The sequence below is a fragment of the Pleurodeles waltl genome, chromosome 4_1, assembly GCF_031143425.1.
Source record: "Pleurodeles waltl isolate 20211129_DDA chromosome 4_1, aPleWal1.hap1.20221129, whole genome shotgun sequence".
NCBI classification, from domain to species: domain Eukaryota; kingdom Metazoa; phylum Chordata; class Amphibia; order Caudata; family Salamandridae; genus Pleurodeles; species Pleurodeles waltl.
Genome location: NC_090442.1, coordinates 821,986,397 through 822,058,485, shown reverse-complemented (window position 1 = coordinate 822,058,485; position 72,089 = coordinate 821,986,397).

The following is a 72,089-nucleotide window of genomic DNA, read 5'->3' as shown; positions in this document are numbered from 1 at the left end:
CATGGTGTCACCATTTTACAGTGTAAAGGCATTTTTATGGGCAACCCCCTGAACATTTTTATCCCCCATTTATTGGAGATTGTACTCATCCATATGAAAACCCAGTTTCTCACATGTGCCTGTTTGATCCGCTATGAACAGGTGATCCTTGGATCCCCCAATGTAACTATAAGTGATGTTATGTTCTAAATATGGCAACTCTTTTGCCAGATTCTGTTGAGAATGCTAGCAACCATGAGGAAGAGGTTGAGCATGAGTGTCTTGATGTGACTGAACTGTGCACCAAACCAAGACCCGATATTAAAGATGTCCCCTTGAACGAAAATGACTCTGTCTTTTTCGCTGATGGCTTTTCTTTAACCCCTTCGCTGCCAGGCCTTTTCCCCCTCCTGTGCCAGGCCTTTTTTTGCCTATTTGGGGCAGTTCGCGCTTAGGCCCTCATAACTTTTTGTCCACATAAGCTAACCAAGCCAAATTTGCGTCCTTTTTTTCCAACATCCTAGGGATTCTAAAGGTACCCAGACATTGTGGGTTCCCCTGAAGGAGGCAAAGAAATTGGCCAAAATACAGTGAAAAGTTCGTTTTTTTAAAAAAAAATTGAAAAAGTGGCTGCAGAAGAAGGCTTGTGGATTTCCCCCCGAAAATGGCATCAACAAAGGGTTTGTAGTGCTAAACTCAGCAGCTTCCTAGCTTTCAGGAACAGGCAGACTTGAATCAGAAAACCCAATTTTTCAACACAATTTTGGCATTTTACTGGGGCATACCCCATTTTTGCAATTTTTTGTGCTTTCAGCCTCCTTCCAGTCAGTGACAGGAATGGGCATGAAACCAATGCTGGATCCCAGAAACCTAACCATTTCTGAAAAGTAGACAAAATTCTGAATTCAGCAAGGGGTCATTTGTGTAGATCCTACAAGGGTTTCCTACAGAAAATAACAGCTGAAAAAGAAAAATATTGAAATTGAGGTGAAAAAAACATCAATTTTTCTCTATGTTTTACTCTGTAACTTTTCCCTGCAATGACAGATTATGGAAAGCAATATACCGTTACGTCTGCTGGACTCCTCTGGTTGCGGGGATATATAGGGCTTGTAGGTTCATCAAGAACCCGAGGAACCCAGAGCCAATAAATGAGCTGCACCCTGCAGTGCGTTTTCATTCTATACCCGGTATACAGCAATTCATTTGCTGAAATATAAAGAGTAAAAAAATTGCTATCAAGAAAACCTTTGCATTTCCAAAAAGGGCACAAGATAAGGTGCTGAGGAGCAGTGGTTATTTGCACATCTCTGAATTCCGGGGTGACCATACAAGCATGTGAATTATAGGGAATTTCTCAAATAGATGTCTTTTTTACACACTCACCTATATTTGGAAGGAAAAAATGTAGAGAAAGACAAGGGGCAATAGCACTTGTTTTGCTAATCTATGTTTCCCCAAGTCTCCCGATAAAAATGATACCTCACTTGCGTGGGTAGGCCTAGCGCCGGCGACAGGAAACACCCCAAAGCGCAACGTGGACACATCCTAAATTTTGGAAAAAAACAGAGGTGTTTTTTGCGAAGTGCCTACCTGTAGATTTTGGCCTCTAGCTCAGCCGGCACCTAGGGAAACCTACCAAACCTGTGCATTTCTGAAAACTAGAGACCTAGGGGAATCCAAGGAGGGGTGACTTGCGGGGCTCGGACCAGGTTCTGTTACCCAGAATCCTTTGCAAACCTCAAAATTTGGCTAAAAAAACACATGTCCCTCACATTTCTGTGGCAGAAAGTTCTGGAATCTGAGAGGAGCTACAAATTTCCTTCCACCCAGCGTTCCCCCAAGTCTCCCGATAAAAATGATACCTCACTTGCGTGGGTAGGCCTAGCGCCGGCGACAGGAAACACCCCAAAGCGCAACGTGGACACATCCTAAATTTTGGAAAAAAACAGAGGTGTTTTTTGCGAAGTGCCTACCTGTAGATTTTGGCCTCTAGCTCAGCCGGCACCTAGGGAAACCTACCAAACCTGTGCATTTCTGAAAACTAGTGACCTAGGGGAATCCAAGGAGGGGTGACTTGCGGGGCTCGGACCAGGTTCTGTTACCCAGAATCCTTTGCAAACCTCAAAATTTGGCTAAAAAAACACATGTCCCTCACATTTCTGTGGCAGAAAGTTCTGGAATCTGAGAGGAGCTACAAATTTCCTTCCACCCAGCGTTCCCCCAAGTCTCCCGATAAAAATAATACCTCACTTGCGTGGGTAGGCCTAGCGCCGGCGACAGGAAACACCCCAAAGCGCAACGTGGACACATCCTAAATTTTGGAAAAAAACAGAGGTGTTTTTTGCGAAGTGCCTACCTGTAGATTTTGGCCTCTAGCTCAGCCGGCACCTAGGGAAACCTACCAAACCTGTGCATTTCTGAAAACTAGTGACCTAGGGGAATCCAAGGAGGGGTGACTTGCGGGGCTCGGACCAGGTTCTGTTACCCAGAATCCTTTGCAAAGCTCAAAATTTGGCTAAAAAAACACATGTCCCTCACATTTCTGTGGCAGAAAGTTCTGGAATCTGAGAGGAGCTACAAATTTCCTTCCACCCAGCGTTCCCCCAAGTCTCCCGATAAAAATAATACCTCACTTGCGTGGGTAGGCCTAGCGCCGGCGACAGGAAACACCCCAAAGCGCAACGTGGACACATCCTAAATTTTGGAAAAAAACAGAGGTGTTTTTTGCGAAGTGCCTACCTGTAGATTTTGGCCTCTAGCTCAGCCGGCACCTAGGGAAACCTACCAAACCTGTGCATTTCTGAAAACTAGAGACCTAGGGGAATCCAAGGAGGGGTGACTTGCGGGGCTCGGACCAGGTTCTGTTACCCAGAATCCTTTGCAAACCTCAAAATTTGGCTAAAAAAACACATGTCCCTCACATTTCTGTGGCAGAAAGTTCTGGAATCTGAGAGGAGCTACAAATTTCCTTCCACGCAGCGTTCCCCCAAGTCTCCCGATAAAAATGATACCTCACTTGCGTGGGTAGGCCTAGCGCCGGCGACAGGAAACACCCAAAGCGCAACGTGGACACATCCTAAATTTTGGAAAAAAACAGAGGTGTTTTTTGCGAAGTGCCTACCTGTAGATTTTGGCCTCTAGCTCAGCCGGCACCTAGGGAAACCTACCAAACCTGTGCATTTCTGAAAACTAGAGACCTAGGGGAATCCAAGGAGGGGTGACTTGCGGGGCTCGGACCAGGTTCTGTTACCCAGAATCCTTTGCAAACCTCAAAATTTGGCTAAAAAAACACATGTTACTCACATTTCTGTGGCAGAAAGTTCTGGAATCTGAGAGGAGCTACAAATTTCCTTCCACCCAGCGTTCCCCCAAGTCTCCCGATAAAAATGATACCTCACTTGCGTGGGTAGGCCTAGCGCCGGCGACAGGAAACACCCCAAAGCGCAACGTGGACACATCCTAAATTTTGGAAAAAAACAGAGGTGTTTTTTGCGAAGTGCCTACCTGTAGATTTTGGCCTCTAGCTCAGCCAGCACCTAGGGAAACCTACCAAACCTGTGCATTTCTGAAAACTAGAGACCTAGGGGAATCCAAGGAGGGGTGACTTGCGGGGCTCGGACCAGGTTCTGTTACCCAGAATCCTTTGCAAACCTCAAAATTTGGCTAAAAATACACATGTTACTCACATTTCTGTGGCAGAAAGTTCTGGAATCTGAGAGGAGCCACACATTTCCTTCTACCCAGCGTTCCCCCAAGTCTCCCGATAAAAATGATACCTCACTTGTGTGGGTAGGACTAGCGCCCACGAAAGGAAAGGGCCCAAAACACAACGTGGACACATCACATTTTTTTATAAAAAGCAGTGCCTACCTGTGGATTTTGGCCTGTAGCTCAGCCGACACCTCAGGAAACCTAGCAAACCAGTGCATTTTTGAAAACTAGAAACCCAGGGGAATCCAAGATGGGGTGACTTGCGGGGCTCTGACCAGGTTATGTTACCCAGAATCCTTTGCAAACATCAAAATTTGGCTCAAAAAACACTTTTTCCTCTCATTTCGGTGACAGAAAGTTCTGGAATCTGAGAGGAGCCACAAATGTCCTTCCACCCAGCATTCCCCTAAGTCTCTCGATAAAAATGGTACATCACTTTTGTGGGTAGGCCTAGCGCCCACAAAAGGAAATGGCCCAAAACACAACGTGGACACAACATATTTTTTCACTGAAAACAGAGGTGTTTTTTTGCAAGGTGCCTACCTGTGGTGTTTGGCCTGTAGCTCAGCCGGCCCCAGGGGGGGGCAGAAATGCCCTAAAATAAATTTGCCCCCCCAACCCCCACCCTCCCCCGCCGGGAGCGACCCTTGCCTACGGGGTCGCTCCCCCTGCGTGACATTGGCACCAAAAAACAAATCCCCGGTGCCTAGTGGTTTCTGCCCCCTTGGGGGCAGGTTGACCTAAACTCAGCCAATCTGCCCCCAAGGGGGGCAGAAATGGCCTAAATACAATTTGTCCCCCAGGGGAGCGACTTTAGCCTGATGGGTCGCTCCCCATCTCTAAAAAAAAAAAACAAAGAAAAAAAAGAAAAATTCCCCTGGCGCCTAGAGGTTTCTGCCCCCCCCCACCCCCGGGGGCAGATCGGCCTAATAATAGGCCGATCTGCCCCCGGGGGGGCAGAAATGGCCTAAAATAAATTTGCCCCCCCAACAAAGGGAGGGACCCTTGCCTACGGGGTCGCTCCCCCTGCGTGACATTGGCGCCAAAAAACAAATCCCCGGTGCCTAGTGGTTTCTGCCCCCTTGGGGGCAGATTGACCTAAAATTGGCCAATCTGCCCCCAGGGGGGCAGAAATGGTCTAAATACAATTTGCCCCCCCAGGGGAGCGATCCTTGCCTGATGGGTCGCTCCCCATCTCTAAAAAAAGAAACAACAAAAAAAAAAACACAAAAAAAATTGCCCTGGCGCCTAGAGTGTTCTGCCCCCCCCCGGGGGCAGTTCGGCCTAATAATAGGCCGATCTGTCCCCCGGGGGGGCAGAAATGGCCTAAAATAAATTTGCCCCCCCAACCCCCACTCCCCCCCGGGAGCGACCCTTGCCTACGGGGTCGCTCCCCCTGCGTGACATTGGCGCCAAAAAACAAATCCCCGGTGCCTAGTGGTTTCTGCCCCCTTGGGGGCAGATTGACCTAAAATTGGCCAATCTGCCCCCAGGGGGGCAGAAATGGTCTAAATACAATTTGCCCCCCCAGGGGAGCGACCCTTGCCTGATGGGTCGCTCCCCATCTCTAAAAAAAAGAAACAACAAAAAAAAAAACACAAAAAAAAAATTGCCCTGGCGCCTAGAGTGTTCTGCCCCCCCCCCCGGGGGCAGTTCGGCCTAATAATAGGCCGATCTGTCCCCCGGGGGGGCAGAAATGGCCTAAAATAATTTTGCCCCCCCAACCCCCACCCCCCCCCGGGAGCGACCCTTGCCTACGGGGTCGCTCCCCCTGCGTGACATTGGCGCCAAAAAACAAATCCCCGGTGCCTAGTGGTTTCTGCCCCCTTGGAGGCAGATTGACCGAAAATTGGCCAATCTGCCCCCAGGGGGGCAGAAATGGTCTAAATACAATTTGCCCCCCCAGGGGAGCGACCCTTGCCTGATGGGTTGCTCCCCATCTCTAAAAAAAGAAACAACAAAAAAAAAAAAAAACACAAAAAAAAAATTGCCCTGGTGCCTAGAGGTTTCTTCCCCCCCTGGGGGCAGATCGGCCTAATAATAGGCCGATCTGCCCCCAGGGGCGGCAGAAATGGCCTAAAATAAATTGCCCTCCCCCCCAGGGAGCGACCCTTGCCTAAGGGGTCGCTCCCTTTGCGTGAAATTCACACAAAGAAAAAACTCCCTGGTGTCTAGTGGTTTCTACCCCCCTTAGGGGCAGATTGGCCTCATCAAAATAGGCCAATCTGCCCCCAAGGGGGGCAGAAATGGGCAAAATATAATTTTCCCCCAAGGGGAGCGACCCTTGCCTAAGGGGTCGCTCCCCACCAAAAAAAAAAAAAATGAAACATAAAAAAAAGAAAAAAAAAAGAAAGTCCCTGGTGCCTAGAGGTTTCTGCCCCCCCTGGGGGCAGATCGGCCTAATAGTAGGCCGATCTGCCCCCAGGGGGGGCAGAAAAGGCCTTCCCGAAAATATGCCCCCCCTGGGAGCGACCCTTGCCCAAGGGGTCGCTCCCTTTTGTCAATAACAATAAAGAAAAAAAAAATCCCTGGTGTCTAGTGGTTTCCACCCCCCTTGGGGGCAGATTGGCCTCATCAAAATAGGCCAATCTGCCCCCAAGGGGGGCAGAAATGGCCAAAATATAATTTTCCCCCAAGGGGAGCGACCCTTGCCTAAGGGGTCGCTCCCCAACAAAAAAAAAAAATATGAAAAAAAAAAAAAAAAAATGGTCCCTGGTGCCTAGAGGTTTCTGCCCCCCCTGGGGGCAGATCGGCCTTTTCAAAAAAATGCCCCCCCTGGGAGCGACCCTTGCCCAAGGGGTCGCTCCCTTTTGTCAATTTCAATGAAAAAAAAAAAATCCCTGGTGTCTAGTGGGGTTTCAAAAGCCGGATTGCAAGCAATCCGGCTTTTGAAACCCTCGGAGGGACTTCAAAGGGAAGGAAATACTTTTCCTTCCCTTTGAAGCCCCTCCGGGCCTCCCAAGTGATTGAAAAAGAAATGCTTTTGCATTTCTTTTTCAATCGCGCTGGAAGCAGAGCTTCCAGCGCGACGAGGGAGGCCCCTGTGACACATCAGCGCGCATGCGCGCGCTGACGTCACATGGGGGGGTGGGGGGGGGGGTCGGGGGTGGAAGGGGAAGGTCTTCCCCTTCCATCCCCGACTTGGGGGGGGAGGGGGGTGCACGGGGGCGCGCTAGCGTGCCCCCAAGTTCCCCTGTGCCATGGACAAGATGATCTCGTCCAAGGCACAGGGGAACTGTAGCCTTGGACGAGATCATCTCGTTCAAGGCACAGAAGAGGTTAAGAGATCCTGAAGGTGCCCTGCGAGCTGGTTATGCAGTTTGCACAGTCTCTGGTGTGATAGAAGCTTCTTGGCTTTAAGGAGTCTTTTTTGACCAAGTAGTCAAATTGGTTGCTCTTGCTCAAGCATGCTGTATTTGAACAGCTCAAAGGGACCATATTTACAAATAGTCATTATCGGTTTGCTGTCGTTCATGTCTTCGGACAGTTGTGGTCCCAGAAGGGCTTCATGACCTCTTCTGGATCACCTATCCAAAATGGTGCCAAAGTCTACCAATTGCTGAAAGCATTAGAGTTACCTGTGGAAATTGCAGTTGTAAAATGTGCAGATCACCAGAAAGCAAATTGTTACATTTCCTTGGGAAATGCTTATGCTGATGAAGTATCAAGATGCTGTGCCTTACATTGCACTTCCTTTAATGAAGAATTGATCTATGGAAGTGATGATGAGACAAATTAAAATGTCTTTACGACAGGCACTGACACTTGGGAAGAAGTTAAAAGATTGCAGGATGAAGTGACAGAAGAAGAAATGTATAGTAGGAATAGAGCAGGATGTGTCCAGAGGAATGAGGATGATGTATGGGTTTCTTGTTAAGGTAAAGCAGTGTTGCTAAATAGCTTACTGTACCCACGGCAAGATAATACCACGGACAGGCACATATAAGTAGGGATGCAATGATTAGAACTTCAGACAAACATGGCACAACCCTAAATTCAGATTGGTTGCAGAAGCACTGCGTCACAGATGTGTAAGTTGTCAGCTTATGATGTAGGAAAATGCACAGTTGTTGCAATGAGCCATATAGGTAGATCATGAGAACCTTTCAACAGAATGCAACTTGATTTCATTGACCTGTCAGTGTGCAATGGGTTGAGATATGTGTTGATGGTGGCGTGTGTCTCACATTGGGTCAAGACTTACCCAACCAGAAGAAATGATAGCCTCACAGTGCAAAAAGTCTACTGAAGTAACTGATACCTTGATTCAGCTCTCTGACTTCTCTGGAATCAGACCAAGGAACGAATTTCAATAATGAGATCCTTAAATTGTTATGTGTGTCATTACAAGTTGAGCAAAGATTACATTTCAGTAACAGACCAAAATCCTCCACTTTGGCAGAACAGATAAATGGAACACTGAAGTTCTGACTGGCTAAAGTATGTGCATTTAAAACACTGAAATGGTCTGATGCATTGCCTCTTTTCCTGATGAGTATGCCCAGCACACCCGACAGAAAACAGGCATTGTGATCTTAATGGGGCAAGCTATGAGATTGCCAGCAGTGCCTGTGAATGCTCTTGCGAACATTACAAATGACTTGGATCTGGGTTATTGTAAAGGACTAGCTGATGTGCATCTTTCTTTGTCTCACCAGGTTGGAGAAGCAGCTGCACAACCACAAGAAGAACTTTTACAAAACCTGACTCCTGGCACTTGGATGCTGGTGAAGAAGTATGTAAGAAAGACATGCTTGGAGCCACGTTATAAAGGCCCACACCAGATACTTCTGAATACGACAACAGCTGTGAAGTGTGCTGGTCTTCTGAACAGGGTTAATACGAACCACACTTGCAAAGATCAAGGCCTCTTGATGATTCAGAACCTGTTCCTGAAGGTTCGGTTACAGTGAGAGAAGGGGTCCAGATTAGCCAGCTGGAAAGATTGGACACGTGGCTATTGTAGAGCATGCATAGTCTGGTGAAAATCTTACCATGTCAATAGCAGCTGAGGGTGCAGAAGGGTTTAGACAGAGTTAGGTGACCCCTGCTAGTTCCGATCCCACTGAAATACCAGTAGTGTAAGACACAAGAGTTGCTACTGGGAACCAGTGACCCAAGAAAGTCCAGAGCTTGTGTTAAACGTGCCTTCTATGATTGTTGAAGTAACTAAAGAATCAGAGCAAAGTGACAGTGAAATGTAATGTAGTGTGACAAGGAGATCAAAAAGAAAAAGAGCAGATACTTTGTTCCTGAATGGACTTATTACACTACTGATGACTGGGAGAAGGAGTTTTTTGCCTTTGTGTTGTCAATTCGAATCCAGCTGAACATTTTGGAAATTGAGATTGCTTTGGAACTGAATTTTGAAATCTCATTGCCTCTTGATGAACAGCGACATTTGCTGAAAGTCCTAATCAGTGATTACCAGATGGTTTATTATTTGAGACTTTTGAACCTGTAGTTGGTATTATAAATAAGAGGGACTCTTGAGGAGCTTTTAATTGAAAGACACTTTTGAATTTTTAATTTACATTTTTAATTTGAATTTTTGAATTCAATATATTTTTGGTCTGAGTCTAGATAAGCCATATATTCTGATCGAAGTAGGAAGAATAAATGTAATTATGCGTGTATGATTGTGATCATATTGATGATTATTTGATTGAGTTTGCATGTTAAGGATGAGAGTGAGAACATATCAGTCCCAAATGCCCCCAAATTCAAAGGGTTCACTCACAAATCAAGACGGTTCTAAGGGAGATTTGACATCAAATGTATATTACAAATCATTATATGAGTACATGGAAACCATGGAGGGGCACAACTGTTATGTTTGCATGAAAATCTCTTCATCAGTACAGGAAGGAATCACTTATCACAGCTTGCCACAAACACCTGGAATTTCTTGTAGTCTCTTATTAACACAGCTGTATGATCAGGAGTATCACCAGTACTTCTATTCACTCCATGATCTAGTTTTTTCTTTTGTGCCTTTTGTGCTTATAATGAAGCACCTGAGTAGTATTACTAAAATGAAAAACATTGACATTGTGGGAGGATTCCTTGTACCTACCTTGACATTTGGAACAGCATATGCACACAAGAATATTTTAACCTGCATACTTAGTTGAGTAGAAAAGGAGTTCATTGGACAAGTTGACAACAGAATAAAGGCAATGTAAGCCAAAATAGAAAAAGGAATAGTTTTACAAAACTTTGGAAAAAGATGCAACACATTCAGTGTCTGAACATCAATGATTCTTAGCTTTAGACTGGCAAAATTATGTATATATTGACCAAAGCTGAAGACAGATACACTTTTTGGAGGTTCTGTGAATGTAGACATGTTTTTGTGTTTAAAGGTATATGGACTTTTATGTTCAATGGACAAGAGCCAGCAAAACCAGTTGTTTATTTTCCTTGTGGGAAGAAAGCTTATTACAAGTTGCCGAAAGGCTAATATGAAATTTGTTACCTGGAAGTAGTTTTTCCAAAAAGTTATCACGTGAACAGCATCAATGAACCAGCTTGGGATGAGAAATCAAACTCCAGAGTTAAAATAGGAGCAAGTGCCTCAGAGATAGTGGGAGATATATTTGGTGCCGTAATTCCATCAGCTGGAGTTACTTTGAATGATATCAAGATTAGGAAATTGTCAAAAATAGTAGATAAGCTATCTACTGTTTATGCTGGAGCTATATTATTAATGTACACAGAGATGGTTGCTATGAGACCAATGGTTTTGCAGAATCATCTAGCGTTAGACATCTTACTCTAAAAGGATGGCGGACTCTTAAGACTTTACATGTGTAACATTGTTGCAGATACATACCTTACAATAGTAAACAGATAAGGAAGTACATTGCAAACAATACTGACCAGAGGAGAGACCTGAAAGGTCTGACAGAGAATGGTGCCGGGGAGGCAATTGGAAGTGGTTTTTCAGCCATTGTACTTTTGGACTTCCCAGGTTTGGAGACCTGGGAAAGGGAATAGTAGGAACCACCTTAAGAATCCTGTTGATTGTGATTTTGTGCATTGTAGGTACACTTGGATTTTACAAACTGTACAAAATACTGAAGAAGAAAAGAGAAACGAATAGGCAGGTGAAAGAGAAGATAGAAATTGAGAAAAAGAGGAAACATTTATTATTGTCATCTCAAGAAAATGGAGGATTACAGCAACCCTTACCGAAATGACTTAACCAAGTTCAGAATTGTCTCATTGAAATATGAATTTGGCCTATTGTGATTGTATATTTCACCATCAAAGGAGAGACTGAGAGAGCGTAAATTTTAGCTCTGTTCCCCATGCTATTAAAGCCAACAGACTGTGGCAAGTTTCAGTCACAACCGTACAAGAGTGAAAAACTAAATAAAAAGCTGCACTCACATACACTTTAAATGTGCACTTTTGCTTGTATTTCAAACTCGACATTGGTGCCTTTCTAATTTAATCAAATGCTAGAAGGTTAAAGTTGATGTTAAACTGTAATTTAGACCGTATACTACTAGCTAATGTCTAAATGAATTAGCATTTTTAATGTTTAGTGAAGAATTAAGGACTTCGAAAATATGTACAAGTGAGAAAATTGCACTTCTCTGTTGTACTTAATATAATGCATTAACATTTTTACAATTTATAACAAAATGTTTTACTTTTTCTGATGGTTTACTATTAATACTGAATTTATAAGTTGGCATATTATGTGTGTTTTATTAACAAGTTGTTTTTAATGAATTTCATATTTTCTTGTGCTAGCCTACCTTAGGCCTACAGAGCTTGTATTTCGCATTCATGTAGACGTATTGAATTATTTTTATTAATGCCAAGCCTTCCTTAAAATTTGTTCTCATGAGAAACAAAGTTCCTGTTGTAAAAGCCTATTGTTTAATTGTAGAAGAAATGTGTGTGGGTGTCCTTGGGATACTTTTGCTTGGAACTGTTTGGATTCACAAGGAAATGAGAGACCCCCTCGTAAAAACTTGGGAACCCAGTGAACTGTTGCAAAGGCATACTTTTATTTCAAATTGTTTGGAGTCACATCGAAAGAGGAGATGTTCTCATTACAGACCTGGGAAATTATTGGACTGTTGCAAAGTGCAGTTGTCAACTCATTTTGATTGGATGATGCTGACCTGGTGCTAGTAATCCAACAAATCAATTTGATTTATGTGTTTTACATTAGGGATCAACTTTACATTTTTAGCCAGCCTCAATGCATTTTCCTGATTTAACTTCTGTCTGAACTCTGCTGGTGATCTGATGCTTTGCTTTTGAAGGATTCATGAATGCTGTATTCCTTGAAGAGGTACCTTTCTCTCTGTCATGTGCCCCTGCCCCTTGAAATGCCCTTTTTAGGTTAAACTCTCTACTATGCTGACACTTGTTTTATTTTTATTTTAGTTAGTGTCCCCAGTTATTTTATTTTTCCAAATTCTTTTGTCCTTTTTTGTATTTGCCCGCATGTGTTACTCACTACACATGTACGTCCCTAAGTTAGTTAGCCATATGGTTGACATGTGCACAGCCAATGATTGTTGACATATTTGATTTTGAATTGACTAAATAATTGTGCAATCTGAGCACTGCGGTATTTTGGTGTCTCCGATATTTATGCTAACTTTCTGTATTATACTGGTTGAATGCTTAGTTTTATTGATGTTAGTTTGATATAACTTGTTTAGTCGCCTTCGGGAACCCTTGGTGATTATGTATCTTTATAACTTGGTTTTATGCATAGTCTACATGAATCTGAGCTTGTGTTTGTAATAAAGCTTTGAACTATATTCCTGATTGGAGTTTTCCTTCTGTGGTCCCATAGGTCATGATGTCTGAATTATTACTAATAAACCTTCTTGTTTTTCGGCCACTGTGCAATGGGAGGGTGACTCCTCTGACCTCCTGGTCACTGTCAGTTGCCCTCCTCTGTGCAGCTCCACCTATTTGCTGCTGCTGCTGCCTCTGCCTCGAGCAAACTGAGAGCCTTCTTGACTCTCAGTTCAAAGCCCACCTCCACCTGCAGGCTCCTGCCTGGGCCTCATCCCTGGTGGCCTAGTGGATATCTTCATGTAACTATCTTCTGTCTCTCTTTGCTCATGCTTTTACTTCTGCTTTTACTTCAGTTTTTTACTTCTGTTTATTTTTCTGTCTTGGTATTCCATTTTTCTTTTCTTTCCTTCTTGTCTCTCCTTTCACTCTCCCAGCCTTTTCCCGCGCCACTGCTGCTGCTTCTGTGGCCCCTCCCCCTCTCTCCCTGCGAAACGCTTTTCCCACCCTCCTGCCTCCAAGCTGACTGGACCCCCTCCCCCCCTTCTTAATGGTGGCCGCTGTGCACTGAGAGGGTGACTCCTCTGACCCCCTGGTCAGCATCTGTTGCCCTCCACTGTGCAGCTCCACCTGTTTGCTGCTGCTGCTGCGTTTGTCTCGAGCAAACTGAGAGCCTGTCTGACTCTCAGTTTGAGGCCCACCTCCACCCGCAGGCTCCCCTCTGCCACTCATCCCTGGTGGCCTAGTGGCCATTTGCAAGTAAGTCTCTTCTGTCTCTCTTTAATCCTGCTATTACTTCTGCTTGTACTTCTGTTTTTCTGTCTTTGTATTCATTTTGCTTTTCCTCCCTTCTTGTCTCATTCTCTCTCCCTTCACTCTCCCCAGGATTTCCCATGCTGCTGCTGCCCCTGCGGCCCTGCCCCCCTCCCTCCCTATGAAGAGCTTTTCCCACCCTCCCGCCTGCCAGCTGACCGGACCTCCGCCTCCCTACCATTCTTAATGGCAGCCGCTGCGTGGCATGGCAAAGGCGTGCCAAAGGCAAGCCTGTCTGTGCCTGTCTGTGCCTGGACTCCACCTGGTGCCATGGACCATGGTCCTCACTCCATTCTCTGGTGTAACTCCAACACACTATGCACCCTCAATCTGGGAAGATTCTCAGCCTGCCACCAAGCCGATCCGAGGAACACTCATGGAATTTTTTTGCCATGCTGCTCCCACACCCTACAAGGACCACCACATGATCCCGTATCAAGCACGGACAACCACCTCAAGTGCATACTCCTCAACACATGTTTCCTGGTCAAGCATGCAGTAGAAGTTTGGGACCTCCTCGACTCCACCTCCCCGAACGTCGTCTTCCTCACGGAGATGTGGATCACTCCTACCTCAGCCCCAGACATCGCAACAGCCATCCCAGACAACTACAAAATCATCCACAAGGACAGAGCCTACCAGCCCGAAGGGGGCATTGCCATAGTCTACAAGAACACCCTCTGCCTGACAACCACCAACGAGTCACAGTCTCAGCCAACCCATCAACACCTACATTTCCAGATTCAGACCAACCCCAACTCCTCCCTCAGTGGTCCACTCACCTACAGGCTGCCCAGTCCCCGACCTCAATTGTGCGAAGACATCGCCGACCTTATCACCCACCAAGTGTTCACCTTCTCTGGCTACATCCTACTTGGTGACCTCAACTTCCACCTTGATATCCACAATGACCCCCAAACCACAAAACTCTTGGACAATCAAGCAACACTCGGCCTCAAACAACTTGTCAAAGTCCCCACCCACAGAGCCGGACACATCCTCGACCCCATCTTCTCAGGGGGGAACAACATCACCATATCTCACACCTCCGAACACCATTGAACCGACCACAAGTGCATCCACTTTACATTCATGAAGAACACTGCACCCCACTATGCCCCTCACATCCCCTGGCAGGCGCTGGGGCAAAGTTACAGAAGCACAACTCACCAACGCTCTCAGCCACACCCCCACACCGGACACAGCAAATGCTAATGAAGCTGCACGCAATCTACACCTTTGGTTATCGGAATGTGCCAACAATGTAGCCCCCCTCAGAAAACCACCGTAGCAAAACACCTAAATGGTTTACGACAGACCTACAAGATCCCAAATGCTCCTGCAGATGACTGGAACGGAAATGGAGGAACAGCAAATCAACCAAAGACCGCAAAGCCCACAAGAACTCAGCGCCACACACCACCAGAACATCGGAGCTGCCAAAAAAGCTGCAATTCAAGAATGCACTGGCACTCACAACAGCAAAGTGCTCTTTGACATCATCAAAGAGTTTACGAATCCAGGAACTAACACTTCATCCATCCATCCCATCCCAAAACCTCTGCAACCACCTTGCCAGCTTTTTCCACCCAAAAATCCAGGACATTTGCGAAGGCTTCAAGAACCAAAACCCACCCGCACTGCCCACAAATACAACCACCAAAGAGGAAAACCAAAGACTCATGAACTCCATTCACCCAGGACCACCCTCAGATCCGTGCCCTTATCACATCTTCAACCTAGCCAGCGCCATCATACCACCTGAGCTCTGTCGATCTATCAACCGATACTTTGAGACCACCACCTTCCCATCAGACTGGAAGCACGCAGAGATCAACCCTCTACTAAAGAAACCCATCGCTGACCCAAGCAAGCTGAAAAACTACAGACCAGCCAAAGAAACAGGAAAGGCCATCAACCAGCAACTCACCAAATTCCTCGAGACACACCAAATCCAAGACCCATCCCAATACGGATTCAGGAACAACCACAGCACTGAAACAGCACTCATAACAGTCACCAAGGAAATATGCACCATACTAGATCACAGAGGCACGACCGCACTTATCCTCCTTGACCTCTCTGCCGCAATCTACACTGTCTCCTACTCCACCCTCTGTGCCAGACTCCATAACACTGGCATCCGAGATGAAGCACTGGAATGAAACAGGTCCTTCCTCACCAGAAGAACACAGAGTGTCAGATTACCTCTGTTACATGCTGCAGAGTGCCCCAAGGATCATCACTCAGCCCAACACTTTTCAACATCTACATGGCCCGCCAGTCAGATCTTCAAACAACATGGCTAAACATAGTCTCCTATGCCGATGATACCCAACTGATCCTCTCCCTGTCTGACGACCCTGTAAAGGCCAAGAGAAATTTCTGCAATGGGAGGAGAGCAGTCACCACCTGGATGGAAGCCAGCTGCTTCAAACTCAACTCAGATTGGACAGAGATTCTCGTAATCGTCTCCACTCCTTCCACCTGGAACAACTCCTGGTGGCCCATCGCACTGGGAAAAGCCCTCGCTCCCATGGACCACACACATGACCTGAGCATCATCCTGGACTCCTCTCTCTCCATCACCCGCCAAGTCAACACTGCCTCCTCATTATGCTTCCACACCCTCCAACTCCTCCAAAAGATCTTCTAGTGGATCTCCTTCAACACAAGGAAGACAGGCACCCACACACTTGTCACTAGAAAACTGGACTACAGCAATGCACTCTATGCCAGCATCACCCAGAAACTACAATCAAGACTACAAAGAATCCAGAATGCAGCAGCCAAGCTAATCCTGGACATCCTTTGACACAGCCAAATCTCCTCCCACCTCAGAGACCTACACTGGCTCCCAGTCAACAAAATATTCCTTGATCTTGTTGTGCATATGAGTCCTGTGAAGGATGAAAAATGTGTTTGCAGATGTATAAATATAATATGTCTCTGTTCCGCAAGCCAAAAGGAGCACCAAGAGTTAATATTATGTTGTCATCTTATTTAAAAAATGTACTCCAAGACAGAGAGGGTCCAAACTGCAAGCTTCCTGTGTAAAATGCCGTTTTTGTAAGCGTGGGAACTTAGCCGGAGGACATGGACCCAAGTCCTCCAAGAGGGATACACTAATAAGCAAAGGGTAAGGTCCCACTTAGTAAGCAAAATTGTTTGATGTCAAGATGTCAATGTGTCCCACAAATTATAATGGGTAAAAGAAGCAGTGCTAAGCCACGGCATCCGCCTTCGTTTCTAAACAATGGCGACGGATGCGAACATTTGAATTTCACGAGTGCACCGATCTACAACAGGTGAGACAGGGGCTCGGATTCAGTGCCTCTCATGCCAGGTCAAACACATTTGCTATAAGTCTCATATCGTGCTCCCTTGCAACTTTAAATATCTTTCTTCAATATATTGGTCTCTTATTCCTAGTTTATTTAAGCACTCCATATTCGTTACATTTCCCCAACAGAACTATTATAATATAAATGTTTGACACTTCTTCACAGGATAATAACAGCCTTCCCTAACTTCTTCTGGTTTTGCTATGAGTGACATCTCCGTAATAGTTTTCCACAAGTGACTTTATGTACTCTTGATCACTTTCACTCTTGCTTTTTTCTTTGCGTTTTTGTTAATAAAATAGACATTGTTTCTTTAGCAAGTTAATTAATATGAGGAATTATCACCTTGCTTGTCTCCTTTATTATATAGCCAACTTTATCAAGACGTTATATGTCAATTACATTTATTTACCTTACAGATTATCTAATGAATTTGTATGGATACAGCCGATAGTTTTGCAAGCCGAATATTATCTACATAGTATGGTATGTTGGATTTACATGTTGTGTTTAAAAAAAAAAAAATCTTGACAATGGTATCTTCTTTTGCGCAATACTAATTAGCACCTCTATCTTCAACTCTCCCATTTTTACTTAACTCTCAGGACCGGCACTATCAATATGGTTTCAAGATTATTTCTTGTCGCATATTTGTGTAATACTAACTAGCACCTTATCCTCTATCCTCCTTTTTCCACTTAATACTTAGGACCGGTACTATGAACATGGTTTCAAGACAATTACTTGTTGTACACCTCCATTGATTCTGATTATACTCTCTTTAATACTTTGTAGGTAACTTCTGTACGCTTTCTTTTTCGTCTTTCATAATTTCATATACTTATATTTTAGTTTGTATGGGCACACGCAACAGTATTTATAATCACGTTTTTTTCCTAATTACTCCTTTAGTTTCTATTTTCTCTTATTTCTTATTCTCTCGGATCACCCATCACTTGAAAAGGTTTCTCACGTATTAGACTGTTAAGTCGCATGATCTTCCCTTTGGATCTTGGGTCTTGTGGTAGCTTCATCAAGCAGAATTCAATCTCATCACCAAGCCAGGTCGAGATAAACCTGTTGTAATAGAAAAGGAAAATTCGAGTTCTATCAAAGTTGCTTCTAGTCAGGTACATGATTGGCAACAGAAATTAAAAAAGTTATTTTGTGAACGGCTAGGTAAAATCACCAATTACACACATAGGATAAAACTCAAGCATGATGCTGTCCCTGTCAAACATAAACTAAGAAATGTTCCTCTGAGTGTCAGATCTGAGTTGTCCGATTTATTAAAAGAAATGTGTCAACAAGGGGTGATCGAAAAAGTTGAAGCAACGTTATGGTTATCTCCAATAGTTTTAGGCCAAAAAAAACCTGGTGATTTAAGAATGTGCGTGGACTTGAGGAGTGTAAATGAGGCAATATGGGTGGACAGTTATCCTCTGCCCAGAATTGATGATTTTATTACTAAGATTGGTTCCGCCAGGTGGTTCATCAAACTGGACTTAAAGTCAGCTTACCACCAAGTGGATTTAGATGCGGATTCTAGACATCTAACAGCGTTCGTTACTCCTGATGGAACTTTTCAATTCTGCAGATTACCCTTTGGCTTAACTTCAGCGGCCGCAGTGTTTCAAAGATTAATGTCTGAGATGTTTCCTAATAATCCTAATGTTGTAATCTTTCAAGATGACATTTTGGTATTTTCATGTGATGAATTGACACATGATAAAGCTTTAGAGGAGGTTCTATGTACTTTAGAAAATAGAGGCGTGACATTAAGAGGAAACAAATGTGTATTCAAAGCCAGGGAGATTGAATATCTTGGCCATGTCTTTTCAGAGGGTGGTGTTAAGCCTAAACCAAGTTTGGTTAAAAGCATTTTAGAAGCACCAGCTCCAAAATCCAGAGACCATCTTTTATCTTTTCTTGGTTTATGCGAATTTTATGCTAAATTTCTAAAAACAATTGCAAAAAACACAGAATGTTTTAGGGTGGCTTTGAAGAACTCTGTATTCACGTGGTCTGATGAATGTAACAAAATGTTTGAACAGATCAAACGTGAAATTGTTGATGTTCCTGTCCTACATCCTTTTTTTTTTTAAAAGGAAGTACTGTGGTAACCGTTGACGCATGTGAATATGGTCTTGGGGCTGTCCTTTCCCAATTATCTGATGATGGGTGAGAAAGTACAGTGGGTTTTGCTTCGAGAACACTAAGGCAAGTTGAACGCAAGTATTCTGTTATTGGAAAATAACTTCTGGCTTGCGTGTGGAGCATTGAGAAATTTAAGCAGTATCTGTGGGGTAGAACCTTCACGTTGAAAACGGATCACAAGCCTCTGGTGGAAATACTATCTGGCAGGAAAGTGAAACGTTCCACGGCGCGAATTGCTAGATTGTCTGGCAAGTTACTGGAGTTTACTTTCACAGTTGAATATATTCCTGGTGGGAAAAATAAGAGAGCAGACTGTTTATCCAGGTTACCTGTAGAGGATAGTGAGGAACAGGAATGGGAAACGGAAATAGAAGAATGTTTTGTTGCTTGTGTAACCAAAAGTGACATGCCTTTGGATGAAACGGAGTGGAAAAAGGCGGTATTGAATGACAAAACGTTGTGTGAGGTAATGCGCATGGTCAGAGTAGGCTGGCCTAAGGAAAAGTGTTTACCTTCAGAGCTACAACCATTTTGGAAGATCTCTGACAAATTATCTATTGAAGGTGACAAATTAGTTAGAGGGAAGAAGCTGGTTCCACCTTTATGTTTGAGGGGGAATTTGATTACCGCATCACATGCTGGTCATCTGGGAGCCCCGATTACCAAAAGAAGGTTAAGGTCTGATTTTTGTTGGCCAGGGATGGACAGAGAGATTGATGATTTTGTGAGAAACTCTACGACATGTTACTCCAATGATAAGGTGTTAACTACTGAAGGCGTGACTAGTGCATTTGTTCCATCTCCTGCGAGAGCTTGGCAAAAGCTTGGGCTAGATTTTCTTGGTCCTTATCACATTCTGCCTCCAGATATGAGATATTTTGTGGTCATAATCGACCATCTATCCAGATGGGTGGAAGTTGAACCTGTAAGGTTTCCCACTACCCAGGTTGTGATTAACTGTCTTAAGAAAATCTTTAGTCGTGAAGGTTTCCCAGAGCAAATTTTAACTGACAATGGGGTTGAATTTGTATCATCAGAGATGCTCCAATTTTTGGGTAGATGTGGTATCAAGCACATAAGAACTCCGCTTTCTCATCCACAAAGCAATGGTATGGTAGAACGATATAATCGTGTCTTAGTAGACTGTATTAAAGCTTCTTACAGGAATCACTCATTAGTAGATCATGCTATAAAGGAGCTAGTATGGTCTTATCGAACCACACCTCATGTTGTCAGAGGGAAAACTCCTTTTGAACTGATGAGAGGGAGGTTAGCTTCCACAGAAATATGTCCTTTTTGGATGATAAAGTTATTCCATGAAGGTAGTGACCTGAAAGAGGCCTGGGAAGCTGCAGAACATAATGCCAATTTGAGTAGTTTTCAGAGGTTAGATGAGAATAACAAATTTAAGATTAAGGAGTTGCAAGTGGGTGATTGGGTAAGAGTAAAGAATCCTGTGTTAGTTAAAAAGGGTTTATCCAAATTTAAAGACTCGCAACAAATTTGTGAAATACGTAAGAATGCGGTAAGGCTATCTGATGGGAGTTGGTGGAGTACTTCATGCATTGCTTTGGATCCGGCTGCTAATATTCATCTTAGCAAAACAAGTAGTCCAGGTAGTGGTTGCCATAAAAATAGAACAAGTACCAGAATTTGTAACAAACCTAAGAAATTTCAAGATTTTGTTGTATATTAGCGATATTGACATGAATAAAAATAGAACAAGTACCAGAATTTGTAACAAACCTAAGAAATTTCAAGATTTTGTTGTATATTAGCGATATTGACATGAAATGTATATGTATATTTTGGGTCTATCAACATATGTGGACTACAGCAAGTTAGAGTAATGTAGTAGTGAATTTTTTTTTGTTGGTTATGATGTTGTTTTATTTCTGTCTTCAGTTTCTCAGTCTTTAAAAAAAAAAAAAAGGGGGAAATAATGTGGTGATCTGTGTAGGCATGGAACATCTTGACATCATTACTATGATGTTGTGATGTTCCATGTTCTATGGTGACAGTTGGGGCCAGAGAGCTCTGTGTCCCTTTTTCCTGAATACACGCTTGTTACTTGCTCTCCATATTTTCTGGAATTAATTCGTTTTAAAGCCAACGCAGCCCTGCGCAACTTACTTCAGGTCTCCATATTTCGGTGTTGTTTTCTTTCAATTGTTCTTCATTACAATATATTTGAACTATATTTTCTAGTCGCATGTTGCTTTCTTTCTTTTCTTTCAGCCTTGAGAAAGCCCCGGCGTACGCGCCTGAGGGGCGTAACACGTGTTGGCTGCGCTACTGTTTGTTTGTGGGACTCTTTTTGATGTATCCCAACTGGGAGCCATTTGTTTTTTTGTAATAAAACTTGAAGTGGAGCAACAAAAAGTTCTCATTGGAGTCCCATTCATGAAAATTAGTGATCCATTGGCATCTTCACTTCAAACAATTTTGCTTACTAAGTGGAACCTTACCGTTTGCTTATTAGTCATCTTATTTCACCTTGGCTCAGGGTACTGGACAGGGGTGTCCTTCATTCCCACTTGTATTCATTCTATCTCTGTAACCATTACATTGTGCTTTGGGAACCAATATACATTTGTAGTCAAAAGAATAGGGGTTGTGTTTATAAATTAGTTTCTATGTCGGTTATGTGATTCACTTTATGTCAATGGCGCAAACAATCCCAGCTGCCCTTAATTGCAATAAGTAATTTTTAGAAGATTCCTGATACAAACTGAATAAAATTAAATCAAATCAATTCGAAGTACACTCCGCTAAACACAGCACGAGGCCATTCTGGTAACTCCCAGAAACTGGATGTATAGTAAGCCTATTTCCTAATGACTCTGTCGAAAATCTATTTAAGAGATCTTATTATTTATTCTAAAGAGACCAGGCACAAGTCCTCTTAAGCACAGCAAATGTGTGATTAAAAACAAATATAAAGATATATTTGCGGTAATATCTGTTTCTGTAATCGAAACATTATACAAAACAACATAGAGTTTCTTCAAATGAGAGTTTGGATGCACTGCAGGTGAAAGAGAAGTGGTAAAATACAAATGCAAATAAATCTAAAAATGCTTGTTTATGTTGCTTCAAAATGAATGTTCATTTGGCAAACAGTCCACTCAATTGACCGAAAGCAACATGAATGATTTATTGTGGGAATGCGCAAACGCTATTCAGGAAACAAAAGGGGGTACCTTATACATTAGGTGGTTAAGAACAAACAAATACTCATCCAATGTAAAACAAATATCTGGGTCCAAAGACTTCAACCATACAGAGACAGCCATAAAGACAGTGCATCAAATATAGGGCTGATATGCTCACTAAAGTTCGCTGAGTCAAGTAATTGAGGCATGGGCATGAGTTCCCCTTACAAATTAAGAATACTCTCAAAGGCAGAATTCAGATTTGTAAAAAAGAAATATGGCAGCCAGGAATCTTCTCTGTTTACAAGCAGGATCTGATCACCGTGTAGAATACAACCTAAATACACCACTTAGGAAGATCAAACAGGGTAAATTAATGAACTTGAAAAGCCCAGGATGACTAGACGACTGAACAGGATGTAATCACAAAAGCAATAAAGCAACAACCTTTTAGGAAGGTCCAGGGAAGGACACGGGGCCCAATCTTTTTTATAAGACATTTCCCCCTAAGTAGTTCGCATTTTAGATAGACTATACATTTTCTTTTACCACTTAACGCTTGGTGTCTGAAGTGGCAGCAGTCGCCAATATTGTGTAACCACCAATTCAAGGCAAGGCCTTACGTTCCGCTTTATAATGTTTGCTCTGGAGAAAATTAAGAATACTCTCAGAGGTTGGCTCATTTGCAAAAAAATGAAGTGAAGCAGCGAAGAAAGCTCTCTGTATACAAATAGTATCCTAGTATAACCATTTGGAATACAGTTTATACTCCTTATCAACAAAGCCCACACCGTTTGTGCTGCGCTGTACAAAGGTAATTGTTGAAAGAAATTGTGATTAAAGAGCAGTGCGTCATTACTAATCTGAACCACGTATGTTTTTGTGATTACAGTGCTCTTTCCCTTTTTTACCCTCTCACCTATTCTAAATTTCTGGAATAATTATTATGCCTTATTAGTTATATAATATGTTTTGCTCTAATTAAATTATTTTAAACTAAAAGAGAGCAGCGCGTCAAATACAGGGCTAATACGCTCACTAAAATTCGAATTTGCTCCAAAAAAGAAACACAAGGTGGCCATAAAACTAGTCTATAAACAAGCATTAGCTAAACATGACGTGGAAAACAGCTGCACGTCGAGATGCTTATCAGCAGAGCCCAAAAACTCTAGTGCAGCCTGGCTCAAGGATGATTTCATAAAGAAAGTGCTGGAAGGGATACAGGAGACAGTGTACCCGGCGTTTACCTCGTGCTCTATTTGCAATTGATGAACCTCAGGATATCCCCGCTTGCTGAAACCAGTTTAAATCGACTCAGAAGGGTACTCCCTGAAGCGTGCACATCTGGATAGGACAGTTGTGCAATCCTTGGTAGGAAAGCAAACTTCTCTTGAAAACAACAGGGATGCCAATATTTAAAGGAAGCACTGTATTCAAATACAACGAATTCTATACGGTGATGTTCTGAATGGTATTGAATAGAGAATAGGGGCTGTATTTGTAATTTGACTTAATATACGGATGATGTGCTTCCCTTTCTGCCATTGGTGCAAAGAACAATCCCAGCTGCCCTTGATTGCAGTGAGTCATTTTCAGAAAGTTTCCTAATAAAAACGGAATAAAATCAAATACAATCTAAACAAAGTGCATGGTGCTAATCCTAGGATGCCAGAAAGAGATGGTTGAATAATTCAGTATACAGTGGAATGGTGGAATAATAAAATATATGTCTTTTGTCAGAAAGCGCATGCAGAATATGATGAAACTGAAGCAAGAATCAATACAAAGGGTAAGGGACGTTACCAATGGGTGATCTCAAAGGCATTTATTCTGGTGGGGTTGAGTGGACACTAACTTCTATTATAAACTAGCTGATAAGCATGTTTTGTCAAAATTCTTGTAGACATTCTTAGGAATACAGAAAATTTTATTTCCAAGTTTGTCTGGTCTAATAAGAAACCAAGAATAACTTTAATTCAACACACAATGAATAAACAATATGGTGGTGCTTGTTTGGAAGCTTAAAAAAAGCTACTAGAAACAAGGTTCAACCTCTGTTGGCCGTATCAGGTTTTGGGGTGTGCTGCAAACATGCATATGCAAACACTAGTCAAGTCACTAAATGCCACAATAGCATTTGACACACTCAAATCGACCTGTATATTTCCGGTTCTGGGAAGATTGTGCTTTGATCCTCAATACAAACAGTGGATAGGACTCCTTTACATTCAACCAATAGCTACTGGCTGCATGGATCCGGCAGGATATGTTGGTTAGAGTTCTGTAGTCAGATGATGCTAGGGAAGAATAAATATCTGTTTACGTGGTTGAAGTGCTGCTTTACATGCCAGAGGCTGAGCAAATAGTATCCAGACTAATGCGGCAACTAGAAATGTTGGCAAATACTCAGACTACAGGATAAACTGGGACAAATACCTATTATCACTCTATAATTCTAGAAGGGCTGTTCACCATTGGCAAGCTTTGCTGCTCTCGCTTCTGGGCAGGGTGTCCAACTTCAACATGATGTTGCTGCAAGGAGGTCTATATGCACTAAAAACACACCTTCTCAGGTTCCAATTGAATTCCTAAAAAAATAGAGGTTGAACTGAGGTTTTTATTGTGGGATAAAGGCCATCCCTCTCGCCCCTGGATAGCTTTGAGTAAACTGATGTGCCGAGAGTATGGTTGAGGAATTGCCCTGACGGACAACATTTTTTTATTTATGTGCATCCAAATTTGTGCCTATAAGTGGTTGGGTTTAAACCATTTAGGCTAAACCTGCAGTACCAATGAACACATACATGATAGTCAATAGAGGATATCTTACAGCGCTTTACAGAAGAGTGCCTCTGTGTGATCTACCCATTCACACAAAGACGGTGGTCTCAGTTTGCCCGAGGGGTACAACCTCTGGACTGGAGAGAAAAACCTACTGAAGAAATGCCGTTATGGGACAGTGATGTGTTATCAGAAGTTGGGAAATTGCAGGGATTTGCTAAGAGAGACATACTAGACAAATCAAACTGGGTGATTTACGGGCAGAAGGAGATATACTTCACCTAGGGACCCACTCTATGGAGTACCAATTAGTAGAGACTGAAACGTATCAGTATTTGCAGGTCAGAAATGGTCTGACTTCTCATATCACAAAAGGAACAGAATTGAAGGAATCTTTGCCCTTCGGAGATAGGATGCTTGCAGATCTCTTTACAAATAAAGACATATCATTAATAAACAAAACAATTATGAATAACTCCTCTAATGTTTTGCAGAACCTTACAGTGGACATAAAAGGGCAACTCGGGAAATTCAAGGAAGTGGAATGGGAAGATGTGGTTGGGGCCCCAAAGAACATAGCAATAACATCGAGGTTTAGGCACAGATATTGCATTCTTCATCATTCCTACTATTCTCGAGTAACCCTATTTAAGATAGAAAGGAGAGAATAAGAAATATACAGGAAGGGTGCAAACAAATGGGCTCTTTGGGCTCTTTTGTCATGACCTCTGGGAGTGCCCACAATTACAAAGCTATTGGAGATGGAATGAGGAATGTATGGCTCAAGTAAAGGGAATCAAATTGGATAGCTCTGTTTAACCAATGTATATTGAACATATAGGGAGAAAGTGCAGCCCCATACTACTTATGGAGGGACCTGGGTCTAATTGTGGCAAAGCGAAACATCACTAAAAAATGGAGTGCCAGGGACTTGTCAATCTTCAGCAGCTGGGAAAAAGATATGGACTGGTGCATACTGACCAAAAAAGTGAAATATCAGAGTAGGGATTGCCCAAGGAATTGGGAGACAGTATGGAGTGCATTGTCATTAAAAGCCTATGGGTTGTTTAACACTGACATGGGTCCTACTAAGGAAGGCTAGATGATAGAGAAGTGTTTAATGGAGGGCAGCGTGTGGGTCAAATATGTCGATCAGAAGATTAATAAATTCATATATTGTGCCAAAGCTGTATTGTGACAGGTGGTGAAACATTGTTTTTCTTGTATATATAAAAACACAAAGAAAACGATCTATTAAAAATATTAGTCTGCCTTATGTTTCTCTAAGACATCTAAATAGTTCAAAGTGGAGTTTAATCCTGAGGTGGATCCCTCCTAAGTCATAATCAAGAGGGACCTTGTAGGTTCCTACTCCTTTTTGCCACTACTGGTTATGAAATGTACCTTAACTGGAGTTAAGACGAGTATGATAATATATGCTGCACTGTTACTTAAATGAATTGAGTGGACTGTCAAGGTCAAAGTCATGAAAACGACCTCTCTTCCTTTACGGAACTCTATTTTAAGAGATGTAAAAGCTTACACCTTTTGTCCTTTGTGGGTAAAGAAAGATATAATTCTAGACAGAGATGCTTTTTTGTACATGGGTCAATGCCCTTTCCACAGCTGCAACATTAATTTGGTGTCTCAGGTATTGAGTTATATGCCTTCTTAAAAGTGAAAGGGACATTGTCCAAATTGAAATTGAAGAGGAAGTATGGGATGTTATGCCCGATTTATTCAAATTGCTGGAGAAAACACTCTTGGCTTGGAAGCTTCACAGGTTACGCGATAGCCAGAAATCTTCTCTACCAGAGAATATTGAATATAACTTGGCCTCCCATCTGCCCAGTAGACATGTTTCAAAGGGGAATTACGAATTCTAGTGAGGAATCGCTCAGGACATATGATAACGTTCTTGATCAAGGAGACCAGATTTTCTCTGATTCAGGAACTTAATTGGATCCCTCACAAGCTGTGAAGTGCAGCCTTGAGAGATAGGCTGGGGTTTACCAGCATTGCAATGAAACTGAGGGGTCACTGTGATGTATGATGGTTGAATATGTGGTCATACAGCCATTTGTGACTGATGTAATAGACAATCTAGCTAGATAATCTTTGTTAGAAATGGGGTTTTTGGTTGGCAGTCAGGTTGCCCTCTGTCCAAGCAAGAACCCTCACTCTAGTCAGGGTAAGTCACACACAATCCAAAATCAGCCTGTGCTCACCCTCCGGTAGCTTGGCACGAGCAGTCAGGCTTAACTCAGAAGGCAATGTGTAAAGCATTTGTGCAATAAATCATACAACACCATAGCATAACACCACAAAAATACACCACACAGTGTTTAGAAAAATATATAATATTTATCTCGGTATCTTCAGGTCAAAACGATCAAAGTTGCAATACGAATTTGTAAAGATATCACTGAAAAGTGATATAAAGTGTCTTAAGTCTTTAGAAAGTAAACAAAGTCTCTTTCAAACACAAAGTACCTGGTTTCAGGTGGAAAATCTCCTCAGAGGGCCACAGGAGAAGAGGTACGTGGAAAACTGGTGTGTGCGTCAATTTCTCCTCAGCACACACGGACTTGCGTCGTTATTTTCCACGCGGGGAGTCGTGCGTCGTTTTCCGGCGCGCGGACAGTCTCTTACTGTGGTTTACGGGGAGTACCAGATGTCCCGGGTCTGTGCGTGGATTTTCCTGCTTGTTTTCCGGCTGCGCGTCGAAGTTTTGATCTCACAGCAGGCGTCGCGTCGATTTCTCCTGCGGAGTCGGGCGGCGTTGTCCTTGCGAGGCCGTGCGTCAAAGTTTTGATCTCACGGCAGGCGTCGCGTCGATTTCTCCTGGGAAGTCGGGCGGCGTTGTCTTTGCGAGGCCGTGCGTCAAAGTTTCGATCTCACGCAGGCGTCGCGTCGATTTCTCCCGGGAAGTCGGGCGGCGTTGTCCTTGCGAGGCCGTGCGTCAAAGTTTCGGTCGTCCCGAAGGCGTCGCGTCGATCAGCGTAACAAGCTGTGCGTCGAAAAGTTCGGCGCACGGAGCGTCCAAGAGGAAGAGAGAAGTCTTTTTGGTCCTGAGACTTCAGGGAACAGGAGGCAAGCTCTATCCAAGTTCAGCAAGGCAGCAGGCCAACAGCAAGGCAGCAGTCCTTTGTAGAAAAGCAGACAGGTGAGTCCTTTGAGCAGCCAGGCAGTTCTTCTTGGCAGGATGTAGTTTCTGGTTCAGGTTTCTTCTCCAGCAAGTGTCTGATGAGGTAGGGCAGAGGCCCTGTTTTATACTAAGTTGTGCCTTTGAAGTGGGGGTGACTTCAAAGAGTGTCTAAGAAATGCACCAAGCCCCCTTTCAGTTCAATCCTGTCTGCCAGAGTCCCAGTAGGGGGTGTGCAGTCCTTTGTGTGAGGGCAGGCCCTCCACCCTCCCAGCCCAGGAAGACCCATTAAAAATGCAGATGTATGCAAGTGAGGCTGAGTACCCTGTGTTTGGGGTGTGTCTGAGTGAATGCACAAGGAGCTGTCAACTAAACCTAGCCAGACGTGGATTGAAGGGCACAACAAGGTTTTAGTGCAAAGAAATGCTCACTTTCTAAAAGTGGCATTTCTAGAATAGTAATATTAAATCCGACTTCACCAGTCAGCAGGATTTTATATTACCATTCTGGCCATACTAAATATGACCTTCCTGCTCCTTTCAGATCAGCAGCTGCCACTTCAACAATGTATGAGAGCAGCCCCAATGTTAGCCTATGAAGGGAGCAGGCCTCACAGTAGTGTAAAAACGAATTTAGGAGTTTTACACTACCAGGACATATAACCACACAAGTACATGTCCTGCCTTTTACCCACACAGCACCCTGCTCTAGGGGTTACCTAGGGCACACATTAGGGGTGACTTATGTATAGAAAAAGGGGAGTTCTAGGCTTGGCAAGTACCTTTAAATGCCAGGTCGAAGTGGCAGTGAAACTGCACACACAGGCCTTGCAATGGCAGGCCTGAGACAAGGTTAAGGGGCTACTGAGGTGGGTGGCACAACCAGTGCTTCAGGCCCACTATTAGCATTTAATCTACCTGCCCTAGGCACATGTAGTGCACTCTACCAGGGACTTACAAGTAAATTAAATAGTCAATCATGGATAAACCAATCAGTAGTACAATTTACACAGAGAGCATATGCACTTTAGCACTGGTTAGCAGTGGTAAAGTGCCCAGAGGTCAAAAGCCAACAACAACAGGTCAGAACAAAATAGGAGGAAGGAGGCAAAATGTTTGGGGATGTCCCTGTCAAAAAGCCAGGTCCAACATGACCCCCTACCAGCCTAAAGCCAGGGGAGAACAATCACTATCCTGATGTACTTCCCTGTTTGAGGCGACAGAACAAGGACCCAGGCCCACAACAGCAGGGGCATGCTCCAGTTCTTCGCCTTCCTGACTCCAATTGGATCCCTCTGTCCATACTCTCAGGGCCCACTAAGCCAACCCATGGGGAACCTTTCTCCTTACCTGCGGATCCCATCTGTGCAGCACCTAACCTTACTTTGCTCACAGATGTATCCCAGGAGCAGGATAGTACCACCATGAACAATACAGTGGTGTTGCCCACTCTACCCCCGGGGTGTGACACTTGTCCCCTCCCCAGGGATAACTCTGTCCACCCGGACAGCAAGTCACAGTGATTACTGACAGCTGCCAGGGATGAGAGCCAGGCCCCAGGCCTCTCAAAGCTCTCCAACCACTGTGGCTGTGGAGAGTAGGGGGCGGTAGCCCCAGGTGCTGGGCACCCTTTAACCACTCTCCCTTCCACCAGGTCAGGGATGACAGCCTGAACCTGGTCCTCCCCTCTGGGGCTCTGTACCCTCCCTCCTGGAGCGGTACCCCCAGAGTCCAACATGGTCAGGGTGCTTACAGAAGTCGCCCTGTACCATTCCTCCACCAGTGCAGGGCTGTTAACCTGCAACTGGCCCTCCAACCTGGGGTCTGTACCTTCAGGTTGGACTAGGGCCTGGGGTGAGGCTTCCCTCCCCCTGCCCTCCCTTCTGGGGTCCAGCACCCTCCAACTAGGAGTGGCCTCCTCAGAAGACAACATGGTAGGGGCACTGTTATCAGTAGCCCCTCCCTCCAGGTCCGGGGGGACACCCTGAACCTGGTCTTCCAGCCCAGGGTCTGTACCCTCAGACTGGATCACTGCCTGGCAAACCAGGACTTTCTGGGAGGCACACCTACCCCCCACCAGGTCAGAGTTTAACCTCTGCACCTGACCATTCAACTCAGAGTCACCACCCTGAAGTTGAACAATTGCCTGGCATGCCAGGACTTCCTGGAGGGCACACTGACCCTCCACCAGGTCAGAGTTTAACCTCTGAACTTGGCCATTCAACTCAGAGTCACCACCCTGCGGTTGAACAATTGCCTGGCACGCCAGGACTTTCTGGGGGGCACACCTACCCCCCACCAGGTCAGAGTTTAACCTCTGAACCTGGTCATCCAACCCAGAGTCAACACCCTGAGGTTGGACAATTGCCTGGCACAGCAGGACTTCTTGGGAGGCACACCTACCTCCCACCAGGTCAGAGTTTAACCTCTGAACCTGGGTATCCAACCCAGAGTCACCACCCTGAGGTTGGGCAACTGCCTGGCACACCAGGACTTTCTGGGAGGCACGCCTACCTCCCACCAGGTCAGAGGTTAACCTCTGAACCTGGTTCTCCAACCCAGGGTCACCACCCTGAGGTTGAACAATTGCCTGGCACGCCAGGACTTTCTGGGGGGCACACCTACCCCCCACCAGGTCAGAGTTTAACCTCTGAACCCGGTTATCCAACCCAGAGTCAGCACTCTGAGGTTGGACAACTGCCTGGTACACCAGGACTTTCTGGGGGGCACACCTACCCCCCCAACAGGTCAGAGTTTATCCCCTGAACCTGGTTAGCCAACCCAGAGTCACCACCCTGAGGTTGAACCATTGCCTGGCAGACCAGGACTTCCAGGGAGGCACACCTACCTCCCACCAGGTCATAGTTTAACCTCTGAGCCTGGTTCCCCATCCCAGGGTCACCACCCTGAGGTGGGGCAATTGCCTGGCACGCCAGGACTTTCTGGGGGGCACACCTACCCCCCACCAGGTCAGAGTTTAACCTCTGAACCTGGTCATCCAACCCAGAGTCAACACCCTGAGGTTGGACAATTGCCTGACACAGCAGGACTTCTTGGGAGACACATCTACCTCCCACCAGGTCAGAGTTTAACCTCTGAACCTGGGTATCCAACCCAGAGTCACCACCCTGAGGTTGAATCTTTGCCTGACATGCCAGGACTTCCTGGGGGGCACTCTCACCCCCCACAAGGGACACACCGTCCCCAAGGGCCACTCAAGAGTCTGGTTGGCGCAGGTCTCCCGACCTCTGCCCATCCGGCAGAGTCTCGGTTTCCCCCAAACCAGAAACGGTTTCACCTGGGTCATTCCTGGGGGGATCTGCTCTCAGAGCTGTCCCCTGACTCTCAAGGTCCTCCACTGGGGTCTGCAACCCCCTCTCAACCCTATGTCTGGACTTCTGCACCCCCTCACTAGGAGGGGTACTGCCAGACACCAGAACTGTTGGGATGCTGGCTACAGTCACCCCCCCCCCAAGTTCTTCTGACACTGCGGGGCTTCCCTCAAAAGGTGGCCCTACGGTACAGGCTAGGCTTCCCTCCTGGTATTCCCTCATGGAACCCTCTAGGACCTGGGACCTACCTGGGACACCACAATCCTTTCCCACCTCACTCGGTTGGGAACCACCTAGACCACTCCTTTCAGGAGCACCCCCAAATGCCTCTTCAGACTCTCTGGTACTCACCCAGAAGTCTGCAACCATTGTAAGTTCCCTGTGGTCAGAGAACTCACACTCCACCTGGTGTTGGCGTAGCTCTGGAAAATAAGGACCAGACATATGCTCTCCAGCAATTACATCATTCTGCCCTTCACATTAACCAGAGTACCCTTCACCCAACCACCCAGTAACTCAACCTTGGAAAAGCACTCTACCTCACCCTCCTGAGACTGGTGAGACAGTATCTGTCTGTCCCTGACACTCAACCCATACTCTTCTGGGATGTTTCTACACTCTATATCCAGGACGTCCACCAGGAGGGAACCCTTTTCTCTGTCACTCTCTGCTAGAGTCAATAAAGTGTCCCTCCCCCCAGTAGGAATATGACTCCCTGTGCCAGTTCCCCAATCCTTCTCAGGGACCCTGTGCATAACGGGAACTACCTCATACCCTTGAACCACCTGGGGTGTGTCAACTCCCTTCTTCAAGTTGGGCACCACATCTCTGGGCTTGTGCCCTTCTTCAGCAGTACTAGATGCAAGATTTTTGCTGCCAACATCTGAACTGGACTCAGCCCTTCCGGCCTCCAGTTTCAGCTCTTTACAGCTCAGCTCTTGAGCTGCAATCTTTTCTTCTTCCAGGGCTAAGAGTCTTTTTGCCTCAACCTCTGCAAGATACTTCTCTTATTGTTGCTCCTGTCGCCTTTGACTTCGGAGCCATGCATCTATCTCTGGGTCTCTTTCCTCATCTGAGTAGTCTTCCTCCTCATGTGAGCAGTCTTCCTCCTCATGTGCGTAGACCTCCTCCTCATCTGAGGGGTACTTAGTCATTTGGTTTCTTGCTGCCTCTCTCTCTGCCCATCTTTCCTCCCCCCAGACTATGTAGTTATGTAGCATCTACGCCTTAGTAGATCTCCTTGCTACAGGAAGGCCCCATTTTCTGCAAAGCTTCCTTAGGTCAGCCTTAGTGAGGTGGTCAGTACGAACAAAGAATGAGTAGGTACACAATCCCATTCTGATAAGATCTTACCAGCAAAAACCAAAATCCAAAGTTCAAAATATCAATAGTATATCCAGGAGGACATCAGAGAATCAAAAGCCAAAAAAGATGAAAAAATCAAGTAGACCTTCAACTGTGGGTAGGTAGTGAAATACTTAGCTACTGTATGTCACTGCACAAACACAAGTCCTATCCTCACTGCTGATCACCAATGTTAGAAATGGGGTTTTTGGTTGGCAGTCAGGTTACCCTCTGTCCAAGCAAGAACCCTCACTCTAGTCAGGGTAAGTCACACACAATCCAAAATCAGCCTGTGCTCACCCTCCGGTAGCTTGGCACGAGCAGTCAGGCTTAACTTAGAAGGCAATGTGTAAAGCATTTGTGCAATAAATCATACAACACCATAGCATAACACCACAAAAATACACCACACAGTGTTTAGAAAAATATATAATATTTATCTCGGTATCTTCAGGTCAAAACGATCAAAGTTGCAATACGAATTTGTAAAGATATCACTGAAAAGTGATATGAAGTGTCCTAAGTCTTTAGAAAGTAAACAAAGTCTCTTTCAAACACAAAGTGCCTGGTTTCTGGTGGAAAATCTCCTCAGAGGGCGACAGGAGAAGAGGTACGTGGAAAACTGGTGTGTGCGTCAATTTCTCCTCAGCACACACGGACTTGCGTCGTTATTTTCCACGCGGGGAGTCGTGCGTCGTTTTCCGGCGCGGGGACAGTCTCTTACTGTGGTTTGCGGGGAGTACCAGATGTCCCGGGTCTGTGCGTGGATTTTCCTGCTTGTTTTCTGGCTGCGCGTCTTTCTGCGGGGCTGCGCGTCGAAGTTTTGATCTCATGGCAGGCGTCGCGTCGATTTCTCCTGCGGAGTCGGGCGGCGTTGTCCTTGCGAGGCCGTGCGTCAAAGTTTTGATCTCACGGCAGGCGTCGCGTCGATTTCTCCTGGGAAGTCGGGCGGCGTTGTCCTTGCGAGGCCGTGCGTCAAAGTTTCGATCTCATAGCAGGCGTTGCATCGATTTCTCCCGGGAAGTCGGGCGGCGTTGTCCTTGCGAGGCCGTGCGTCAAAGTTTTGGTCGTCCCGAAGGCGTCGCGTTGATCAGCGTAACAAGCTGTGTGTCGAAAAGTTCGGTGCACGGAGCGTCCAAGAGGAAGAGAGAAGTCTTTTTGGTCCTGAGACTTCAGGGAACAGGAGGCAAGCTCTATCCAAGTTCTGCAAGGCAGCAGGCCAACAGCAAGGCAGCAGTCCTTTGTAGAAAAGCAGACAGGTGAGTCCTTTGAGCAGCCAGGCAGTTCAGCAAGGCAGCAGGCCAACAGCAAGGCAGCAGTCCTTTGTAGAAAAGCAGACAGGTGAGTCCTTTGAGCAGCCAGGCAGTTCTTCTTGGCAGGATGTAGTTTCTGGTTCAGGTTTCTTCTCCAGCAAGTGTCTGATGAGGTAGGGCAGGGGCCCTGTTTTATACTAAGTTGTGCCTTTGAAGTGGGGGTAACTTCAAAGAGTGTCTAAGAAATGCACCAAGCCCCCTTTCAGTTCAATCCTGTCTGCCAGAGTCCCAGTAGGGGGTGTGGCAGTCCTTTGTGTGAGTGCAGGCCCTCCACCCTCCCAGCCCAGGAAGACCCATTCAAAATGCAGATGTATGCAAGTGAGGCTGAGTACCCTGTGTTTGGGGTGTGTCTGAGTGAATGCACAAGGAGCTGCCAACTAAACCTAGCCAGACGTGGATTGAAGGGCACAACAAGGTTTTAGTGCAAAGAAATGCTCACTTTCTAAAAGTGGCATTTCTAGATTAGTAATATTAAATCCGACTTCACCAGTCAGCAGGATTTTATATTACCATTCTGGCCATACTAAATATGACCTTCCTGCTCCTTTCAGATCAGCAGCTGCCACTTCAACAATGTATGAGAGCAGCCCCAATGTTAGCCTATGAAGGGAGCAGGCCTCACAGTAGTGTAAAAACGAATTTAGGAGTTTTACACTACCAGGACATATAACTACACAAGTACATGTCCTGCCTTTTACCCACACAGCACCGTGCTCTAGGGGTTACCTAGGGCACACATTAGGGGTGACTTATGTATAGAAAAGGGGGAGTTCTAGGCTTGGCAACTACCTTTAAATGCCAAGTCGAAGTGGCAGTGAAACTGCACACACAGGCCTTGCAATGGCAGGCCTGAGACAAGGTTAAGGGGCTACTGAGGTGGGTGGCACAACCAGTGCTGCAGGCCCACTAGTAGCATTTAATCTACCTGCCCTAGGCACATGTAGTGCTCTCTACCAGGGACTTACAAGTAAATTAAATAGTCAATCATGGATAAACCAATCAGTAGTACAATTTACACAGAGAGCATATGCACTTTAGCACTGGTTAGCAGTGGTAAAGTGCCCAGAGGTCAAAAGCCAACAACAACAGGTCAGAACAAAATAGGAGGAAGGAGGCACAAAGTTTGGGGATGTCCCTGTCAAAAAGCCAGGTCCAACAATCTTCCATTCAGATAGTGCTTTCAAAACAGTATGTTAACATCTGATGCTGATATGCTAATATATCTGACTTGGGTGTTTGTACCATTGACATGTAGTCAAAGTTTGTTTAATAGTTGTTGTGTATGTTTAATGCTCTGTAGAGCAAGAAATGTGTATTTGAAATGGGCAATTGGTCACTGTTTTAAAAAATGCTTTTTGGACCAGTTTGAAACATATATGCTTTAGGCGACACGCTACCTGTGATGTACAATGCACTATGTATGTTTTCTTAGTATTTGCATATGTAAAATATGAAACAAAGATGTGAACACAAAAGACATCTTGGTTGCTCCTAATAATGTGGATGTCTGAAAAGAATGGCTTATCATGCGGTGGATGTTCACAAAATGATAACATTTTTTCTGCATCCATACATAATCCTCAGGTGTTGAACATGTTAATTTTTAATAGGTTATGAAAATGAAATGTGAGGAGGCTAGAAGCATGACTGATGTTTTTTTAAAGGAGTTATCATGAATGGTCAATAGGTCCTGGCAGTGCTTTTTCAGGTCAGAAACTGCTGACATTTATTAGCGTCTCTCCCATAAATGTTCGCAAATGATAGACTAAGGAGCTAATTAAAAAAAAAGGTGTTGCAAGCTATTTTAATACCTTTCACATCGCCTGTACAGTACTAGCAGATTGTTTTGAATGGTGGGAAAATGGGTCAGCATTCACCGTTCTAAAAGGATGTTAGATTAAATTTGATGCCATTTCTGTTAAAAATGACCTGACCCTGAATTCACTGTGATGCTGAACTACCAGCCAAAGTATTTAACCTGATTAAATCAGGGCTGCAGATCCTTACCTTTAACATAGGACCACGCCAACAAGTTTTAAAAAGTTTCATGGAACGATCTAAGACCTTCCTGAAGCCATTAGATGGCAAAGTAAAAAAACTGGTTTTATTAACAACACCCAGGGCTACATGAGTTGGAAGGCGAATTGCTATAGTTTTATTGCTAACACGACTAGGATGTGTCTGAGTACAATTACATAGGGGTGCTTCCTATTACAATATTCTGTCCTGATGATGACCCGCCTGAATTAATTTCTTTGATTGGGGTCGAAACGTCGACATTGTATTAGAAATTGTGGATCGACTTTGAAGAATTCAGCAGGCACACAGTACCTATGGTTATGGGTGCTTATTTGAGACCTGGTACTTTTAACCACAGTTTGGTTTTAGTTTTCATGTAAATAGCACTGCAACACTTATACTAACACATAATTCACTCACACTGCGCCGTTATACAGGAGCACGTTGATTACTTTACTTTAAATTGTTGAATTTAAGTTTCCAATAAATGTGACATATTACTCACAAACCTCATCAGTACAGAAATTTTTTATGGTACAACCACTGTCGTGGAGTTTAACTCATATCCTTCCCCCAGAGGGATCAAAACATTTTTTGATATATTATTCACTTACCAGGGTACTGGGTTGCCCCATTTTTTCAAAATAAACTCACATAGTGTGTGGCATAGCTGATAAGGCTATGCTCAGGTGGGAAGAAGAGCCCCAGAATGTGGAAGGGGTTCATGGACACAAAGAAACTAACCAGACATTTTTCTAAGTAGCGTGACACAAATTGTCCAAAAAGTGAAGCTATAGTCACAAAAAATAAACTATTGGCTGAGTTGTTAAAACCCCCAAATCAAATGATGGGCTTTCTCTGCACGACTATGTATTATTGGAAGTTTATAAAGGGGTAGAATACGAGGGGTAAAAAAATCAAGCAGTTGACATCCGAGATGCAGTCCAAAGGGGTGATGAGGACTGCGATAAGGCATTTCGGGAGCTAAATGATTCCCTTGAGTGTTTAAAATTCCAGTTTCAAAATGGTACTCACTTTGGTAAGGAGTCCACAGCCAAAGTTACACTGACTAGGAAGCTGAAAAAACAACTAAAAGCTTTTATCCGAGTTAGAAACTCTTCCCAGACAAGGGATGGAGCAATGAGTGAGCTAAAATACTTTGCTTTTGTATGGGTCCTACAAATGTTCAAGCTTATTATTTCCCAGGAATCCAAATGTCCGACTGATCACTGTCCCCTACATTTGCTGATCCACTGGAATGTGGCACATGCAACGCATCTGAGGTTTACTATTTTCTTGAACTGTCTGTGTTTGACTCTACTGTTCAGGCCTGAATAGCTCATTTGAAATGTTAATTGACCATTGAGCCTCTATTGCTGATTATAGAGATCTACTCAGATAATCTACTTTTTGAACTCTTGGTCTAATCTATATGGCCTGCTACCGCCAAGGCCTCCCGCCAAGTTCTCCTCCTGTATCACCACCCTCACACTCCAGTCACACCCAGCATAACACTACTTTGCCTTATACAAACCACGCCTCTTTGGGTTTGGGGGTTGTGAACCCTCGGCCGTATTTTTATTTACACAACACATAAATCAATCTTCAATTCACAAAATGTATGCAGTAAACTCCATCATATTTACATAGTATTTACAATTTTTCAGATGCCTAGCAGAGTATGCTAAAACATCTGATTTCCTATCACTTACTAAATCAGTTCCTGCATAACCAATTATCAGTGTCTGTGGATGAGATTATGACTGATTCCTAAGATGCCCGGCCTGTGCCCCTCCTCACAGCAAAAAACAGGTATGTGTACACTCTGTGGAGGGAGCCCGCCTGTCCACCAGGATACCTACCTCGGGTGCCCCCTCCACCCTCAGACATCACCCCCCCCCCCCCCCCCCCCCGGGCCAGTGCTAGCTTCAAGACATTTGCTCATGCACAGGTGGCTGGCCCCAGGGTCCAGATGGCAGTGCAACCCCACATCCCCTGAATGTCACCCTTGCTTCCCACCCTGCAAAGCTTGGAGGATTCAATTACATTGCTGTCCCGCTGAGGTAACAATGTACCTAATTGTCTCCCCAGTCATGATCTCACCCTGCTACAGACCAGCATAATAGGCTGACTGTCTGGCCTCCCCCTTCCGCAGTCACTCCCCTATCAAGGACGGTGGACCAACCAAGCCAGTAAGTTCTCCAACAACATGTTGTTCCCCACCTGAGAAAGATGCACTCCATCTTGGAGGAAGAAACACTCCCCTTTAATGCAGCCATGTGGAATGACAGCTAACCTACATGGTCTGAACAACTTGGCAAGCTTAGTAGTAATTCCCCTCACCAAGGCTTTAATTGACAGGCTGCCCCTCCACTGCAATCGGAGGATGATGTTCGACCAGGCAAGTACTGTCTGTGGAAACTTCTTAGCTAACCAACCAAATTCCGAGACTCAAACAGCTGCAGCTGACCAAGGGGAACCAAGTCATTACCGCCAAGATGCAAAATGATGATGCCTGGTGGCCGGCACCCTAGTGGAAGCATTGAGTCCCGGACCAGCCTCAGTTGAGTGAGGTGCAGCCCACCTCGACCAAAGAAAGAAAAACAGTATCCAGCCTGCGATGCGAGTAATGCAAGGGCACTCATTACATACAGATCACCTGCCCATGGGACATAAGAGTGGCAGATGACCCACACCTCCATGGCCCCAGCAGCTTCTGTGTGAACAGGAAACCTCGGGACCTCCAAAAGGAGGCTGGACAAGACAAGAAAGATGTAAAAAACAGGCACTTGCAGCATGTGCAATCTTACATACCTCCTGTAGCAATCAGAGGACCACCTGGCAAATCTCCTAGTTGCTACACACCGAAAATCCCATTGCCACCGGTGCTGTTGCTGCCCCAATCCTAAGGGAGTGAGTACCAAATAGAGCGGTATCAAAGCCCGCGGTGCACAGAGCGCACTTGAGTACTTGTGAGAACTGGTATCTGGTCAGCAGTGTGCTTTTGGCACTCACCGCACCCCTTGACCCCAGGGATCACAGCTCTAAGAAGACGTTTAAATTATAGACTGGACAGCAAACATTGCCAGGGGATCTTTGCAACAGTATGTGGTTACTGTTCCCTTTCTGGTCCATCTAAGAATGAGGGATTGATCACCAAAGACCCTACCCCTCCAGCCAATGATTGCCCAACAACTGTAACCCCCCTGTTATGTCCTTCTTGTTTCTGGCCACTGATTCACCAAGTCTGAATGCTTGTACAAAGCCAACATAAAAGCTGCTTAAATAGGGTGACTTCCCAGGAAGATATATAGATACGCCCTGGAGCCCCCAAAATAGAACCCAGCTTCACTGCATCAATGGGATGCCTAGAGTCCGGTTTGGCCACCTCGAGCTGCTGCCAACCCTTCAGGGCCATCTTTAGCAGGAAGAGTCTGGCACCCCTCGTAGTTGCACAAAAAAGAAATGGCAGCCGTGTGGCACCTAGCACATGCAACTGACCTCCACCTCCAACCGCAGGCTCCTCTCTGCCACTGATCCCTGGTGGCGTAGTGGCCATTTGCAAGTAAGTATCTTCTATCTCTCTTTAATCCTGCTTTTACTTCTGCTTGTACTTCTGTTTTTTACTTCTGTTTTTCTGTCTTTGTATTCATTTTGCTTTTCCTCCCTTCTTGTCTCATTCTCTCTCCCTTCACTTTCCCCATGATTTCCCATGCCGCTGCTGCCCCTGCAGCACCACCCCTTCCCTCCCTATGAAGAGCTTTTCCCACCCTCCCGCCTGCCAGCTGACCGGACCTCCGCCTCCCTACCATTCTTAATGGCAGCCGCTGCGTGGCATGGCAAAGGTGTGCCAAAGGCAAGCCTGTCTGTGCCTGTCTGTGCCTGGACTCCACCTGGTGCCATGGACCATGGTCCTCACTCCATTCTCTGGTATAACTCCAACACACTACGCACCCTCAATCTGGGAAGATTCTCAGCCTGCCACCTAACCGACCTGAGGAACACTCATAGACTTTCTTTGTGCCATGCCTGCTCCCACACGCTACAAGTACCACCACATGATCCCTTACCAAGCACGGACAATCACCTCAAGTGAATACTCCTCAACACATGCTCCCTGGTCAAGCATGCAGTAGAAGTTTAGGACCTCCTTGACTCGAACGTTGTCTTCCTCACAGAGATGTTGATCACTCCCACCTCGGCCCCAGACATCGCCACAGCCATCCCGGACACTACAAAATCATCCACAAGGACAGAGCCAACCAGCCCGAAGGGGGCATTGCCATAGTCTACAAGAACACCCTCTGCCTGACAACCACCAACGAGTCACAGTCTCAGCCAACCCATCAACACCTACACTTCCTGATTCAGACCAACCCCAACTCCTCCCTCAGTGGTCCACTCATCTACAGGTTGCCCAGTCCCCGACCTAAATTCTGTGAAGACATCGCCGACCTTATCACCCACCAAGTGTTCACCTCCTCCAACTACATCCTACTCGGTGACCTCAACTTCCACCTTGATATCCACCATCTCTCACACCTCCGAACACCATTGGACTGACCACAAGTGCATCTACTTTACATTCATGAAGAACACTGCACCCCACTATGCCCACTATGCCCCTCACCTCCCCTGGCAGACGCTGGGGCAAAGTTACAGAAGCACAACTCACCAATGCTCTCAGCCACACACCCCCACCGGACACAGCAGATACCAATGAAGCTGCATGCAATCTTCACCTTTGGTTATCAGAATGTGCCAACAATTTAGCCCCCTCAGGAAACCACCATAGCAAAACACCTAAATGGTTTACAACAGCCGTACAAGAGTCCAAATGCTCCTGCAGATGACTGGAACGGAAATGGAGGAACAGCAAATCAACCAAAGACCACAAAGCCTACAAGAACGCAGCCACCACACACCACCAGAACATCAGAACTGCCAAAAAAGCTGGCATTCAAGAATGCACTGGCGCTCACAACAGCAAAGTGCTCTTTTACATCTTCAAAGAGTTTACAAATCCAGAAACCGACACTTCATCCATCCCTCCCATCCCAAAACCTCTGCAACCACCTTGCCAGATTTTTCCACTAAAAATCCAGGACATTTGCGAAGGCTTCAAGAACCAAAATCCACCCGCACTGCCCACAAATACAACCACCATAGAGGAAAACCAAAGAAACATGAACTCCATTCACTCAGGAGCACCCTCAGATCCGTGCCAGCACCATCATACCACCTGAGCTCTGTCGAACTATCAACCGATCCTTTGAGACCACCACCTTCCCATCAGACTGGAAGCAGGCAGAGATCAACCCGCTACTCAAGAAACCCATCGCTGACCCAAGGAAGCTGAAAAACTACAGACCAGCCAAAGAAACAAGAAAGGCCATCAACCAGCAACTCACCAAATTCCTTGAGACACACCAAATCCAAGACCCATCCCAATACGGATTCAGGAACAACCACAGCACCAAAACAGCACTCCTAGCAGTCACCAATGACGTACGTACCATACTATATCACAGAGGCACGGCCGCACTCATCCTCCCTGACCTCTCTGCCGCAATCTACACTGTCTCCCACTCCACCCTCTGTGCCAGACTTCATAACGTTGGCATCCGAGATGAAGAACTGGAATGAATCAGGTCCTTCCTCACCGGAAGAACACAGAGTGTCAGATTACCTCTGTTACATGCTGCAGAGTGTCCCAAGGATCATCACGCAGCCCAACACTTTTCAACATCTACATGGCCCGCTAGTCAGGTCATCAAACAACATGGCTAAACATAGTCTCCTATGCCGATGATACCCAACTGATCCTCTCCTGTCCAACGACTCTGTAAAGGCCAAGAGAAATTTCTGCAATGGGAGGAGAGCAGTCACCACCTGGATGGAAGCCAGCTGCCTCAATCTCAACTCAGATTAGACAGAGATCCTCGTAATCGTCTCCACCCCTTCCACCTGGAACAACTCCTGGTGGCCCATCGCACTGAGAAAAGCCCTCACCTCCATGGACCACACACACACGATCTGAGCATCATCCTGGACTCCTCTCTCTCCATCACCTGCCAAGTCAACACTGCCTCATCATGCTTCCACACCCTCCAACTCCTCCGAAAGATCTTCAAGTGGATCTCCTTCAACACAAGGAAAACAGGCACCCACACACTTGTCACTAGAAAACTGGACTACAGCAATGCACTCTATGCAGGCATCACCAAGAAACTACAGTCAAGACTACAAAGAATCCAGAATGCAGCAGCCAGGCTAATCCTGGACATCCTGTGACACAGCCAAATCTCCTCCCACCTCAGAGACCTACACTGGCTCCCAGTCGACAAAATATTCCTTGATCTTGTTGTGCATATGAGTCCTGTGAAGGATGAAAAATGTGTTTGCAGATCTATAAATATGATATGTCTCTGTTCCGCAACCCAAAAGCAGCAGCAAGAGTTAATCATATTTTATCATCTTATTTCACCTTGGGTCAGGGTACTGGACAGGGGTGTCCTTCATTGCCACTTGTATTCATCCTATCTCTGTAACGATTACATTATGCTTTGGGAACCAATATACATTTTTAGTCAAAAGAATAGGGGTTGTGTTTATAAATTAGTTTCTATGTCGATTATGTGATTCACTTTATGTCAATGGTGCAAACAATCCCAGCTGCCCTTAATTGCAATAAGTAATTTTTAGAAGATTCCCAATACAAACTGAATAAAATTAAATCAAATGAATTCGAAGTACACCCCGCTAAACAAAGCATGAGGCCATTCTGGTAACTCCAAGAATCTGGATGTATAGTAAACCTATTTCCTAATGACTCTGTCACAAATCTATTTAAGAAATCTTATTATTTATTCTAAAGAGGCCAGGCACAAGTCCTCTTAAGCACAGCAAATGTGTGATTAGAAACAAATATAAAGATATATTTGCGGTAATATCTGTTTCTGTAATCGAAACATTATACAAAACAACATAGAGTTTCTTCAAATGAGAGTTATTGATGCACTGCAGGTGAAAGAGAAGTGGTAAAATACAAATGCATATAAATCTAAAAATGCTTGTTTTATGTTGCTTCAAAATGAATGTTCATTTGGCAAACAGTCCACTCAATTTACCGAAAGCAACATGAATGATTTATTGTGGGAATGCGCAAACGCCATTCAGGGAACAAAAGGGGGTAACATTATACACTGGGTGGTTTAGAACAAACAAATACTCATCCAATGTAAAACAAATATCTGGGTCCAAAGACTTCAACCATACAGAGACAGCCATAAAGACAGTGCATCAAATATAGGGCTGATATGCTCACTAAAGTTCGCTGAGTCAAGCAATTCGGGGTATGGGCATGGGTTCCCCTTACAAATTAAGAATACTCTCAAAGGCAGAATTCAGATTTGGAAAAAAGAAATATGGCAGCCAGGAATCTTCTCTGTTTACAAGCAGGATCTGATCACCGTGTAGAATACAACCTAAATACACCACTTAGGAAGATCAAACAAGGTAAATTAATGAACTTGAAAAGCCCAGGATGACTAGACGAATGAACAGGATGTAATCACAAAAGCAATAAAGAAGCGACCTTTTAGGAAGGTCCAGGGGAGGACATGGGGCCCAATCTATTTTATAAGACATTTCCCCCTAAGTAGTTCACATTTTAGATAGACTATGCATTTTCTTTTACCACTTAACGCTTGGTGTCTGAAGTGGCAGCAGTCGCCAATATTGTGTAACCACCAATTCAAGGCAAGGCCTTACGTTCCGCTTTATAATGTTTGCTCTGGAGAAAATTAAGAATACTCTCAGAGGTTGGCTCATTTGCAAAAAAATGAAGTGAAGCAGCGAAGAAAGCTCTCCACAAATAGTATCCTAGTATAACCATTTGGAATTCAGTTTATACTCCTTATCAACAAAGCCCACACCGTTTGCGCTGCGCTGTACAAAGGTAATTGTTGAAAGAAATTGTGATTAAAGAACAGTGCATCATTCCTAATCTGGATCACGTGTGTTTTTGTGATTACAGTGCTCTTTCCCCTTTTTACCCCCTCACCTATTCTAAATTTCTGGAATAATTATTATGCCTTATTAGTTATATAATATGTTTTGCTCTAATAAAATTATTTTAAACTAAAAGAGAGCAGCGTGTCAAATATAAGGCTAATACGCTCACTAAAATTCGAATTTGCTCCAAAAAAGAAACACAAGGTGGCCATAAAACTACTCTAGAAACAAGCAGTAGCTAAACATGACGTGGAATACAGCTGCACGTCGAGATGCTTATCAGCAGAGCCCAAAAACGCTAGTGCAGCCTGGCTCAAGGATGATTTCATAAAGAAAGTGCTGGAAGAGATACAGGAGACAGTGTACCCGGCGTTTACCTCGTGCTCTATTTGCAACTGATGAACCTCAGGATATCCCCGCTTGCTGAAACCAGTTTAAATCGACTCAGAAGGGTACTCCCTGAAGCGTGCACATCTGGATAGGACAGTTGTGCAATCCTTGGTAGGAAAGCAAACTTCTCTTGAAAACAACAGGGATGCCAATATTTAAAGGGAGCACTGTATTCGAATAAAACGAATTCTATACGGTGATGTTTTGAATGGTATTGAATAGAGAATAGGGGCTGCATTTGTAATTTGACTTAATATACGGATGATGTGCTTCCCTTTCTGCCAATGGTGCAAAGAACAATCCCAGCTGCCCTTGATTGCAGTGAGTCATTTTCAGAAAGTTTCCTAATAAAAACGGAATAAAATCAAATACAATCTAAACAAAGTGCATGGTGCTAATCCTAGGATGCCAGAAAGAGATGGTTGAATAATTCAGTATACAGTGGAATGGTGGAATAATAAAATATATGTCCTTTGTCAGAAAGCGCATGCAGAAAATGATGAAACTGAAGGAAGAATCAATACAAAGGGTAAGGGTGTTCAGTCAAGTTTGTTTCAATTTAAAAGGGGAGCGGGTCAGGAATGCCCACTGTCGCCAAAGATTTTTGTGCTGGCACTTGAGCTACTGGCTGCATGGATCCGGCAGGATATGTTGGTTAGAGTTCTGTAGTCAGATGATGCTAGGGAAGAATAAATATCTGTTTACGTGGATGAAGTGCTGCTTTATATGCCAGAGGCTGAGCAAATAGTATCCAGACTAATGCAGCAACTAGAAATGTTGGCAAATACTCAGACTACAGGATAAACTGGGACAAATACCTATTATCACTCTAAAATTCTAGAAGGGCTGTTCACCATTGGCAAGCTTTGCTGCTCTCGCTTCTGGGCAGGGTGTCCAACTTCAACATGATGTTGCTGCAAGGTGGTCTATATGCACTAAAAACACACCATTTCAGGTTCCAATTGAATTCCTAAAAAAAAATAGAGGTTGAACTGAGGTTTTTATTGTGGGATAAAGGCCATCCCTCTCGCCCCTGGATAGCTTTGAGTAAACTGATGTGCCGAGAGTATGATTGAGGAATTGCCCTGCCGGACAACAAGTAATATTTATGGGCTTCCAAATTTGTGCCTATGAGTGATTGGGTTTAAACCATTTAGGCTAAACCTGCAGTACCAATGAACACATACGTGATAGTCAATAGAGGATATCTTACAGCGCTATATAGAAGAGTGCCTCTGTGTGATCTACCCATTCACACAAAGACGGTGGTCTCAGTTTGCCCGAGGGGTACAACCTATCTGGACTGAAGAGAAAAACCTACTGAAGAAATGCCGTTATGGGACAGTGATGTTTTATCAGAAGTTGGGAAACTGAAGTGATTTGCTAAGAGAGATCTACTAGACAAATCAAACTAGGTGATTTATGTACTCCACCTAGAGACCCACTGTATGGAGTACCAATTAGTAGAGACTGAAACGTATCAGTATTTGCAAGTCAGGAATGGTCTGGCTTCTCATATCACAAAAGGAACAGAATTGAAGGAGTCTTTGCCTTTCGGAGATAGGGTGCTTGCAGATCTCTTTACAAAGAGAGACATATCATTAATAAACAAAAAAATTATGAATAACTCCTCTAATGACTTGCAGAACCTTACAGTGGACATAGAAGGGCAACTCGGGAAATTCAAGGAAGTGGAATGGGAAGATGTGGTGGAGGCCCCAAAGAACATAGCAATAACATTGAGATAATAGGGTAACCCTATTTAAGATAGAAAGGAGAGAATAAGAAATATACAGGAAGGGTGCAAACAAATGGGCTCTTTGGGCTCTTTTTTCATGTACTTTGGGAGTGCCCACAATTACAAAGCTATTGGAGATGGAATGAGGAATGTATGGCTCAAGTAAAGGGAATCAAATTGGATAGCTCTGTTTAACCAATGTATATTGAACATTTAGGGAGAAAGTGCAGCCCCAAAATACTTATGGATGGACCTGGGTCTAATTGTGGCAAAGTGAAAAAATCACTAAAAAATGGAGTGCCAGGGACTTGTCAATCTTTAGCAGCTGGGAAAAAGATATGGACTGGTGCATACTGACCGAAAAAGTGAAATATCAGAGTAGGGATTGCCCAAGGAATTGGGAGACAGTATGGAGTGCATTGGACACCTATAAATGTCATTAAAAGCCTATGGGTTGTTTAACACTGACATGGGTCCTACTAAGGAAGGCTAGTTGATAGATAAGGGTTTAATGGAGGGTAGCGTGTGGGTCAAATATGTTGATCAGAAGATTAATAAATTCATATATTGTGCCAAAGCTGTATTGTAACAGGTGGTGAAACATTGTTTTTCTTGTATGTATAAAAACACAAAGAAAACGATCTATTAAAAATATTAGTCTGCCTTTCGTTTCTCTAAGACATCTAAATAGTTTAAAGTGGAGTTTAATCCTGAGGTGGATCCCTCATAAGTCATAATCAAGAGGGACCTTGTAGGTTCCTACTCCTTTTTGCCACTACTGGTTATGGAATGTACCTTAACTGGAGTTAGGACGAGTATGATAATATATGCTGCATTGTTACTTAAATAAATTGAGTGGACTGTCAAGGTCAAAGTCATGAAAACGACATCTCTTCCTTTACGGAACTCTATTTTAAGAGATGTAAAAGCTAACACCTTTTTATCCTTCGTGGGTAAAGAAAGATATAATTCTAGTCAGAGATGCCCTTTTTGTACATGGGGCAATGCCCTTTCCACAGCTGCAACATTAATATGGTGTCTCAGGTATTGAGTTATATGCCTTCTTAAAAGTAAAAGGGACATTGTCCAAATTGAAATTAGAGAGGAAGTATGGGATGTTATGCCCAATTTATTCAAATTGCTGGAGAAAACACTCTTGGCTTGAAAGCTTCCCAGGTTACGTGATAGCCAGAAATCTTCTCTACCAGAGAATATTGAATATAACTTGGCCTCCCATCTGCCCAGTAGACATGTTTCAAAGGGGACTGACGAATTCGAGTGAGGAATCTCTCAGGAAATATGATAACGTTCTTGATCAAGGAGACCAGATGTTCTCTGATTCAGGAACTTAATTGGATCCCTCACAAGCTCTGAAGTGCAGCCTTGAGAGATAGGCTGGGTTTTACCAGCATTGCAATGAAACTAAGGGGTCACTGTGATGCATGATGGTTGAATACGTGGTCATACAGCCATTTGTGACTGATGTATTGACAATCTAGCTAGATAATCTTCCATTCAGATAGTGCTTTCAAAACAGTATGTTAACATCTGATGCTGATATGCTGATATATCTGATTTGGGTGTTTGTACCATTTACACATAGTCAAAGTTTGTTTAATAGTTGTTGTGTATGTGTTATGCTCTGTACAGCAAGAAATGTGTATTTGAAATGGGCAATTGGTCACTGTACTAAAAATGTTTTTTGGACCAGTTTGAAACAGATATGCTTTAGGCGACAGGCTACCTGTGATGTACAATGCACTATGTATGTTTTCTTAGTATTTGCATATGTAAAATATGAAACAAAGATGTGAACACAAAAGACATCTTGGTTACTCCTAATAATGTGGATGTCTGAAAAGAATGGCTTATCATGCGGTGGATGTTTACAAAATGATTAAAAAAATTCTGCATCCATACATAATCCTTAGGTGTTGAACATGTTAATTTTTAATATGTAATGAAACTGAAATGTGAGGAGGCTAGAAGCATGACTGATGTTTTTTTAAAGGAGTAACCATGAAGGGTCAATAGGTCCCGACAGTGCTTTTTCAGGTCAGAAACTACTGATATTTATTAGCAGCTCTCCCAAAAATGTTCACACACAAATGATAGACTAAGGAGCTCATTGAAAAAAATGGTGTTGCGAGCTATTTTAATACCTTTCACATCGTGGGTCAGCATTCACCGTTCTAAATGGACGTTAGATTTAATTTGATGCCATTTCTGTTAAAAATGACCTGACCCTGAATTCACTGTGATGCTGAACTACCAGCCAAAGCAGTTAACCTGATTAAATCAGGGCTGCAGATCCTTAACTTTAACATAGGACCACGCCAACAAGTTTTAAAAAGGACTTTAAACACTTGGCTCATTTTTATGGAATGATCTAAGACCTTCCTGAAGCCATTAGATGGCAAAGTAAAAAAGTGGTATTATTAACAACACCCAGGGCTACATGAGTTGGAAGGTGAATTGCTATAGTTTTATTGCTAACACGACTAGGATGTGTCTGAGTACAATTAAATAGGGGTGCTTCCTACTTCAATATTTTGTCCTGATGATGACCCGCCGGAATTAATTTCTTTGATTGGGGTTGAAACGTCAACATTGTATTAGAAATTGTGGATTGACTTTGAAAAATTCAGAAGGCACACAGTACCTATGGTTATAGGTGCTTATTTGAGGCCTGGTACTTTTAACCACAGTTTGGTTTTAGTTTTCATGTAAATAGCAATGCAACACTTATACTAACTGTAGGAAGTTGGCTCTGTATATACTATTTCAAAGTCAGAAATAGTGTGCACAGAGTCCAAGGGTTCCCCTTCGAGGTAAGATAGTGGCAAAAAGAGATAATTCTAATGCTCTATTTTGTGGTAGTGTGGTCGAGCAGTAGGCTTATAAGAAGGTAGTGTTAAGCATTTGTGGTACACACACAGGCAATAAATGAAGAACACACACTCAAAGACAAATTCCAGGCCAATAGGTTTTTATATAGAAAAATATGTCTTCTTAGTTTATTTTAAGAACAACAGGATCAAAATTTACAAACAATACTTTAAATGACAGGTATTTCACTCAGGTATTCTAGGAACTTTGAATAATCACAATAGCATGTACAGTTTTGGCAAAAATAGCAATAAGCTATTTTAAAAGTGGACACAGTGCAAAAATCAACACTTCCTGGGGGAGGTAAGTAATTGTTAAGTTCACAGGTAAGTAAAACACTTACAGGGTTCAAAGTTGGGTCCAAGGTAGCCCACCGTTACCAAAGTTACCACACCAGCAGCTCAGGTCCGGTCAGGTGCAGAGGTCAAAGTGATGCCCAAACACATAGGCTTGAATGGAAATAGGGGTGCCCCGGTTCCAGTTTGCCAGCAGGTAAGTACCCGCGTCTTCAGAGGGCAGACCAGGGGGGTAATGTAGGGCACAGGGGGGACACAAGCCGGCACAGAAAGTACATCCTCAGCGGCAAAGGAGCGGCCGGGTGCAGAGTGCAAACAGGCGTCGGGTTTTCCATAGGAATCAACGGGGAGACCCGGGGGTCTCTTCAACGATGCAGGCAGGCACAGGGGGGGCTCCTCAGGGTAGCCACCACCTGGGCTAGGCAGAGGGTTGCCTGGGGGTCGCTCCTGAATTGGAGTTCGCTTCCTTCAGGTCCTGGGGGCTGCGGGTGCAGTGCTCTTTCCAGGCGTCGGGTTCCTTGAAGCAGGCAGTCGCGGTCAGGGGGAGCCTCTGGATTTCCTCTGCTGGCGTCACAGTGGGGACTCAGGGTGGTCAACTCTGGCTACTCACGGGCTCGCAGTCACCGGGGAGTCCTACCTGTAGCGTTGGTTTTCCGCAGGTCGTGCCGGTGGCGTCGGGTGCAGAGTGGAAAGTCTCACGCTTCCAGCGGGAAACGTGTGGTCTTGAAAAGTTGCTTCTTTGTTTCAAAAAGTTGCAGTTTCTTGAACAGGACCGCTGTTCTCAGGAACTTCATGGTCCTTTAGATGCAGGGTAGTCCTCTGAGGCTTCAGAGGTCGCTGGACCCTGTTGGATGCGTCGCTGTTGCAGTTTTCTTCAAAGTAGGGAGACAGGCCAGTGGGGCTGGGGCCAAATCAGTTGTCGTCTCCGTCTTCACTGCAGGGTTTCATGTCAGCAGTCCTTCTTCTTCATTAGGTTGCAGGAATCTATCTTCCTCGGTTCTGGGAGCCCCTAAATACTCAATTTAGGGGTGTGTTTAGGTCTGGTAGGGCAGACCCTCTTTGTGCCTCCTCCCTGTGGGGAGGGGGGGCACATCCCTAATCCTATTGGGGGGATCCTCCTTTTACAAGATGGAGGATTTCTAAAAGTAGGAGTCACCTCAGCTCAGGACACCTTGTTTTCCTCATTATCTCCTCCAGCCTTGCAGCCAAAAGTGGGGGCAGTGGCCAAAGGGGCGGGCATCTACACTGGCTGGTATGCCCTGTGGCGCTGTAACAAAGGGGGTGAGCCTTTCAGGCTCACTGCCAGGTGTTACAGTTCCTGCAGGGGGAGGGGAGAAGCACCTCCACCCAGTACAAACTTTGTTCCTGGCCACAGAGTGACAAAGGCACTCTCCCCATGTGGCCAGCAACATGTCTGGTGTGTGGCAGGCTGGCAAAAATTAGTCCGCTCACACTGGTAGTTGGGTATGTTTTCAGGGGGCATCTCTAAGATGCCCTCTGGGTGTATTTCACAATAAAGTGTACACTGGCATCAGTGTGCATTTATTGTGCTGAGAAGTTTCATACCAAACTTCACAGTTTTCAGTATAGCCATTATGGTGCTGTGGAGTTCGTGTAACACAAACTCCCAGACCATATACTCTTATGGCTACCCTGCACTTACAATGTCTAAGGTTTTGCTTAGACACTGTAGGGGCATAGTGCGTATGCACCTATGCCCTCACCTGTGGTATAGTGCACCCTGTCTTAGGGCTGTAAGGCCTGCTAGAGGGGTGACTTATCTATGCCATAGGCAGTGTGAGGTTGGCATGGCACTCTGAGGGGAGTGCCATGTCGACTTAGTCATTTTCTCCACACCAGCACACACAAGCTGGCAAGCAGTGTGTATGTGCTGAGTGAGGGGTCCCTAGGGTGGCATAAGACATGCTGCAGCCCTTGGAGACCTTCCCTGGCATCAGGGCCCTTGGTACCAGGGGTACCAGTTACAAGGGACTTACCTGGGTACCAGGGTTGTGCCAATTGTGGAGACAAAGGTATGGTTTAGGGAAAGAACACTGGGGCTGGGGCCTGGTTAGCAGGGTCCCAGCACACTTTCAAATCATAACTTGGCATCAGCAAAGGCAAAATGTCATGGGGTAACTATGCATAGGAGGCATTTCCTTACACTAACACATAATTCACTCAAACTGCGCCATTATACAGGAGCACCTCTATTACTTTAGTTTAAATTGTAGAATTTAAGTTTCCAATGAATGTGACATATTACTCACAAACCTCATCGGCACAGAAAGTTCTTTATGGCACAACCACTGTCGTGGAGGTTAACTCATATCCTCCCCCCAGAGGGAGCAAAACATTTTTTGATATATTATTCACTTACCAGGGTACTGGGTTGCCCCATTTTTTAAAAAAAAACTCAAATAGTGTGTGACATAGCTGATAAGGTTATGCTCAGTCTCAGGTGGGAAGAAGAGCCCCAGAATGTGGAAGGGGTTCATGAACACAAAGAAGCTAACCAGAGGATACGCTTTAAAATGTGACATTTTCCAAGTAGCGTGACATGAATTGTCCTAAAAAGTGAAGCTACAGTCACTAAAATAAAAATAAACTATTGGCTGAGTTGTTAAAATCCCACAAACAAATTATGGGCTTTCTCTGCACGACTATGTATGATTGGAAGTTTATGAAGGGGTAGAATACGAGGGGTAAACAAATCAAGCAGTTGACATCCGAGATGCAGTCCAAAGTGGTGATGTAGACAGAAGACTGCGATAAGGCATTCCGGGAGCTAAATGATTCCCTTGAGTGTTAAAAATTCCAATTTCAAAATGGTATTCACTTTGGTAATTAGTCCACTGCCAAATCTAAGCTGACTAGGAAGCTGAAAAGACAACTAAAAGCTTTTATCAGAGTTAGAAACTCTTCCCAGACAAGGGAAGGAGCAATGAGTGAGCTAAAATACTTTGCTTTTGTATGGGTCCTACAAATGTTCAAGCTTATTATTTCCCAGCAATCCAAATGCCGGACTGATCACTGTCCCCTACATTTGCTGATCCAATGGAATGTTGCACATGCAACGCTTCTGAGATATACTATTTTCTTGAACTGTCTGTGTTTGACTCTACTGTTCTGGTCTGAATGGCTTATTTGAAATGTTAAATGACCATTAAACCTCTATTGCTGATTAAAGAGATCTACTCAGATAATCTACTTTTTGAACTCTTGGTCTAATCTATATGGCCTGCTACCGCCAAGGCCTCTCGCCAAGTTCCCCTCCTGTATCACCACCCTCACACTCCAGTCACACCCAGCATGACACTACTTTGCCTTTTACAAACCACGCCTCTTTGGGTTTGGGGGTTGTGAACCCTCATCCGTATTTTTATTTACACAACACATAAATCAATCTTCAGTTCACAAAATGTATGCAGTAAACTCCATAATATTACATAGTATTTACATTTTTTCAGATGTCTAGCTTTAACAGAGTATGCTAATACATCTGATTTCCTATCACTTACTAAATCAGTTCCCGCATAACCAAATATCAGTGTCTGTGGATGAGATCATGACGGATTCCTAAGATGCGCGGCCTGTGCCCCTACTCACAGTTAGGAGGCCCAGGGGTAGGATCTCCATAGGGGATCATGGCATATCCTCCCTTAAAAACAGTTGTGTGTACACCCTGTGGAGGGAGCCCGCCTGCCCACCAGGATACCTACTATGGGTGCCCCCTCCACCCTCAGACATCACCCCTGCAAGGGCCAGTGCTAGCTTCAAGACCATTGTGCATGCGCAGGTGGCTGGCCCCAGGGGCAAGAAGGCAGTGCAACCCCCCCATCCCCATCCCCTGGATATCACCCTCAATTCCCACCTTGTAAACCTTGGAGGGTTCAATTACCTTGCTGTCCTGCTGAGGTAAGAAAAATTTACCTAATTGTCTCCCCAGTCATGATCTCACCCTGCTACAGGACAACATAATAGGCTGACTGTCTGGCCTCCCACTCCCGCAGTCACTCCCCTACCAAGGACGGTGGACCAACCAAGCCAGTAAGTTCTCCAACAACATGTTGTTCCCCACCTGAGAAAGATGCACTCTATCTTGGAGGAAGAAACACTCCCCGTTTATGCAGCCATGTGGAATGAAAGCCAACCTATGTGGTCTGAACAACTTGGCAAGCTTAGTAATAATTCCCCTCACCAAGGCCTTAACTGACAGGCTGCCCCTCCACTGCTATCGGAGGATAATGTTCGACCAGGCAAGTACTGTCTGTGGACATTTCTTAACTAACCAACCAAATTCCGAGACTCAAACAGCTGCAGTTGACCAAGGGGAACCAAGTCATTACCCCCAAGATGCAAAATAATGATGCCTGGTGGCGGGCACCCTAGTGAAAGCATTGAGTCCAGGACGAGCCTCAGTTGAGTGAGACGCAGACCACCTCGACCTAAGAAAGAAAAACGTTATCCAGCCTGCGATGCGCATAATGCAAGGGCACTCATTACATACAGATCACCTGCCCATGGGACATAAGAGTGACAGATGACCCACTCCTCCATGACCCCAGCAGCTTCTGTGTGAACAGGAACCCTCGGGACCTCCAAAAGAAGGCTGGACAAGACAAGAAAGATGTGAAAAACAGTCACTCGCAGCATATGCAATCTTACATACCTCCTGTAGCAATCAGAGGACCACCTGGCAAATCTCCTAGTTGCTACACCCGAAAATCCCATTGCCACTGGTGCTTTTCCTGCCCCAACCCTAAGGGAGTGAGTACCAAATAGAGTTGTATCAAAGCCCGCGGTGCACAGACCGCACTTGAGTACTTGTGAGAACTGGTATCTGGTCAGTAGTGGGCTCACCGTACCCCTTGACCCCAGGGATCACAGCGCTAAGAAGAAGTTTAAATTATAGATTGGACAGCAAACATTGCCAGGGGATCTTTGCAACAGTATGTGGTTACTGTTTCCTTTCTGGTCCATCTAAGAATGAGGGATATTGATCACCAAAGACCCTACCCCTCCAGCCAATGATTGTCCAACAACTGTAACCCCCCTGTTATGTCCTTCTTGTTTCTGGCCACCGATTCACCAGGTCTGAAGGCACGTACAAAGCCAACATAAAAGCCGCCTAAGTAGGGTGACTTCCCAGGAAGATATATAGATATGCCCTGGAGCCCCCAAAATAGAAACCAGCTTCACTGCATCAATGGGATGCCTAGAATCCGGTTTGGCCACCTCAAGCTGCTGCCAACCCTTCAGGGCCCTCTTAAGCAGGAAGATTTTGTTCTGTCTGGCACCCCTCGTAGTTGCACAAAAAAGAAATGGTAGGCGTGTGGCACCTAGAACATGCAACTGACCTCCCACCATCTCTCAGAACCTCCAAAAATACCAAAACCAATGATGCATCCAACCAAGCAGACCTCCTTGTATGATCAAGGAAATTAGCATGGACTGTGAAAGCCCACAAATAAATCTTCCTTGTCTTTGGTGCTAGACTGGTTCCCACAAGGTCTGGTAGTTTTGGGCACCAATCTGCCACAGATGTTCAGGAAAGGGCATTGGGAAATTCTCTGCTTTTGGGTGGTGGAACCTGAAAACCTACATCTTAAAATGGGACAGAGCATCAGTGGCATTATCCAAGACACCAGGCACATGCTTTGCTCTAAAAATCACATTCAACCTCAATCTTTAAATCATTTTACACTTAGCAGCCTGCTGATTTATGCATTTCACCACTGACATATTATCGCATCAGAAAATCACTGACTGGTAGGGAAATCTCTCAGGAATAATTCTAGAAAAACCATAATAGTCCCTAGCCCAGATTGAACTCATTCCATGGGCCACGGCAGGACATACCTGGCGATGGAAGTTTTTAGACTATAGATTGTTAGGATGTTGATGTGTGCTGGGCTCTGTTTTTGCTGTTTATGATAATCTGGACACTTTACCACTGTTAACCAGTGCAAAAGTGCTCCTGTGTAAAATGTATGTGTAAATTGGCTTATCCATGATTGGCACATTTGATTTACTAGTAGGTCCCTGATAACGTGCACTAGAGGTGCCCACGGCCTGTAAATCAAATGCTACTAGTGGGCCTGCAGCAATGTTTGTGCCACCCACATTAGTAGCCCAGTAAACATGCCTCACACCTGTCACTGCTGTGTCTGTAGATGCATTTTTAAACTGCCAATTTGACTTGGCAAGTGTTCCCACTTACCAGGCCTAAAGGTTCCCTTTTCATACATGTAAGGCACTCCTCAGTTAGGTCCTAGGTATCCCCATGGGCAGGGTACAGTGTATATTTAAGGTTGGACATGTACTGATGTGTGTTACATGTCCTGTTGGACCTGGACCTATGATTTCAGGCCTTCAGTAGTTGGCTTTTGAACTCTGGGCACTTTACCACTGCTAACCAGTGCTAAAGTGCATATGCTCTCTGTGTAAATTGTACTGTTGATTGGTTTATCCATGATTGGCTATTTGATTTACTTGTAAGACCCTAGTAGAGTGCACTAAATGTGCCTAGACCTGTAGATTAAATGCTAATAGTGGGCCTGCAGCACTGGTTGTGCCACCCACTTAAGTAGCCCCTTAACCTTGTCTCAGGCCTGCCATTGCAAGGCCTGGGTGTGCAGTTTCACTGCCACCTCGACTTGGCATTTAAAAGTACTTGCCAAGCCTAAAACTCCCTTTTTTCTACATATAAGTCACCCCTAATGTGTGCCCTAGATAACCCCTAGAGCAGGGTGATGTGTGGGTAAAAGGCAGAACATGTACCTGTGTAGTTTATATGTCCTGGTAGTGTAAAACTTCTAAATTCGTTTTTACACTACTGTGAGGCCTGCTCCCTTCATAGGCTAACATTGGGGCTGCCCTCATACATTGTTGAAGTGGTAGCTGCTGATCTGAAAGGAGTAGGAAGGTCATATTTAGCATGGCCAGAATAGTAATACAAAATCCTGCTGACTGGTGAAGTTGGATTTAATATTACTATTTTAGAAATGCCACTTTTAGAAAGTGAGCATTTCTCTGCACTTAAATCTTTCTGTGCCTTACAATCCACGTCTGGCTGGGTTTATTTGACAGCTCCATGTGCATTCACTCAGACACACCCCAAACACAGGGTACTCAGCCTCACTTGCATACATCTGCATTTTGAATGGGTCTTCCTGGGCTGGGAGGGTGGAGGGCCTGCACTCAGACAAAGGACTGCCACACCCCCTACTGGGACCCTGGCAGACAGGATTGAACTGAAAGGGGACCTGGTGCACTTCTTAGCCACTCTTTGAAGTCACCCCCACTTCAAAGGCACATTTTAGTATAAAACAGGGCCTCTGCCCTACCACCTCAGACACTTGCTGGAGAAGAAACCAGAACCTGCATCCTGCCAAGAAGAACTGCCTGGCTGTTCAAAGGACTCACCTGACTGCTTTCTACAAAGGACTGCTGCCTTCTGTTGGCCTGCTGCCTTGATGAACTCTTGTTTTGCTGCAAAAGTGCTCTCCAAGGGCTTGGATAGAGCTTGCCTCCTGTTCCCTGAAGTCTAAGGACCAAAAAGACTTCTCTTTTTCAACTGGACTCCTTGTGAGCCGAAAGATTTGCCGCACAGCTTGCTCCGCGGTGAAAAATTCACTGCACGCCGATACGGAAAGACGCGACGCCTGCAGTGCAACCGGAACTTTGATGCACGGGCCCGCCTGTACAACGCCGCCCAACTTACAGGGAGGAAATCGACGCTACACCTGTCGTGAGGAAGAAAATTCCACGCACAGCCCACCGGAACGACGCGCAGCCGGATAACAAGCCTAGGATTCCATGCACAGACCCTGGGACATCTGGTAATCCCGTGACCCCCAGAAGGAGACGGTCCACGTGCCGTAAAATGACGCACGTCTTCCCCGAGTGAAAAATAACGACGCATATCCGTGTGTGAAGGGGCGAAACCGACGCACACACCATTTTTCTTCCTGTAGAACAACGCACGTCTCTCTGCAAGGAAAATAACAACGCAAGTCCGTGTGTGAAGGGGCGTAACCAACGCACACACCATTTTTCCACACATCTCCTCCTCTGCGGCCCTCTGCAGAGATTTTCCACTCCAAACCAGGTACTTTGTGCTTGATAGAGACTTTGTTTACTTTTTAAAGACTTAAGACACTTCATATCACTTTTCAGTGATATCTTTACAAATTCATATTGCATCTTTGATCGTTTTGACCTGCAAATACCCAGATAAATATTGTATATTTTTCTAAACACTGTGTGGTGTATTTTTGTGGTGCTATATTGGGTTATTGTATGATTTATTGCACAGATGCTTTGCACATTGCCTTCTAAGTTAAGCATGACTGCTCAGTGCCAAGCTACAAGAAGGTGGGCACCGGATAATTTGGACTGTGTGTGACTTACCCTGACTAGAGTGAGGGTTCTTGCTTGGACAGGGGGTAACCTGACTGCCAACCAAAAACCCAATTTCTAACATGTCCTAATAGTGAAATACTGCTAAATTCAGTTTTCACAGTTGCAAGGCCTATCTCTCTCATAGGTTAATATGGGGGCTGCCTTTAAATAACTTTAAAGTGCAGATTCCCTTTGAAAGCAGATGGAAACATGGAGTTTGGGGTCTCTGAACTCACAATTTAAGAAGACATCTTGTAGTGAACTTGGTTTTCAGATTGCTAGTTTGAAAATGCCACTGTTAGAAAGTACGTATTTTCTTGCTTAAAACATTCTGTGACTCTGCCTGTTTGTGGATTGCCTGACTGGGTCAGTTTGACAGTTGGGCTGTTTGTGAATCCCCTCTAGGCAGTGACACAAAGGAAGCTGGGGTGTAGCCTGCATAACCTGATGAGCCATCTGTGCTAGAGTGGAGTGAGGAGTGGTCACTTACACCTGAATGGGCTGTGCCTGCCCTCTCTCAATGCAGTCGCTAACCCCCTGGCGTGTGTCTGGATCTTGTGGACAACAAACTTTCCTTTGAAGTAGACCTACTTCAAAGGCCGAAAGGAGTATAAATATTGGTCCCAAAACCCCTGAAACCAAGAAGAACATCTGCCATGGAGAAGGGCTGAGGAGGAGTGCTGCCCCTGCCTCTGCCTGTGACCGTGCTTTGTTGGGCTATCCAGCAGTTGCTGCTTCTGTCTGTGAAAGGGGACAAAGACTGGACTTTGTGGAATATTCCTGCTTGTGAAGAATCTCCAAGGGCTTGAACTGAGCTTGCCTCCTGTTTTGAAGTCTCAGGGCCATCAAAGATTTCCTCTGCTAACATCTAGACTCTCTGCTGAGACTCCTGCCCTGCCAAGTGGTGCCCTATCCAGCTCCTGGGCCCTTGAAAGGTGAAGTTGGCAGACAAGAGCTGAAAATCCACACCCAGAACACAGTGCGGGGAAATTTGCGATGCACCATCTGCAACATGGCTGATAAAGGACGTGCCACCAGCTTTGCAGCTAAAATCGACACTCCAGATCCATGCATCACAGCTGGAGAAATGACGTGGAACACCCGCTTGCGGCTGCTGAAAACGGCGCAAACCCCATGCAGTGCAGTTTATCTACACTGTGCAACAGGATTTTTCACACATCTTCCCTGGGCATGAAAGTAAAACAGACTCTGAGCGGATCCGAGGTGCCCCATCCGAAAATTGATGCATCGCTCTCTTGCAAGAGAGAAAAATGACGCATCGCCAACCCGACCGGAGAAGAAATGACACACAGCCTCCCTTGAGAGGAAGGAATCGACACATTACTGCCTTTGCCGGTGCAGCTTTATTTTTATGCTAACCAAGTACTTTGTGCAAAATCATTGTTTTCATTGTTTTCTATGGAGTAATACTCTTATTCTTTTGAACCTTCATATTTCAACTTGTGTATGTTGGATTTTTGTCATTTTGGTCTTGTTTGATTTAGATAAATATTGCCTATGTTTCTAAACTGTTGTGGTTTCCATTTTGTACTGTTTTCACTGTGTTACTGTGTGTGTTGGTACAAATACTTTACACATTGCTTCTGAGTTAAGCCTGCCTGCTCCTGCCAAGCTACCAAAGAGGGTGAGTGGGGTAACCTGGTGTGTTTCTACTTTGCCCTGACTAGAGTGAGGGTCCTTGCTTGGACAGGAGGTAACTTGACTGCCAACCAAAGACCCAATTTCTAACAGAAATCATCGGGATGAACCGGTAGCAGCCAGTATCAGCTGGGTTTGCCATTCGTGGGAGGAGCTGGTGCACCACGGGCACCACCTGGGTTGCTGTCTACAATTGGGGGCCTGGGGTAAAGCCTGACCCTCAGTAGACACCCCTATACCACTTGCCACCTGGGATAGCCTGCCCTGTTTCCACCTGTCCCAGCTTGGCCACCCTACTCTTCTTTAGCATACATACCCCCTTTGGAACTGGGGGGAATGCCTTCTTAGGAGGCACCGCCGCTCACCTCGGTCTGCCTACCTGATCACTGGGTAATGGATCACAGACAGAGGGCTGCGATCTCAATGATGCTATGGCCTGATCCATAGGGTCCTTCCGAAGCATTAAAGCTTCCAGCAATGCCTATGTGCAAGAGCGCTTCACACTTCTATGTCCACCAGCTGACATGGCGAAGGGAACCTAAATACAACTATACAACAAAAGACCAGCTCATATAACCCAGCCCACTGAACCAAACCCCACACTGAATGTACCCCAACAATCCAAAAACAGTCAGCGTGAACCAGAGCCCTGTGAACAGAAACAGCACAAAAAAGGAAAGAGACCACTACTCCAGGCAACAATTACATTTATCCCACTGTAAAGCAGTCCATATCCTTGACAATGTGGCCCAAAAACAGGCTATACACCATCTAAATGTGCCCCATATATGCTCACAATATTTGGCCAACTAGGGCCTCTAAATATGCTTGACTAAAATCAGGGCAATAACAGGCCCCTCACCTGCAGCCCCAGGGCCCCCACTGGAGCTGTCAACAGATAAAAATTTGGATCGAGTGAGTGAGGCTGAAACCTGTGCGGCTCCTGGTGAGGTGCACTGGGCTGCTTGATAGTATTGCTGCAGGGAGAGTGCGAGCGGAGCATTTCCTTGTGCTGGCATCAGCCTAAACGAAAGAGAAACACAAGAAAGAGAGAAAAAATAAAAGAGGCTCCGTGACTCTTCATTGCACCACTGTTGCACGCTCTCTGATTAGTCACAGTCGGCGAGCAGGAGCAAAAGACCCACTTGCTGACTGCGACCCCCTTTTAAAAGGGTGAATTTGGCGCATCATCACCACGCACAGCCGGGAGGAACTGGAGTGCTTCTGGGCCCGCCCCAACATAATCCCCCAATGCCTGGAGCCTTTACTGAGAGGTCAGGGCATGTTACGCCCCCTCCTGTCTCTCTGAAGCTCCGGCCCGGTGTCATCCCAAATGCAGAACCCTCCCGATGAGGGAGGGCCCCGTACCTAAGACAGAGTTACGAGTATGCCATCTGCCTGTATAACTTCCCTAAGTGTTCTTTATACAGATCATTGTCTAAGAGAAAGTGCTGCCATCCTAAGATTTATTTTTCTAGGATTCAAGGTAACCTCCTTCATTTCAGAAGTAAACACAGTCGAAAGAAAACAAACCAAGCCAGGTCCTGGTTGGACTTTCTAACGCATGTGATGCCATGCTAGTTTTTAGGGTCAGCCTGCGTTGCATGCGCTCGCGCATGCGTATCGCAGCGAGACTCTTTAGTATTTAGAAAAGGGCTCGGAGCCATGTCAACTTCACTTCAGTGTTTTTTATTGGTTCGTGGGCCTGCCTAATAAAATCTGCTTGCTTTCATTAGTCGAAGGCACGCATACGTCATGCCTTTTCCAGTGGCTAGCCCTCCTTGAGCGCAGCGACCAAGTACAGAAAACATGCGAGGCTCGCTGTTTTCCATCGGGCTCGTGGACTTCTTTTTCTCTAATTTATGAGCGCGATCTCGCTTGGCAGAAGTCGAGCGCTTTACATAGTTAATTTCACTTTTTCGGGTTATGTACATAAATGCACTTTTGCCCGATAGGTGAAAAGTCGGGTTAGGAGTTTACAACGCGATCAGCTCTAACATGAGCAAATGCGAGACCCGTTGCATTGTAAATGCTTGTTGGGTTCTGTGTTGCGACCTATGGCACATTATCGAGAATCCAGGGGTGGGATTGCAGTGGTTCCACCTGTACAACAGCACTGGGGCCTAGAGATTTGGGGGAGGGGCAGCCTGCCCTGCACCACGTGCAGTTAATTTATAAGATTACCCGTGGTGATTTTTTCATTCTGAGGATCTGACTGGGTTCTGGCATTCTTTGCACTTGGTGAGCAAGAGGGAGTTGGGGAGGGGTAGGAACTACACATGGTTAGAGGTGGGAGAAAATAATTGATTAAGACATACGTGTAGGAAAAAAAGAGATAATGAGGAGACTGGAGAGATGGGTGGGAAGATAATGAAGAAGTGGAGAGAGCAAGGGATAAGGAAACGATGAGGAGGGAGATATGGAAAGGTGGAAAGATCCATGTGTTAATACAGAAATGCATGACAGAATGCAGGCAAGAATGGAGAGATACAAGAGATAGCAGAAAGTGAATGAAAGTGGGTGGAGAGACACAGGTTAAAATGGAAAGATAAAGGAAAGAAAGATAGTAGAAATCATAGAGAGATGCAGAGGAGAATAGAGAGGTTGATAGGAGAGTAAATGACATAGTCGAGAGACACAGGAATGAAGGAAGTGAGAAGAAGATGGAGATATACAAGGGAGTTTGAAAAAGTACAATGGGTCGGCGGGAAGAAGAGAGAAAGTTGAGGTACATTGTAAGCAAATAGAAGTAAACGGGGAAGAAAGAGAGGAGAGAGATATAACAGAACTGAAAAATGGAGGAAAAGGTGTTTAGAGAATAGAGAAGCAGAATGAAATAGTGGTGAATGGAGCGATGTGAGATAGAACATAGCGAGGAACAGAGGCCGCTATGAGAATGAGCCCCCTCTCAAATTTAATGAAACAACTTCAGTTGTGTAATTTCAAGCAACCAGAACAGTGCTGTTCTTAAAGACATCGAAACCACATAGTATCTTCGTTAAAGTCAGTACATTAGCCCCAAATGCAGCAAAAACTCCTTCAGGTTTTTGTATCTGGCCTGTCGGTCCATATTCTGAAGCAAAATTAGATAGCGATATATCCCAAACTGACAACGAAGTTCTGCTGTAGACCACAAAATTCTGTTTTGCAAACTTTTCTAGAAAATCTTTAGGGGTGAATCTTGGGAAAAAGTTGGCAAAGAAGCACGAAACAAATGTATTCCTTCATTTCCAGAACATCAGAATCACATAGGGAATAAAAATAAAATTAAAAGAGTACTGTTCCACTAAACCTCTGCAAATAAGAAGAAAACTAAGAAATAGTCTCAAGTGTTTATTAAGATACATTGAGAAGGGCACCCTTATTTCTTTCGCCCCCCCTAAGCTAACCTGTTGGTGCCTGCATGCAAGACGACATACTTAGAAGTCAGCAATGAATAAGACATGCTCAAATAATTAATTATCAGCTGAGAGAGTCATACTCTTGCTATGGCGTCCCTATTTCATTAATTTCTTTAGTGGAGCTTTGTTTACAAAACATTGACTTACTCATTTGCTATCTGCCTTCTTTCCTCGAGCTCAGCATATGTTGTGATTGGGGGTTAAAGGGTCCACGTTGTCTCTTCGGCTATCCCTGACATTTTGGTGAACTTATTTAAAAACGTTTCATTGCTTTTGTACTGACTCAAAAGGAAAATGTAAGAAGAGTGTTTTTATTCCCTTCTGGTTGTCTCCTGTTCTCAGCCATTTTTCCCCTTTACTAGTCATTCTTGATACATTTTATTGGGTCAGTAGTTTTGGTTGTCCTGCCTTCCCGTTTAGGTAACTAGAGCTACAGTGAATGTCCTTGGGTAATAGGCTGAAGTGTAGCTGTGTGCATGTTTTCCATGAATGCGGACAGGCTGGGTGGAAATGAACATAAGAACATGTCCCCTTTACCTATGCCCCTTTCACATAACTTTTGGTGACCGTGCTGCCTGTCACGTGATTTTACCCGACTGACCTTTTTTCCTTTTAAAGGTGCATGTCGGCATTCCTTTGATAGTTCTTCTTACCATTTGTTGATTTTGGCTCATGAATATAGATGGACACGACAATCTTGACTGATCCTACACGTTTAGGTGGAAGCTGCAGTTGATGAAGAGCAGTTGGCCTTTCTGTAAATACTGTTGTATTGTGCATACGTCACCATCAGAGCTGCTTATGTGTATGCAATGCGGTTGGGGGAACAAATGGTTTGACACTGACTGCATTGCTCAGTTAGAGCAGAAACTAAACCATCTTTTCAAGTCCTGCAACACCTTTTTTAATCAAAAATCTAAAACATTGGAACAACGTACATTTGATGTCAATTCAATGTGTTATTGTATATAAGTAATGGTATGTGACGCCATTGTATGGTTTGCACCTAAGGCTTTATTCAAATGCTTTACACATACAGACACACTGTTAGACATACCGTTAGACCTGACAGCCTTGGTGTGGGTACTCCCAACTTTTTGCCTCCCTCCCTCCACTTTTTGCGACTGTTTTGCTGGTTTTAGGACTCCGCGCACTTTACCATTGCTAACCACTGCTAACCACTGCTAAAGTGCATATGCTCTCTCCCTCAAAACATGGTGACATTGGCTCCTACCCAATTGATATATTTAATTTACTTGTAGGTCCCTAGTAAAGTGCACTGCATGTGCCCAGGAGCTGTAAATTAAATGCTACTAGTGGGCCTGCAGCACTGATTGTGCCACCCACATAAGTAGCCCCTTAACCATGTCTAAGGCTTGCCAATGCAAGGTCTGTGTGTGCAGTTTCACTGCCACTTTGACCTGGCATTTAAAAGTACTTGCCAAGCATTAAACTCCCCTTTTTCTACATATAATTAGATTAAATAAGCCAATTGGGTATGAACCAATGTCACCATGTTTTGAGGAGAGAGCATATCCACTTTAGCACTGATTAGCAGTGGTAAAGTGCTCAGAGTCCTAAAACCAGCAACAATGAGATCAGAAAAACAGAAGGAGGAAAAATATTTGGGGGTGACCCTGCAGAAAGGCCATTTCCAACACATACCAACTGTGGAAAGTTTTTCACTGTGTGAGGGTGGAGAAGGGACCTCATAGGATGTGGGACCTATGAATAGGGGTGGGGCTTTCAACCCATTACAGCTTGGCATACGTTGGAGGGACATTGAAGGGGGCATGGCCTAAATTTGGGTTGGGGCTTAAAGATATCACATCTCGAACTGCTTGAGAAATACATTGGAGGGGATGAGATACGGACAAAGGGTGGCCACTGGTCCCTGGGCCAAATAACTTGATGTGTGTCCCAAAGAGGTTGCGAAATCCATAATGGATTTCAGTACTTCAGAGCCTCCACATCTGACCTGGAAGCCCACCCTTTTCAAGGGTTTCACGTTTACTAGGTGCTCACTGTGTGATACTGTTTATTCACCAGGTGCATGTGTGAAGAAAGCTTATACTGTGTGACAGTGTGGAGTTGGCACTTCTGCATATTTGCCCTGTTCCTAATGCTTCTTTCAGTGCCTCTGTTCTATTGTGTTGATGTCCACTTTCTAGTGTTCAGTGTCCATGTCATATCCTTGTGAGGTTCTGGTTTGAAATTGTTTCTGTTGTTTAATGTGTTGTGTTCTTGCTACATTTTTTGTGGCACTTCCATTATATGAACACAATCATAACTGTGAATTTACAGGGAAGGGCACCCATTGCATTTGATGAGGCAACTTCACGTCTTCAATACACCATTTCTTTCAGGGCAGTTCTCCCTGTGGTCCTTCATGGACTATTTACAATAGAAACACATTGCACCTTTCATTTTGTTGCTTTGATTTCCTGCAGTGACCACTTATGTAAATGTTTGATTTGGTGTATGACCCATTTTATTTTATTTTGCCATTCGTATGTGGAGTCTCCATACAGATTTGTCTGCCAAGGGTCTGTACAACTTTATAGAGAGTGTAGGGTCAATATGCTTTTTAAATGATTTATAAGGTTCTGCTTAAAAGACCTGTGTTTTGAATTAAAATACAGAGACTCGTGTTCTAACCACAGGGTGTGTAGGAACTCCCTCCTATAGAGCCCAAGAAGAGCAAGTAGGCTGTCCTCTATTTTATCACAAAATGGAATTCAATCAGTTTTTTTTGATGGAGGACGTTAGTGCTGTTTCTACCTCCAGGTAGTATGTTGTTCGAGTGTACCTGCCACTCTCTATAGAGTGCTATTGCTGTCCTGTGGTAGTCTTGTATCTTACAGTTTCATTAGTGTTTATGATGGTTTAGCAAGGGCGGCATGGGTTGTACTGCAAAGTAACTGGGCCCAGTGCCCCTGGTTTAGGTACTGAAATACAGACTTATCTGGGGAGCTGAGAGCCCCCACACTCCTGAGCTCCGACTGCCACTGCTCCTGCTGCACTAATGAATGCTATGCCCCTGATGATTTTTGTGATAGAGGGCATGATATGGTCAATTGGAGGATTCTGTCTGGGCTCTCACCTTTCTTCATTATTTTCCTTGTTACCTGGTAGACCCTGGTATTGAGCAACTTTGTACATTATGGCCCTCATTCTGACCTTGGCCGTCTTTTCGCAAGACCGCCGAGTTACCGCCACGGTAAAGACCGCCGACCGCGGCGGTATGCCGCTGCGCGTATTCCGACCGCTGGGAGCGTTCCGCCGGAATACCGCCAGCAGCCACACTGGCGGTCGGCGGGAAAGTGGAGACTGGTCAACCTCCACCGCCACGCCAGCAGAACACCGCCCCCAGAATTACGACCCACATTTCTGTGTGGCGGTCTTCTGTTGGCGGTCTTCTGTTGGCGGTCACGTCCCTATGGCTCCCGTCGCCTCCCGGAGGACCAACGCACAAGGTAAGTTGATCGTCCGTGAGGGGAGGGGGTGGGGGGGTGTTGTGTGATGTGTGCGTGCATGGGGGTGTGCGTGTGAGTGTGTAGAGGGGGTGTGTGAGTGCGTGCATGCGGGCGGGGAGTGCTGCTGTGCCTATGGGCGATGTGTGTAGTTCGGCGGGTGAGCATGTCGGCATGTATGTGTGCGGGTATGTGTCCCCGTTGTGTATGTGTGTGTGTAGGGGGTGTGTATATGTGCATGTTGGAGGTGTGTGCATGTCGGGGTGCGTGTATGTGCATGTCGGGGTGGGGGTGGGGAGGGGGTTGGTACCACCTCTGGGGGGTGGCAGGGGGGTGGAGGGTGTGGGGGGAGGACTCGGGGGGGCAGTGGGGGGTGGGGGAGACCCCTATCAGTGCCAGGGAAGGAATTCCCTGGCCCCGATAGTGCCTACCGCCATGGTTCGCATGGCGGTTCCCGAACGCCAGAAACCGCGGCGGTAAGCAGGGTCATGATACCGTTGGCGGTCTTGGGTCGACCGCCGGACCGGAGTGCGCAGACTCCAGCCCGTCGGTCATGACCGCCGTGGCTGTCGGAGTGGGGAAGTGGCGGTCGGTCGCGGCGGTGACCGCCGCGGTCAGAATGCCATTTTTAATACCGCCGGTCTGTTCGCGGTCCGACCGCCGCCTCTCCGCCGACCGCCAAGGTCAGAATGAGGGCCTATGTCTTGTGATCTTGTGGGTTGTTGTGATTACTTAACTTTACCTACCATTGGGTGGCTTACATGTCATTCTTGTTTCATTTTGTCCTGTTGGCCAGTGCCTCCTCCACCCCCCCAGCATCCTTCTCAGCTTCACATTTTCCTCCTCCCTGTGGAGCTTGAATCAAGTACTGTTTTCAGCAACTAGTGTCCTTCCACTGACCATGCACTTGTAATATACTTTTTTTTATTTATTCTTTTTAACTTTCTAGAATCCATGTTTTGTTTATTGCTTGACCGTCCCTACCACCAACTCACTTCCCTTTCCACACCCTCCTTTCTCGAATGCCCCTTCCCCACTCATTGCTGGCCAGTTCCTCTCACCACCTCACTCCTCTCATTACATACCCCTTTCCCACCCCATTTCTAGTTGCCTTCCTCCTACCTGCATCAGAGCCTCTTTTACATAGTGCAAGTTGACTAGAAGGACTTGGAGTACATTACATGAGCCACACTTACATTATACAAGGACAGATTGATTTTTACAGGTACAGGGAGACTGAAGGCGGTCATTATGAACACAGCGGTAACCACCGCCGACCACCGTGGTGGCGGTGAACAGAAGGCCACCGTTGGCAGTGAATAGAAACCCTCCATATAATGAACCAAAATCCCAAACCTGCCAAAAATCACCAGTCCACCATTCACCGCCAGGACCCTGTCGGCTGAAATGCTGGACCTTCCACCCCGCCACCACCAAGCACACCCACATCCTGCCCTCCAAATAATGATGCACAAATCACCTTGGCAGTCAGTGGAAGTTGAACGACCATTGGTGGTGCCAACCGCCACGGGTGGCAAGTGGACCCAACTGCAAGAAGTGCACACATTGGATAAGCTAGAAACCCACACACCTGACACACATCCACAACACCATAAAACACCCACATACACACCCCACAATCCTTTGCAACGAAACCAGGACAAAGAAGACTGAGAGCAGCAGAAGCAGACAGCGAACGCCACAGTACACAAGACTCACACCAACCCACAGAAGAGCACCCTCACCGCAATTCCACCCCTGACACCATTCACCACACTCACCATGTCACCCCTCAAACATCCACGCTTCACAGAAAGGGAGCTAAGGACCATGGTGGACGAGATCCTGAAGGTGGAGCCACAAATATTCGGGGCACAGGTGCAGCACACACCCATCTCCAGGAAGATGGAGCTATGGCAGACCATTGTCAACAGGGTCAATGCAGTGGATACCATCCACGCACCAGGGACGACATCCACAAGAGATGGAACGACCTGCGGAGGAAGGTCGGGGCATGGCATCAAGGCACCACATTGCAGTCCAGAAGACTGGGGAGGACCACCACCAACACCACCCGAATACACCGTCTAGGAGGAAAAGGTACTGGCCATCCTGCACCCTGAGGGACTCACTGGACTCACTGGAGGAATGGACTTGGGTAAGTCATCTACAATTACACCATATACATCACACCTGGAATGCATGCACAACCCCACCCCACCAACACCCACCAGAACCACTACCCCACCCAGCCCTCAGCCACTGAATCCACTCCCCCTGCATGCCCACAAACCCACTAACAGGCCCATATCCCTCGCCCTGGTCACAGCCACCTACCCCTGCAAGGATTCACAATGGCACTACACCACCCACAATGCTACTCCACATCAGAAACAAAATGCAGTGCAAACCTCACAAAGGCACCCTGCATGGCCCCAAAAACTTACACCTGCACAAAACAGCCCATCCCTGTGCACCCCATCCTATAATGCATTTGTAACAGACATGTCCATTTCTCCCAACAGGCACCAACACCCATGCTACCCTGACGGACAGGTCAAGGAGTGGCAGTGCCCTCCAGGGAGACAGAGGCACCTCACAGTACACTGGGGATGGATCCCTGGACACTGATGAGCAAGCTGGCCCCTCACACAGTCCTGGACTGTCACCATCCAGCAGCGCCACCCAGGATACCACTGACACCCCTACCACCAAGCCAACAACATCAGCCCAGGGCAACCACCCCCACACCTGTGTTTCCAAGCCACAGACTGGTGGAACACAGGTACCGAGGCCACAGTCACCCCCTACCAACAGTCAGGAAGATGATGGCCCCAGTACAAGTAGTACCGCCAGACCTGTGCAGGGGACACAGGCACAGGGGGCAAAGCCCAGTGGTTGGGCCTCAGTGGCCCAGGGGGGAGGCCACAGGATGAATGCTGCAGCCCAGGACATGATCTCTGAGGTCCTGGGGGCCTACCAGCATACCCATGACAGATTGGCACAGATAGTATCCACCCTAGAGCAGAGTCAGAGGAGGCAGCAGGAACACCACCAACAGGCCATGGAGCCGTGGAAGCAGCACAACGCCACAATGGCCAGCATAGCAGGAGCACGACTGCAGCTGGTACAAACCCAGTCTGAGACCCACACAAGACAGGAGGCCCCAACTACAGCACAGGATACAGACCGGACAATGACAGCAACAGCAGCAATATTCCACAAACTACCCTCAGAGGAAACAAAAGGTACAACCATGTCATCCCCTCTAGGTCTACAGCAGGTGCCCAAACGGACCATCAGGCCAAGATATGGGACTGGAACCCCTGCCAAAAACAAGCCCCCTCCAAAAAGTAACTCTGCTACAATCTGCCCACCAACCATCCCACACAATCAACCACCAAACAGTACTAACAATCAATAGGAACTCATGTAAGCAATGATGGACCCATCAATACCAACGACAAGGCTGCCACCATGTTGGCATTGAGGACAACCACCCATGACCAACTGCCATCCCTGTAAATTGCACTATTCAATCCCTGCCACAAATAAAACACATATCACACCTGTAACACTGTCCCTGTCATAATGTGAGAACAATGTGAAGTATGGATTCAAGTGGCTGATAATTACTTTATTGGTAATCCGTAGCATGAAAGTACACCTGTGTGCCTAAATGTTGTGGAAAAAAGGAATAAACTAAATTGTATTTGGTACCATGCAGACCTGGACCCAGTTTCAAATAGTAGATTCAACCCCCCCAGATAACAAAGCACACTGACAGTATTTGTCACAAACACGAATGTCAGCCCTTAGTCCCACATAGTTACTGGAAGTAGAGTTGTATCAGTTGGGTCCTGGAATTGACATCTTCCCCTTCCTTATCATCACCATCCATCTCCTCCCCTCTCTGAGGAAGCTGGTCAGGATTTACAGCACCATCCACATCCAAGAGGTTGATAGAATTTCTCACTCCCACGTTGTGTAGCATGCAGCAGGCCACCACTATTCTACACACCTTTTCAGGCCCATAGGCCAGGGAACCCCCAGAGATATGTACACAATGAAATCTAGCCTTCAGGAGACCTATTGTGCACTCTATCACCCTCCTAATATGTCCATGGGCCTCATTGTAATTCCTCTCTGTATCTGTTCCAGGATTCCTCACCAGTGTCAGCAGCCAAAGCAAGTTGGGATAGCCAGAATCACCTGGACAAATGTGCAAATCAGAGCAGTCAGTGTCAAGCCTCTGAGTCAGACAGCCTGGCTGTCTGCTAGGTGGCAGTTACTGACAGAAACACCTACCTATGATCCACACTCTGTCATCTTGTAGTTGTTCCATCTTCTGTGGCACACTACTGTTCCTCAGCACAAAGGAATCATGGACTGAACCGGGGAACATGGCATTCACATGTGAGATGTACCAGTCTGCAGTACATACCAATTGGATGTTCATGGAGTGAAAGTTATTTCTGTTTATGTACACCTGTTCACTGACTCTTCGGAGTATTATAGGTATGTGGGTGCCATTCATGGCACCGATCACATGGGGTAGGTTTGCAAATGCATAGAAGTCAGATTTGAGGGCAGGGAGGTCAGTACTTTGGGGAAACCTCACATAGGACTGCAGGTGTTGTACAAATGCATTTAGAAATCTTATCAGTATCCTGCTGAACATTGGCTGTGAAAATCCTGCACCCATGCCCACTGTCACTTGAAATGAACCCGTGGCCAGGAAATGGAGTGCAGAGAGCACCTGCACTTCATTCGGGATGGCATGCTGATTACGATTTCAGAGTCTTAGTGCTGGATCCAGTAATGCACACAGTTCGAGAACAGTTGCACGGGTGAGTCTGTAATTGATTATGATGTGACGCTCCACCATGGTCCGCAAATCAACAAGTGGTCTGTACACCGATGGGGCCCTTCTTTGCCACAAGGGCCGGTACCTAGGAGGGATTTGATACACGTGTGAGGAACACACAGACATAGGCACACATTGTCATTCATTGTGCACTGCTTACTTGATTGTAGGGACTCAAAAGTAAAATTTTCTTTACAGAATTTCATCTAGACCTCAATGAGTGAACAGGGTTTGATATGTGTGGTATTGTTAATGGTCACATGCATAGGTGTGTCAGGTGAACAATAGGGCCTGCATTTTGCAAATGTCATTTTTTATTAATGCGTAGAACTGTCGTTGTGGAAGTGACCTCATACCGCTAGAGGTTGACATAACAGCATAAGGCGGTGTTTACCACCGTTCGCACCGTCATTGGTTAACATGAATGCCAATGGGGAATCCTGGCATATCATGATCGCTGCCGGGGGTGACAGTGCACACCGCCGCAGTACGTACGCAAATTTGTCACCCCAACTTCACTTGATTCCCTAATCTTGTGCGAGCAGGTACTCCACTATGGCCCTCATTCTGACCTTGGCGGGCGGCGGAGGCCGCCCGCCAAAGTCCCGCCGTCAGGTTACCGTTCCGCGGTCGAAAGACCGCAGCGGTAATTCTGACTTTCCCGCTGGGCTGGCGGGCGGTCGCCTTCAGACCGCCAGCCAGCCCAGCGGGAAAGAGGCTTCCACGATGAAGCCGGCTCGGAATCGAGCCGGCGGAGTGGAAGCTGTGCGACGGGTGCAGTTGCACCCGTCGCGTATTTCACTGTCTGCGCAGCAGACAGTGAAATACATGTAGGGGCCCTCTTACGGGGGCCCCTGCAATGCCCATGCCAGTGGCATGGGCACTGCAGGGGCCCCCAGGGGCCCCGCGACCCCCCCTACCGCCATCCGGATCTCGGCGGTCCGACCGCCGGGATCTGGATGGCGGTAGGGGGGGTCGGAATCCCCGCGGCGGTGCAGCAAGCTGCGCCGCCGCGGAGGATTCAATGGGGCCGCGGTACACTGGCGGGACCCCGCCAGTGGTGCCGGTCCGACCGCGGCTTTACCGC